We start from the raw sequence: 60948 nt of genomic DNA, 5'->3' as shown, positions 1-60948 counted from the left end.
TTAAAATATATAAGTTGGATTAATTTAGCAGCATTTATAATCAAATGTATTTTAGTAGCAGTAAGTCTTTCCTCGGCAATCAAACAATTTAAAGACAACAGTATGGCATATAGTATCCAGATTCTCTGTGTATTTTTCATCTCTAGGTGGCTTTTTTAGTATTCTACTTTTACTTCCTTTTGTTTCTTTTTTTCTGAGACAGGGTTTCTCTGGAAATCCGCCTGCCTCTGCTTCCTTCAGCAAATCATACCGGCGTTGGCCACCACAACCGGCTACTCTATTTCGTCCTGTTACTTTTTCTCTCACAAGCCTACATATATTTTTTAATGTAGTGTAAACCTTTAGGGGTTTTTCTTTATGTGGATCTGTCTTTATCATCTCAGAAGTGCCGAGTACAATGACCAAGAGCGCTGGGATGGCGCGATCATATGGAAGCCGCTCCAATGCCTCTCAGCGGCCCAACAGGGCAGGCTGTGGCAGCAGGTTTCCCCCTTTGTCTGGGAATCTTGGGGCATGGGGTCATCCCCCTCACTGACATCATTCTGTTATGATAAATCTTTCTGCCAAAAGCTGCTGAGCCCCACTGCCACATGTGCGCTTTACGCCAGCTGCCCTGAGTTAGGCCCAAATGAATACACAGAAACTTGTATTAGGTTCAAAGCTGCTTGGCCAATGACTGGGATTCCCATCTATTAGCTCAGTCTTAACTATCATAAACCTGCATATTTTATAAGACTTATTGGTGGATCACATGTCAATTACATAGCCCTGGACTTTCAGCCTGTCTCCCAGAGCCCTCGTTGAGAGCCATCCACCTCATCTGTCACATTGGATAAGAAAGGAGAATATGTCCAAGTGGATAAAGAAAAGACCCAGGCCCTACAAAAGACCATACAGGAATGGACAAAGATGTGATGGTTAAGACCCTCCAAAGACACACACACACACACACACACACACACACACACACACACACACATATGTGTCTTGTATGTATGGTGTGGCCACACATGTATGTATGAAGTGTGATCGTAAATGTGTGACTGTTACCAAAAGAATGATATTGTGTTGTCTTTAAATACTTAATTGGTAGGGAAGGAGCAACAGTTGATAAAGTACAGGTTACCTGGTGTGTGTGGGGGGGGGATGTCTGCTTTTGTTTCCATGGAGGGTGAAGGGCTGTGGATTCCTTCCAGACTGGTCCTTTCATGTGGCAGGACCCCCTGAAGCAGTGGCCCAGGTGATCCGAATATTTGTTTTCATTTAAATTTGGTTGGTTAGAAATGGTAGTGGTCACAGTCAATCACTTTTAAAAGGGAAAAGGAGGAATATGATATAGAAATGATACTTTGTATTGGAATGGATCATCATTTGTTGATACTTTGTATTGGAGTGGATCTTCATTTGTTGATATTAGTTAGGTTTTCTAGATATATAGATATTCTTCAAACCTTTCAAAGACCAACAGAAAATATGGCGTTTAAATGGTTTAGGGTTTTTTTTCTTGACAGTGAGACACGACTGCTCCTGGCACACCAATTACATATGAGAGGAAGATGGGCATCTAAGAAACTCGTTATAGAGTTTGCTTTTGACATTGCAAGACCAGCCATTTGGGCAAGAAGCTACTCTTGCCTGAACTATTTAACTGTTGCTTTATAAACTGGACATGCAGGACCCACAGGAAAATACCTAAAGAGTTCTTGCTTCACGGAGGAGTACAAACTGCCAATGCAGGACAGTTTAGAATTCCCTGCTTCATGAAAGTGTCTGCCAGACATTCTACAGGACACAGACAAAAAGACGTCAGACAAACTGCCAATGCAGGTGGACACTTTAGAATTTCCTGCTTTGCTGAGAAGTCTGCCAGACACATTGTGGCCTGTAGGCTAAAGGTGGATGCCCCAACGTTACCAAGAAACTTTGGGTGACTGTCTAGGAAGCAAGATGTCTCTGTCAGTTCTAGAGTTTACATATTATCCTTCTCTGGTTTTTGATGGAGTTGAAGATAGATAGTTATAGTAACACACTAAGATAAAATGGTTAAAATCTGATAGGTCTTACTTGATAACTGTTTTGTTATATATAGAGAATGGGGAGATGTTGGAACCCAGCCCCCATGGGGTCTCTTAAGAGTTGTTTTCCAGCATAACCACAGGTACCTCCTGTTTTCCTGACCTCACCCCATTGGGATCAATATCCTGTTGTGAACCCTTTGACCTGGGGTTTTTGTAAGTTTGTATATAAGGCTGCTCCACAATAAGGGTGAGGGACATTCTCTCAGAAAAGGACCAGGAGTCTCGTCGTTCAACCAAATCTCCAGGCTTTTGCCCAATACTCGGATTTAGTGGTGGCCAAGAGCAGCCACACAGACTGATTCAGACCAGTTCAAACTGGTTCAGACCGGTTCAATCTGGTTTTGACCTGTTAAAACTGGTTTTTAGAGGTTCAGACCAGTTCAAACTGGTTCAGACCAGTTCAAACCAGTTCAGACCGGTTCAATCTGGTTTTGACCAGCTCAAACTGTTTCAGATCGGTTCAATTCTGTTTTGGCCAGTTCCAACCGGTTCAGACTGGGTTAATCCGGTTTTGCTCGGTTCAAACCGGCTCAGACCAGTTCAATCACTTGGAGCTTTTGTATTCCTGCACTGTGAGTCTCAGGATCCCTTGGAAACAATCTGACAGTTTCTTAGTGCTGACTAAGTGCCCTTCAGTCCCCCAAAGGAGGCCAGCACTGTCTTCTGAATACCCATATGCCTAGGGACAATTTGTGACTGAAAACCCAGGTAACATCAGGCCCCTGGGAATCTATACAGAGAAGACAGGGACTATAAAATGTTAGGAGAGCTGCACAGATTTTGTACAGCCCATGTAGGGAGAGGGATGTTGGAAATATTTGCAAATAATGAGGTAGGAATCTAAGTGGACATTGTAGCCATGCCTGTGGGGGCGTGATCAGGGTGACGTAGGAAAGGTTTAATTGTGAGGGGCGCTCATGTGGCTGGTCCCTTCTTCCATTTCGTCTTCTGCTTACTGCCACACCGGCGGCTGGCTAGGTCTCTCTGTAGGTAAGGCTTTTCCCTAATAAATTCCCTTGATATATATATATATATATATATATATATATATATCAAATATAGCCAAATATAGCCAAATCTCAGGGTTGGCATGAGATCCTATACCATGTTTGGCAGGCCACATAGGTAACCTTTACATAGCAGCTCCTTAGAACCTCAGCTCAAGAAAAGAAACAAATTAACCCAGTTCTCCACCCACAGGCTCAGTCACCTAGGCAACCCCTTCCTGGACCTCTTACTCATGAACTCTTTACCTTGACAAACATCATCTTTGTGGCTTCCTAATATCCTGCCTATACTAACACCTGGTACACAAACCACCCATTCTGTCCCTCCCCATATCCTGACTATATAAGCTGGCCTGAGAAAAGCAAAGTTTGCCACTTGATCAGAATCTTGTCTTGTGCTCATTCTTTCTTTGTCTCTTGTCCCTATTCCCTATCCCTGACTCTCTTGCCCCAGGTTGATGTCCTGCAGGTTGGGACATATATATATATATATATATATATATATATATATATATATATACCAAAAGGTAATAGAATCTGGTAGTGATAGGTCAGAGGCTAGTCTAAAAGGGAAGGGCTAAGTAGGTGACATTTGAGAGTTTCATAATGAGAAAGGATGAGTCACAGAAAGGCCAGGGAGACATGGTCAAGTTAAGTCAACAACTGAGTTCTCCTAGGAGAGAGGAAGAATATGGATGGGTGGATGGGCAGAGTGAGAAAAAAGAGTGTATGGTGACATTAATGGGATATCCTTGCAGGCCAAAATAAAAAAGTTAACCCTTCTTCTTTTTTTTTCTTTTTTCCTCCATTTTTTATTTGAATTAGAAACAAGATTGTTTTACATGTCAATCCCAGTTTCCTCTGCCTCCCCTCCTCCCCTCCCCTCCCCCATAACTAACACCCTACTTATCCCATACCCTTTCTGCTCCTCAGGGAGGGTGAGGCTTGCTATAGGGGATCTTAAGAGTCTGTCATATCCTTTGGGAGAGGACCTAGGCCCACCCCTGTGTGTCTAGGCTCAGGGAGTATCCCTCTATGTGGAATGGGCTTCCAAAGTCCATTCCTATGCTAGGGATAAGTACTGATCTACTACAAGGCCCTTCTTTTAAGAGTTGGGAAACCACTATTGGTATATACTAAATATGACTTACTTTTTAACAAAAATTATTAAGGCTATCATGAAAAAAATATGTGGTGAATTAGTCCTTGTTGGGTTACTAGCAATATAATAACAAAGACAAAATTTAAAAATTGTACTCATTTTTTTTTGATTCATGGGTCTGAAGGTCTTATATTAAAGGCACTTATCTGGTAACAATCTCCTTCCTGGCAGAGTCCTGATGGAGTCATCCATTACACAGTAAGATTAAGAGACAGGGAATTTGTGTGTGTGCACATGTACACATGCATGTCTTTGCTTGTACATCTCATTATCAGTAATCAGTCATGATCTTTACCTTATGACCTTATCAACTCCTATCACTTACCAAAGGCTACAACTCTGGATACATCATCAAGGCATATTTCCCTCTTCTTTTTTCTTCACAATGGGGATAAAACTCCATCATGAATGTTTGATAGACAAGCCATATGGATGTGGCCATGAAGGCATGCGTTCTAATTAAAGGGACAAATCTAATGCAGAGACTGTGACTAGAAAGCACAGTGGTAGGAGCAACTGAGGCCAATGAACATTTACTGAATAAGTTTTGGAGCTAGAGGTGACAGATTAGGCAAGGGTAGGGGAAAGAGAGGAATTAGAATGAATCTGTTTTCTTTGTGCATCTACTAGACATCAAAGGAGATCATGGTGCACTGCTCTTGTTCTGCAGTGATGTGGTCAGTAGTAATGGAATCATGACTCTGTGCTTGTAGAGACTGTGGTCGCAGAAGGCTCTTGAGGAAGGTGACATTAAAGTAGATGTCTAAGAATCAGCTAATCCTGTAAAGACACAGGGGCCCAAGAACACTTCAAAGGGAAATCTCTTGACACCAAGAAGAGTGCCTGGCAAAAACAAGAGGCTATTAGCCTACAGGGCAGTGCTCTGAGATAGGTTGGATAAAAAAAAAACAAGAACCATAGAATCCCTACTTACTACTTTGTTCTCAAACCTGTGTGTACATCATCCAATATATTGATTAGATAAAAAGACCTACATGAGAGCTGGAAGAAGGACCAGCTCAGCTGGGGGGCTAAGTGAGGTTTTCAGTGTTTCTATATTTGGCAGAACTCATCTGTTTTTATTACTTCTTATTTCCTGAGGCCACTTAGAAATCTTTTAATTGTGCAGCTAGACTCCATATGACTGAGCAAATGAAAAATTCATTTGTAACTTGCAGTTTTAAATTTAGAACTAAGTTTTGGCAGGTTTGCTAATAGAAATAATATAGAACACATGTCCTGTTCAAAACATCCTTTCAATGTTGTTGTAAGGTAACTGTGGTGGTTTGAATTGGTATGCCCTCTTCCCCCATAAACTCATGTGTTTGAATGCTTGGCCTACAGAAAGTGGTACTATTAGGAAGTATGTATGGCCTTGTAGGAATGGGCTTGTTGGAGGAAGTACATCACTGGAGAGGTGGGTTTTGAGACATAAGAAACTCTTAAGTCATGCTCAGTGAAACAGTTTGCTTCCTGTGGCATGTAGATCAAGATGTAGTACTCTTAGCTCCTTCTCCAGAACCATGTATGCTTGCATACCACCCTCCTTGATGATAATGGAATAAACTTATGAACTATAAGCTAGCCCCAATTAAATGTTTTCCTTTATAAGTGTTGCTATGGTCCTGGTGTCTCTTCACAGCAATAGAAACCCTAACTAAGATAGTAATATAAACATAACTATACTCATCTTATTGATGAGTTCAAATGAGTCATGAAGTCAAGCCCATTCCTCAGACTGAAAAGAATTTTTGACTCTAAATATACATTTTGTGGTAAGATCATCTAGATGCATTAATGGACTTGACCATACAAATTCCTAAGTAGCAAAGGAATTCAGATTAGAACTCAGGCTCCTTATTTCTTAGTCTGGATCCCATTGATGTGCCATTTTTTTCTAGTTTGTCATCACAGAGATAATCCTTGAAAGGACAGTTTTGAACTCTTGCTTGTTGTGAATAAGACTACAGAGAGAAGCTACAACAGCTGGCAACAGAGAGAAGCTACAACAGCTGGTAACCTACACAGAGCTTCCTTTCCCTCCTCCTTCACTTCCTCCTCGTTATTACAAAAGCCCAAGACCAAACTGAAAAGGAGAAGCAAGCTGGAAAATTCACCAAAAGCTTAAGGAGAAAATTGCTGAACTTTGTCTACTTCACTTTCATTTTTCTCTTTCTCATTTTTGGAACAGTGAACTTATTTTCCTAAGATCAAGAAAAATAGAATGAACTACAGCTGTCTTATACTTTATTAATGGGGAAGTTGGCAGCTTCACCACCACTTTTTTTTTTACATAATTCTTTCTATTTTAGACAAAATTTGGATTTTTTTTTAACACTTAGATTTTAAGCCTCTGGAGGGCAAAATGGATATCAACCATGCGATTTACAGAAGGTGTAGATAAATACGCAAATTTTTACTTGGTGCCCATTTAATTGTTTTTAATTAAGAAAAAGATGTATTAAATGCCAGTAATTACTAGCTATCACATAACCATCAAAAGAATCTCAACATTTTCTAACAGATATATGTGGGATGAAGAACTTAGGTTGACCACAGAGTATGGTTGACTTGGTAAATAAAAGACTGAAGCACATGCCAGAAAAAAAAATTCTTCAATTTTTCTTGAAAGTATTCTTTAAAGTCATAATTGCTCTCTTATTAACACAAACCCCTATTCAATAATATGAGAATATTACATCTTTATATATTATCTAGCAATGATGGTTTCTGTGCTGATTAGGTTCCCAATACTGTAACAAACTACTAGAGCTGACCAAGAGGAGAGATTCATTTTGGCTCATGGCTTCAGGAGTGTCCAATGATTTGTGGCCTGTGATGAGGCAGTGTATGATAAGGAGTATGATAGAGGAAGCTTCTTCAAAGTAGCTGAAAAGCAAAGAAACAAGAGGGGGGGCCAGAGTCCCACTATACTCTTCAATGCCATGTTGCCAATGATTAGATGACTTCCCAGCAGGTCCCTCCTCCTAGGGAGTGTAAAATCTCCAACGAGTCCCATACTATCAATATGAAGTCTTCAACCATGGGCTTTGGGGGACTTTTTAGATCCAAATAACAATGTTTAATTCAATATACAGTAGTGGAAATAGAAAGAGGCTGGATTCTTTCCAACTTTCTGCTTCTCTCTGGACGGTGTACCCACTGTATAAGTTCCGGGGTCACTTTCGGGCAAAGGTGAGATTCTTGGAAGTTCTTCATTTCTCCTAAATGATACCAAAGATCATGGCCTTTTTCCACCTTGATGATCATTTAATTGCTGCCGTGAGATGGAAGATCCTAGAAGCAGTAACAAGGCATAGGAGATCACCCAGAAGATCCCATTGTAAGACTAACAGCCCTTTAATCGAATAGATAGGTGGATTTCAAACGTGTTTATTCTCCTAATTGTAAATACTGCTAATAATAACATAATCACTATTAAACAGTATTTGATAATTTATTTTAAATGTCTATTTGGTATGGTTGAAACAAACTCCAAGATGAAAGCCAGTCACCTTCTTTTCTCCTTCCAAACCTCCCTGATTGGTTACACCACTCACCTGACAGTCACCTGTTGTCCCCACTGGGAGTTCTGGAAAAACTTGTTTGAAAACATCTTTTCTTTGAAGTCTACAGAATTTCCTATGTTGTGTAGCTCCACACTTTCTCTCACTGACAAATGATGGAAATTATAACTTACATTCTGTTATCCCAGGCAAAAACATTCATCAACTAAACCAAACACAAACTATTACCAAAAGGAAAGGTTTGCAGGTCCTCCACATGCAGAATTGACAATATTTGAAAAATTAGAAATTCTAATTCTTATTATTTGATTTTTTATACACTAACTGTGTATATCAAACTGGAATATTCTACCTCATATTGAAGTATAGATGCTATATGTTAATTAAAAATTACTTTTTTCCTAGTATTCAGGAGGCAGAGGCAAGCAGATCTCTGTGAGTTCAAGGCCAGCCTGGTCTCCAGAACGAGTGCCAGGATAGGTTCCAAAGCTACGCAGAGAAGCCCTATCTCGAAAAACCAAAAAAAAAAAAAAAAATTATTTTTTTCAACCTTCATACCCTAACTATAAAGCTTAATCATATATGAAGAGCAATAACAAAACCATAAAAACTTAATCAAATATGAAGAGTAATAGCAAAACCACAAACATCTCTTTGCTCATATCTGTAACTTCTTATATACAGTGACACACACACATTTATACTTCTTGACCTTTCTCTGCTTTGACGACTGAGCTATTAATACAATTCATTATTATTCATTAACTGCATGAAAGCATGCATTATTAATTATCCCACAGCTGGCATTAAAAAAAAAATCACAAACTTCAACAGACTGCAGTGACATTTCAGGGGACACTGAGGGGCCTCATTCAGAATACTGTCAAAGGCAGAGAGGATCTGATTTAGGCATGACATCAAACACAAAACTTGAATTTCTTGCACAAACTGAAAACCAAACTATCATATAGCCTCTCTGTGCTTTGGACTCAACATGTCTGTGTCTATGTGGGTAAAACTATTGGATGCATACTTTTTGGTGGGCTGTCCACAGCAAAGCGTGGAAACAGATGTGCTCCTGCTATTTTCATTACATTGGAAGCAAGAGCAGCTGTGCTGGGATTGCGTGCAGAAGACGTTCTCAGTGCTGCCTCTGCATTTGGGACTTGGAAATGCTGGCAGACAGAACAGGTTTTTACCAGGAACATCTCTAGACAGGGGCATTGGGCACTGTTCTTGGTTCCAGTCCATGCTGGAACTGTTCGTCAGTTTCCAAAGGTGTCAGAGTTCTGTATGAGAATGCAAGCTAAAGCTGGGTGTGGCCTCTACTGTGGCCTTCATTTGCATAAGGACAGCTAGTTTAGAATCATACGTTGTCAAAATTATCATTTTGATTACCTTATCATTTCAAATAATGAATGTGAGGGAATGGGTAGAAACCAACAATACAGTCTTTATGTAGTCCTTCTAAGATTATTTGGGCAGGGAGTGCTAAATACTGTGTTTTCTAGACACGATACACACAGTGGGGAAGAAACCCAGCATTTTGGTGAAAGAAAAATAAATCAAAGCATAAAAACAGCCTTCTTTTATGCACTTGTAAGACCTGACAATAACCAGATGGTAAGGTTTTTTTTTTTTTTTTTTTTTTTTTTTTTTTTTTTTTTTTTTTTTTTGCATTGAAGTGGTGTTTTATGTGCAAAAGGGCTATTTTGGGCCCAGTTTGGGAAATTTGTCACAGAAGTTCACTTGTCTTGAGCTTTTACTTCCTGCTGCAGGAGTCTGGTTTCATGTTGGTGCATGTGTTTGTACCTGGAAAAGAGATTCTTTTGTGCATGTCTCTCTGTGTGTGGAGGGCTCAATGTGCATGTGATTGGTGTTTTTCTGACTTTTTCAGAAGTTATCCCTGGGCATAGTGGAAGTGAGAATGATGAAAACAGATTTGTTTGAGCTGGGAATATATAGACAATCGGGGGAAAAAACGAGAGCTGATAAAAACAGAAAAGTGTTACATTTTTCTCTGGGAATTTTCAAACCATGGCATCTATTAATGGCATCTGGGGAAAGTTTCTGAAGAGAAAACCGAGTGGGCTGTGGCAAGATATGCCCTCTGAACAAGACTGAACTTTCTGCTTTAAAATGAAGCTCCAATGTTTTCACTGGGTAGCCCTGTAACCAGCTTTTTGCTGTAACCCTGCTCAGATTATTCGGCTGCAGGTGTTTCTAATAAGAAATAACATTCTGTAGTCTTAGAGTTCATTTTCATAAACTGCATAGAAAACCAGAATCTCACACGCTCTTTCATCTGCTATTCTTCTCTCTACAGAATTCAAATGACTTTTTTGAGGTAATTTTAACAGGAGAATGGGGAAGAAGAACACATTTAGTTACGGTCTCCCTACGGCCTTGGCATGAACTCTGATGCTACCACCCACTTAAGTGATGATGAGCAGACCCTAGGAGAGCATTCCTTTTCCAGCTGAGTAGTTTGGTTCTGAAGGCTCTGCTCAAATGCTGCTTGTCTTGTGTGCCTACCCTTCCTTTGCTATTTCCCTCTCTTTCTCTTGCACTCCTGGCCTTAGAATGTGGTTACTAACAGCTGATGTTTGACCAAGCTCAGAGAAATTGCTCTCAGCATTCCCATCAGAGAATGGCTATTAAAATGCTGGAATAACCAACTCTCAAGGAAGTGTTAATTATATTCTAGTTTTGGTTAAGTCCTAGCAAGTTTTAATGGCAGACTCTACAGAGTATTCTGTACTGACTGACTGTGGACTGAAGAGAACCCAGGGAACTCCACAGAATAAGAACGATGGCAATGCCTGGTGCTACAGGAAAAACCCTGGCTCAGGGCTTTCCTTTCTCCAGGGACCCTCACAGAGCACAGTGGGGTCCTAAAATGTCCACATCAGGGTCTGCTGGAAGCATCTTCTGAATTTGCATTTGATCACTCTCTAACATTCCCACCTTCATGCAGGACACTTGTTCTCTTTTGCTCTGGAATTGCTGTTACCATGTTCGATGTAAACTTTGCCTAAATATGGAATGTGAAAGCAGAAATGTAGGCTCTATGTTGACTGCAGCTCCTTTACTCTCAGGCAAAACACCAAGGCCAGAATCATAAAAATGGCTCAACCCCAGTTTCCCTATCCTGACAGTCCTGACATGCCAGCACATCCTCCAGCTGCCAAGGGAAAGAGCTTCCTCAACAAGGAGGTCAATGTCTCCTCCATGGTTGTCCTTCCCTCCCTTTGAAGGATGGACTCCATCTGCCACCACAGCTTCTTTCCCGCGCCTTCAAACCCCCTTTCACCTCATTCTTTAGTCTATAATCTACAAATTTCTCCACTCTTTCTAATCTCCCATCCTGACCCTGAAGCTCCCAACTGTTACTTGTCTGGGTTTGTCCATCCCTTCCGCTGGCCAAACCACATAGCCATCCTTTCCTCATATATGTCTCTTTCCATGCTGGTATCTGGTCCCCTTCCCCATTCATTCTTTAGAGCCACCTCCCACATGCTCTATTCCCTAGTTCTGTGAATGCATGTGTCTTCTTACACGCGCCTTCTTCCCTTTTCCTGCCTTCTTCAAAATTTGGAAGATCTTCAGGTATTTTCTACAGTCCACACTTTATTTGGCTGACATTCTTTTTAAAAAATTTAATAATTGTTGATTTGCTAATGAGTTCTCAGTAGATTTCTCCATTGAAGACCTAAGAAACAACAAAAATCATTTCACTTCATTATCTTAAACCCAGAACTTAGATGATGGTCTCACTACCTTTGCCCCAGCCACCACCCACCCCACATCTTCTACTCCCTACTCCCACTCCTCATAGAACCCTGGGAATATCAGTTCCTCCACTGTCTTCCACTACCTACCTGGGTAGAGCTGCTGAGCTCTCCTTTTCTGTGGCTAAGCAAATAAGGTCTTGCTGTAGCTACCTTTTCACATGCCTCATTCTTTCTTCAAATTCATGGTGTGAACTTCTCTAGCCAATTTTTTGTCAAACAAGGAGCTATAAGTTATTTAATTGCTTGGAACAGTTTCACCTCTTCTCTGCTGATACATGCAAACACAATTATTACTCGATTTGGACTTGTAGGATGACAGACACTTGATGAATGAAATGTTTTGCAATATATTCCATTCTTCTAAGCATTGTACAGGACTTTTATGAGAATCAGACCTATACTTTAAGAAAGTAAATTACTGAGATTTAGAAATCATAATTCTGCTGTGTGTCAATAAAGTTAGTCAAATCTTTGCTTCTCTGAAGCCTATATCCTATTGGTTCATACATGTGAGGCATGCAAATATGCAAACATACTGACAGTCACATTCTAAACATAGAAACATAAACTGCAGAAATATATAATTCAGATCTGCCTTAAAATGGGTCGTGCATGGCTGGTGGCTACTATGTTATTGCAGATGTAACCTTTACAGAGAAGAAGCAAGGGCTTGTGGGAAACCTGGATTATCACTCTTCTATTAATGGAGAAAAACATCCAGAAGTTCAAGTGTGAAGGACTTAAAGATACTAGGTTTCACTATCTGTGGACCACTAGAGATATACCAGAGGCATAGAGGAATGGAAAACAAGGTGTGATTCAAAGATAGACAGACATTTTGTGCCAAAAGGTGGTCATAATAAGCATGTTGGGAAGTGTAAAACTGAAAGTTGTGTTACAGGGGGACAAGAAAATAAAATACACATAAATCTTGTCCCAAGTTAATATGTTTGTATATTTAGGATCTGCCAGCAGCAGGGGGTGTTGGCTGTTTTCTTCTGGTTTCCTTTTCATGGCCTTGGTAGAAAAGCACAGCATATCAGAGGTTCTTGTAATTTATTTATATATTTGTGAGCACTTTGTATTTGTTTTCACTGTAAAATAATAATAATAATAAAGCAACACTTTCCATTTTGTCACCTTGAACTGTGAATGAGTTAAGAGCTCCAAAATAGTACAGGGTGGCAGTGAGCATTGGGCAAGCAAGATGACAGTGTCCTGCTCTGCCCTCTAGAAAACATGCCATGAGCTCAGATATGGCACACGGAAATCCAACACCTTCATTAGATAAGAACACTAAGCTGAGGTAGAGCACTGATCATTTCCGCCCTCTGCTTCTTCTGAGGAAACAGAGGTGAGGGTGTATCAGAACTGATGAAAGATGCACAGAGCCTGGTTTTTGTTCACATGGAAAACACATCTGTGACTAAGGGTGTCCTTGGGAAAAGTCAGGACACGTTTCATGATTAGATTCTCTACTGGAAGTAACACAACCCAGGTTTATTTGTGTATGTTGTTTAGATGTTTCAACTCTGAAAAGTTGGCTTATGAACTTTGCAGTTAGAAAAGAAAATAAAACACACAAAAGATTACATTAAAATCAGAAAGTCCTTTTATATATTGAATAACAGCTTCGTTTCAGCTTTACCTGTATCTGCTGATAGGCTATAAAGCAAGTAATGATTATTTTCTAAGTAAACCTTTTTATGTCACTTCAGATCATATTACTTAATTGTCATAAAAGATAAAATATCTATATCATTCAGCCTTTTTTATTTTTATTTAATTTAATAAATTTATTTATTTATTAAGGTTTTTCGAGACAGGGTTTTCCTGTGGCTTTGGAAGCTGTCCTGGAACTCGCTCTGTAGACCAGGCTGGTCTCGAACTCACAGAGTTCTGCCTGCCTCTGTCTCCCGAGTGCTGGGATTAAAGGTGTGCGCCACTACCACCCGGCCTTTTTATTTATTTATTTTTAATATTAAGCAAACATTTAAAAAACTTGGTGCACTTTTAAAGAAAGAAGCTAAAATTTCTTTACCATTTTGAAAGTAAAAAAAAAAAAAAAGGAAAACACATTTGGACATCTGTTCAAATTTAGTACCGAAATAAGAATGTCTCACTTTTATTACAAAGAGCAAAAGACAGGTTCTTGTGGGCCTTAGAAGCTCAGCCACAAACCTTGCCTTTTGAGTCCAGTGTTGCAGTCTCTCCAATGATGGACAGTTCTTTGTAACCCTGTACACCCTAAGGTATCCCTTCCTCTACAAGTGGAGCAAGGAGGGGCAAAGAGTGTGGGAGTTAGCTGGGCTGTGACAGGCCAGAGTGTGTGGGCATGAAGAAGTCCACAGCTATGGTCCTTCTTTTTTTGTTTTGTATTAATGAGTTCAGCATTTTACTGAACCTGTTACAAAAGAGAGTTAGTTATTCAGAAAGACCAAAGCACTTGATGTTAGTAGGCGCCTCAGAATCTTATTTCTTTGTTTCCACTTTCTTTGTCCTAGCTGGAGCAGCAGTGGCAGAAAGGGCAAGCTCTCCTCCTGTTGCAGCATCAGCAACTGTGGCAAGCCTAGCAGCTCCTACCTGCCTGCCAGTTGAGGCAGTTCTCCACGATCGATTCTGAATGTCCCAATCCAAACTGGGCTTGTTTATTGGTGGGAAATAAATACATTGCATTTCGTTATCTACTTCAGACTAAACACATTGTTTTTAAAGATGTATACTTGTTCACAGAAAGCTTTAGTTTTAGTTTTATTTGAAAAAAAGTCAAGGTAATTCTCACTTGGCGTTCTTTTAGATAGAATTCTTTGACCCTCGTTTGGGGACTTTTCTCTGCAAGTCGTTAGATGGGTCTAAAGTTCACAGTGGCAGAACTTTGTTTAAAGAAGAAAAATGCCAAAAGCCAGAAGACAGGGAGATATAGTTAATTGATGAGACTCTATTTGGGTTACCCAACAGAGTGGAGACTCATGAAGCGATTTGAAACAGCTAACAAAATATACTCAAAAATAGAACTAAAGTGATAAACAATGAAAAGAAATGAAATGCCCACAGGGTCTTGTAAAAGCACATCGCCATCCTTAACACTGAAAATTTTCCTATAGCTGATTTTATACAGAAGCACTCATTGATTTTATTTAACAAACTGGTTCCTATGTTTCTTTCAAGTGATCTCCTAAAATATTTCCCACAGAGCCAAACCCAACCATAATATGGAAAGGCAGAAATGTCAAAACCATCCTGTGATGGAGGATGGGGCTTATATTTATCCAGGGTTTACGCTTATTTATAGGAAAAGAGAAACAAATGCTTTTAAAGATTTTGTTGTTCTATTTTCTCTTTGGCTGCTTTTTTTTTTTTTTTAGATAAAAAATACAGAGTTACTCTTTACGGGATTAAATAATATGTGAGTGTGATTATGACAGCTGGTTACTGCATTTACTTAGATACTCCAGAAACAGTAAAACACAAATCCAGTGTGTAACCAGGCCTTGAGAAGCTAGGAAGGGCTAGAGAGATGGCTCTACAGTTAAGAGCACTGGCTGTTCTTCCAAAGGACCGGGGTTTGATTCCCAGAGCTCACATAGTAGCTCCATAATCCATAATCACCCATAACTACAGCTCCTGGGGATACAATTCCCTCTTCTGACCTTCATTGGCACCTGCATTCATGAATGTGCACACACACACACACACACACACACACACACACACACACACACACACACACACACAGAGCGAACAATAAAAAGAAATAAAGATAATTAAGAGGAAATAATAACATTTAAATGAGTTATAGTTGTTTACGTTTCTTCTTTTTTTAAAAAGGAGGGAGAATTGTTATTACAGTCAAAAGAAAAAAAGAACTATAGTCAGATTGATGGTGAAAGTTAATGATACCTGTAAATTTTTTTTTAAAGATTCTATCTCCATTTGCAAAAGTCAGCACTATGGCCTGTAAAAGAGAGAGGTGGGGGTCCCTCCCTTTCTTATGCTACTGAATTATCCCAAGAAAGACTCAGACAAGATTGCTTGGGATTAGGCAAGAAAACTAATGGCTTTCCTGATTGTTCCAAGGGGTCCTGTGATTGGGCTTTAGGCCAACACACTTTGGCCAACAAAGCCTCTCATTAAGAACAGTCTGTATGCCAAATTCCTCAATAAGAGCACGTGAAAGGGCTTCTTTTGACTTTTGGTCAAATCCATTTAAAATCTTTGCCATGGGACCCTAAATATGTCTGGAATTCCTCATACCTGGGCAGTCCTTTGTTCTTAGCATGGAGTTTCTAGTCAGTAGGGTTACAATGCTCTCAAGTAAATGCTTTCACAATAAAATATTGCTGTGGATCTGGGTAAAAGCCAGGCATCTGTCTACATTTGTGTCAGCTCTTGGAGGCAGGAAACTTGCCTAACACTCCTGTGTGGGTACAAAGCTGGACACAAGATAAACACTTACTGAATTTGAAAACAAAAGATGAAACAAAAACAAAAAACCTAAACACTGAAAAGCACTAAACAGGGCATTTCTTGAGCATGCAGAATATGCACAAAACTACAGGTGGTGGACATTTTTGGAGACTCCTTTCCAGGCCATCTGCTCAGTTACCCATGGTGAGGACTTCAATGCTTGCACTCTACAGAAGTTTTTCACCCTGGGGAGCTCAGGCGGATGGCAGTGTGCCTGCCTCAAGGCTCTCCTCTAATCCCTCCCGCTTTGAAATGCTCATTACCAGGAAGGCAAGTCCCCTGCTTGGATCTGGTCACAGGGCTGTAAAAAGGGCTTTCACTTGAGTGCCTGTCATTCTCTCAAGTCTAAGACAAAGGACGGTTGGCTAACATCTAGTCCTGAAAACATTTTCTCAGGTGTTACCCATGTCTTTTCTATAAGATTTGAAATGAATAACACAACATTTAGATAATCCAGATGAAGGATTTAGATGAGTTCTCTTTACAAATGATACTCCCCTATTTCAAGTTGGGAGGAGTTAGATACAGTAAGTGATGTGGCTGAGCCCCAAAGCAAGAGTCAGGGCACTCTGGCAATTGCTATAGCACAGGCACACCACCTTAGGTTGCTCTAAAGTCTCCTATCTGGGGCAAGCCATATCTTCAGGGAAAGGAACTAAAGTTCCTGATACTCTGATGAGGAATTCAGCACTTCAATGTCAACCATGAAGATCTGGAGAACTGGAGAAGTGCATTTCTCTAACTTGAAACAATATTTGCAAATGCAAACTTCAGAAAGAGCAAAAACCTGAGATGTGGGACAGGTCTCAGCTGAAAGAAGTGAGAGTGGCCACAACAAGATGGGACATTTTTGGTTGTTGGAATTCTTGACATGCTTTCGTACCTTGAGCTAAGAATGTCAATGGCTATATGGAAAGCCCTTTGGTCCTTTAATGCATAATTTCCACTCTAGGGTTGTCTGTTCATTTCTTTGTTTTTCGTTTCATCTTAGGACAATTTTTCTAAGTAGTAGGAGTCAAGCTCAGCTATGTTTATGACGTCCATGTGACATTTTTTAAAAGCCATGTTTTTTTTAAAAAAAAAAAAAAAAACTGCAAATTCAGCTGTGCTGAAGCAATACCGTTTTCATGCCCTCAAAAAAAAAAAAAAAAAAAAAAAAAAAAAAAAAAAAAAAAAAAAAAAAAAACTCCCCAGTACTGTCACCACTCTGTCAAGTGTTTCTCTTGACCCTTTCTCAGCACTCCTCTCTTTGAGCTCCCCCTGGAGGTCAGCATCTTTTGTCAATCATTGTTTTCTGAGAGGGGAGAACAGGCCGCTGAGGTAGGAATCATCTTAGCACTGTTAGTGCTAAGAAAAAGGCAATGGAAAGAGAGTAAGAGTAATATTTATGTGAATCTCCCCAATGTTTTGTTAGATAAGTACCCAGAGTACTCTGTGTGTTGAACTTCACAGGCACTTCAGAAAATTCAGAGACTGGGGGAAAGTAAAGCCATATATAAGCAACTATTCTCCCTTCCTTGCTGACACCTAAATTCTTTCTTACCAACACTCCTGCTTTGATCTTTTAAAGTAATCGTGTCACCAGGATTCATTTCAAATTCTCCCCTTTCTTGTTTTACATTTCTTCCTTTCTGTACTCCCGTTTTCTCCTGCTTTCAATTATAGTCAATTTTCCAAGGATTTCTACCTCACAAGCTCTCTGTCTCCACACTGGAGTCTTCTGAGTGACGAGCTCATGCTTCCGATTTTCTTTTGGAATTTTCAGCGAGGATGTTTCAGAGTCATTTCAAATCCAATACAACCGAGCAGAAATCAAAAGCTCTATGTCTTGGGAAATGAGCATGGGCAGCTGCTAATCTAGGTGACCACTGGGCTAAGACCTCTGCGGGATGTTCAAAGCAGAGGTAGAGGTGAGGGCTCTGAACAAGGTTGTTGGAGAGTAACATGAACAAACTCAGTAGCACACCCGTTGCTGCTGCTTCTTTTGGCTCAGTTTCCTTCAGTCTCAATGCTCCCAAGTTCAGTTTACCCCCGATGCAGCATGTCTTAGAGAGCTGGGTATATGTGGGGCCAGGATTGATTGCCAAATGGTGCTTTCTTTTTCTCATATTGTCTGTCTTTCCCTCCTCTATCTAAGGAGATTGGAGGCTGCAACCAAATGAGCAAACAAGAATCCAGCCCCACTCAACCCACATTAAATTCTCTCCCCCCTACTCTCTCTCTCTCTCCAGACTTATATGTAGTTTGTAGATTTCACAGGGAGAGAACTACCATTGAAAATAAAAAGGGCAATCTTGAATCCCAGTTGAGATTCAGCTCTTGAAAACCAGGCATTTTCTTTATTCATTCTGCATCAACTTAAGGCACAGTGTGGCCTGCCTTTGCTCTGCCAAGCAGCTGAATGCAGCCTCTCAGCACTGCCCTGCCACCTTCTAAAAGGGCTGCTGTTGTCGCCACCCCTCCCTTTCAGCCTTGCAGCCATTCACAGCCCAATCGGACTGTCTCCTAATCCAAAAGGCAAGCTCTTTTGATGCTGACTTCTAAATACAATAGATGCTGCCTTCTTTTCATCTCACACAGTGTTGCTGTTTAGCCAGAACATGGAGACTTTCCTGCAGGAATCACAGTAGACTCTTTCCTTGTAGAGAATCACAGATAATTAAGAACACAGTTTTGGTTTGCAATATACAACTGGGTACACCATGAAAATCTTAGCTATGTGGAGGTTTTTTTTTTTGTTTTTTGTTTTTTTTTTTTATGAGAAAGAAGCACCCTCTTTACTGGGATGGCCTCAAGGGTGAAGTGAGTTACACTGTGACAGCTTACAAAAAAGGCCATACAGTGGTGAAAATTCAATAAAAAAGAAAAAAATCCAACCACACAATAGGCTCCATTGAAGAGTTCTAATGTCTTATGTTTCTTTATTTTTTTCTTCACTCTAAGTTACCAAATTTGCATCCCTTTTCATTTTTATGGACTTTAAATAGAAAATATGTCCCCTTACAAGGCAGGTAATTTAGATATTTAGATTTTGAATTTAGCATCATGAAAGAAATCTTTTATAATTGCATCTACTGGACTTCATTGAACAGTACTGTATATTGCTTGCATTATTTTTAATTGGAGTGTTATTTTGTTGAGTTAGTTTATTAAAGGGCCATATGTTTTATTTTATAATGCTAAAATTCTCTCTCTCTCTCAAACACACACACACACACACACACACACACACACACACACACACGCAGTCTAAATGAATGAAGGAAGTTAGCAAGGCTTGAAGACTGAAGTTAGTTTCCCAATTTTTGCTAGTTTACATGCAGTGTTTGCTGGGGAGTGCTGCAAAATGTCTTGTGTTCAGAGGTAGAGCAAGGCAGTGTTGCACTTGGCTCAGGCTTTGATGAGTCAATCATTAGGCTTTTGGAACTGCATTCTGAATCTAGTGCCCATCTGTAAAGAACATGTAGAGACCAGGGACTAGCACGACTCCCTTCCAGTCTAGTTACAATCAATTATAATATGGTCATGTACATCACTGTCACTGACTCCCTTGCATTAGGCAGCTTTTCATCACTGTGACAAAATACCTGAGATAATCAACTTAAAATACTGAAAAGTTCACGCTACTCATGATTTCAGAGCCTTTATTTCACAGTTGCTTGGTCTTGTGGCTTCAAGTCTCTGATGTCACTGTAGTACATCATGGTGGGAGTATGGGGTGGAGGAGAACTTTTTATCTCGTGGCAGCCAGGAGGCAAAAAGACAAAGGAAGTAAGACCACAGCCCCAATAACCCTTCCAAGAGTGCCTCTCTAAGGATCCAAATTCATTCCACAAGATTGCATCTCCAAGAAAGGATCTTTTGCTTCCTAATGGCAAGATAGGTAGGGGACCAAGCGTTTAACATATAGGTCTTTTGGGGACAATTGAGTTCCAACTATAGACTTCCACAATCAATCATGTATCCCCTTGCGGTTCTGTTTAGAGAAACAAAATAAAACAAAATGACTTTTGTCTTTAAGACATTACCCCACTGGGAATTTAAAAAAAAAAAATCTATGAGCCTTAGGAATTTAGTCTAAAGGAAACTACTAAGAGGATTTGTCCTGACTCCAATGCCAAGAACTAGATAGCCTAATTAGTCATGTCTGCCATGATTGCACCCTAGTCTACAGCATTGATTCTAAGGATCAAGTTTGCACAATTTGAAGGACAGTGCTTGTATACTGTTTATTGTTGCTCTTTTGTTTTTGAGCAGTATCACATTTTTTCATTACCTTCTTTCAGTCAGAATACAAAATAAAAGGATTATCATGACATTTAAAGACATATATATCCTTGTTCTTAGTTGATATCTTTCTCACCACCCTATTCCGCTCCCTTGATTTTTCCCTCCCAGGTTGCTGGGTTATTCTTGTACACACACATACACATAGTCATATCATCATATTTCAGTAGTTAGAAAAAGTACTGCAGGCAAATGAAACAGTATGTGTTATTCCAAGAGATAGGAGAGGTATGGCAACGTCTGTGTAAATAGAGAAAAACATTAGAAATCTAATTACTTTGTAACCTAAGATAACTGGGTTATATGATTCTGGGAAATTTTACTCTTTTTCTTTAAATTTAAAGAAGTAGCTTGTTAAGCTAGCACACAAAATGATTGGTTGCAGCGTGACATTTTCATATATACATGTTAATCTACTTTGATTTCATTCTTGCACTCTTCTCATTTTCTTATGCCATTTTCAACTTCCTTCATTTTTACAAGGAAACCATGCCGCTCTTATTATTTTTAATTGCTTAAGGACACAAGAAGGTGAAAAGAAAACCTATGCCATTGGCAAAAAATTAAACCTAGGAAAATTATTATTTTCAAAAGTGCCAGAGAGCACTGCTCAAAGTAGACACTAGAATGGAAGGCAGGGCAATGAATGCATGTAGCTCAGTGGGCAGTATAGGAGTCCAGGCACAGCAAAGGGTCATCTGGATATCTGCTGAGAGGGATCCCGAGGAAGGTGTCTGAGAAAGGTTCTCAGCAGGTTCCCAGATATCAGAGGATTTTTTTTTCGGTTTTTCGAGACAGGATTTCTCTATGTACCAGATCCCATAACGGATGGTTGTGAGCCACCATGTGGTTGCTGGGAATTGAACTCAGGACCTCTAGAAGAACAGTCAGTGCTCTTAACCTCTGAGCCATCTCTCCAGCCCCCGGCCGAGAATTTTTATTATTCTCTTTCTCCCTCTTGTTTCAAGAGTCTTCTTTTTATTTTGATTTCTGATTTTCTAAAATTGTGTCCTGCTTGGTATTTGCTAAGCCCCATAAATATTCGGTTTTTGTGTCTGTTGTTAGTTTTGGAAATTTCTCAATCATTATTAATTAATGTTTCTTTTACCTCCTTTAGTTTGCTAACTATGCATATATTGCATCTGTTGAAATTGCTACATTATTCTTTAGTGGTCTGGTTTCTATTTACTATTATTATTTTGTTCTCCCTAATTCAGGTTGAGAAATTTCTGCTAACTCATTTTGAAACTCATTGCTTCTTTCCTCAACTATTTTCTAGTATATCGATGCGTCTGTAATAGGCGTTATTCATTTATGTTCCTCCAAAACTTGGTGGGAACATCTATTGCTTGCTGAAGACACCAAGTTACAGAACATGAAGAAATCAAGCTGCTACTGATCTGGAAGTTTTATCTCTACTAGCCAACTTTCACAGCACTGGAAGCTGCTATGTACTCCACTAGAGAAGAAAAGTAATCACCAATCATACCCCGCTGTGAAATCTCCAAGCCACAATATTGACTGGCTCTGTAAGACATGTGGACTTGTGTTAATAATGACATGAACATCATAGAAGTAACCAAAAACTTTCTGATTGGATTTAAGTCTGTTCCACAAGATGAAACTCATACCTGGCACCATTACTGGGCTAAGAAACTATGGATAGACAGGTCATAGACCTTAAGGAAGAACATATGAGTATTATTCTGCCAAATGAACATAGTATTAAACTAACTCCTAAATAATGACTTGTTATGTGCACAGATCAATATATCTCTCATCCAAGAAGCTTGCAGGAGATGGTGATTAGCACAAAGGCCCACAACAGGCTACAGTACTGAGAATAAGAGCTGTCAGAATGTTCAGCTCTAAATGGATTATGTATACCATGTACCCTCTTTCCAAACTCAGGGATCATTTCAAAGGAATGACTAGGAAGAGTATAAGAGCCAAAGACAGTGGATGACTGCAAGGAAACTGTCTTTTGGATAAAACAGGGCAGCTGTAAATATGAATGCACAGTGGTTACAACAGTACACTCAAAATCTACAGAATCCTAAACCAGAGTAAATCCCAGAATGGGAGGTGGATACACAATCCCACTCCTAGCCATGGAGCTATTGACACTTGTTAGCTTCTGGGAGATACAGAGACAGTCTTCTCTAAGAGTGTGGTCCCTGTTGTGGGACCTCACTCCAGTGGAAGATCACACATCAAGAATGTTTCCATAGCCCAAACTGGTCTTGAAGGATTAAAAAAAAGGGGGACATAAATTTGGCTGGGTATAGAAGGGGGTTAGATCTGTGAAGAGTTGGAGGAGAGAGGGTGAATATAACCAAAACACATCATGTGAAACTTTCAAAGAACTGATGAAAATCTTCAAAATTTTATATTACACTATTTTAATTGTGTGTGTGTGTGTGTGTGTGTGTGTGTGTGTGTGTGTGTGTGTGTGTCTGTGTGTGTCTGTGTGTGTCTGTGTGTGTCTGTGTGGTGTGTCAGTGCTCATGGAGCTCAGAGTCTTCATGTCTCCCTGGAGTTGTCTGAGTAGTGCTTGATATGGGTGCTAGGAACTGAACTTGAGTCCAACACTGGCACATGCTCTTAACCACTGAGCCATCTCTCCAGCCCCAGGGTTCTATAATTTTAGGAATAAATCTTTCAACAGGCCTGTGCTGCAAGGCCAGTGTCCCAAGAACTTGCTCACTCTTTTCCTTTCTGTGTATGAAACACGATGTCTGAATAGTCAGAGGTTGAAAGAAATACCCCGTGTGGAGGTAGTAAAGGACTGTACAAGCCTTCTTTCCTAGAAGTAGGACTCCACCTGCTTTGGAGAGACCTGTTCTTCCCTCCACAAAGAGATTCTGTTTGCTTGTCATGGAAGAACTGAGTGGGCTTGTGGAGGTAGAACCCACCAAGGGGGGGGGGTGGTTCACAGAAGGCTATTTCCTTAGGAACATTCTTTCTCATGTTGGGTCACATTAAACCTTCAGCATCTGACTGAAATTACTACTAAGTGCCTAGACTAGCCAACAGTTCCATAAGCTTCCTCCTCTAGTAAATATGTAGAGCCTTGACTCTGAGTTTCAATGTCCTGCTAGAGCTGGCTTGCTGTGCCACCTCATTTGTTTCTGATGTGTCCCGAAAGAGTCATTGGTTTTCAATTTGTTATTTTTTTCCTGTAAAAATGACTGAGGCGTGTTCTAAACTTTAAATGTGTCAGAACCGACTGTAGCAGTTTTTTTTCCTTTATTCTTCAGTACCAATGTTACACTCATAGCTTCATCCCATGATTCTTAAATACATCCATTAAAAAAAACCCAAAAACAATAACATTGCTTTCTTTCAAGCTTCTTTGTCTCAATTTAGATAATTTTGAAGCTTCTCCAACTGCCCCCAGTGGCCCCCACATTTCCTCAAATTATGGTGATCTAGTTTTCCAGTGATGGTCCCAGTTTATGCCTGTTTTAGAAGTCGGATGATTACAGCATCGCCTTTCACTGTCTCAAAGTGTTCCAGTTTGGCAAAAATTATGTGGCTGCCCTAATTGTAGTAAGCCTTGCCTTGAAGCTGTGTCTGTCTTCAAATTATCTTCATAAAATATGATTATCTCTCTCTCCTGTAGTGGGCTTCTCAAGATTGTTTTCTCAGTCCATATGATAAAATTTCAATCTGTCATTTTATCAGGGTGTCTAAGATCTTCTATCCATAAACCTACAGTGTATTGATTTTAAACACTTATTTTTTTCTCTGTAATAGAGTAGGGAATGATGGTAGTTATCTAAAACATTCTAAATGGAAATCGAGCACAAGGACACAGAAACAAAGGGCTTTTCATACTCTGAGAGTCCATTCCTTTGGCATAGAGAACCTCTGCCACTTGGTACTGCTAAACTGTAAATCTGTGAACAGAAGAAAAAGACTTTTAATGTTCAGAAACTTTTGAAGCCCTTATCCTGATATATATATATATATATATATATATATATATATATATCCTTAATTTAAAAATAGAGGCAGAAGCTTTATTGGATTTAGGAAAGTTTGTTGTTTTATTGGCCTGCTCAGTTGATTTTCTTGGAAAGAATAAGCCAACAACGATATTTAAGGAGCACATTTCAGTGTAGCTAGCACTGACACTCAAGGATTGTAGTGATTTGAATGGGTACCTCCACCCCGACAGACTCATGTGCTTGAGTGCTTGGACCATAGGGGAGTGGCATTATTAGGAGGGGTGATCCCATTTGAGTAGGTGTGGCCTTTATTGGAGGAAGTATGCCACTGTGGAGGTAGGCTTTGAGGTCTAATATATGCTCAAGCTAGGACCAGTGTGGTACATGGTTGCTTCTGCTGCCTGTAGATCAAGATGTAGAACTCTAAGCTCCTTCTCCAGCACCATGTCTGTCTACATACCACCATGCAGATAATGGACTAAGCCTCTGAAACTTTAAGCCAGAACCAATTGAATGTTTTCCTTTATAAGAGTTGCTATAATCATGGTGTCTCTTCACAGCAATAGAAACCCTAGAACAGGGATGTACCTCAGGATAGCCATAATCTCTGACATTCAGGGACGGACCTCAGAGTAACCTCAATGATTGGAGTACAGACCGCTCAGTGTCGTGTCACTGAGAGTCAGAAGTACACATAGTGTAGTGTCCTGTTATTTTCTGCTGGGTAGGAAATTGTATTAATGTGATGTTAATTACCATGATAAGCACCAAAATTAATGAATTTCTGCATATATGGTGTCTCTCAGAAGTCACACACTACTGTGATTCTAATGTCTTGGGCCCAAGATTATGGAAGTCATCTTATTATGCAGTTCATTGGTAGAAGGACATTTTGGATCCAAACATCCTCATCCCAGAGAAGGAAGGCTACACAACTCCACTGAGAAAATATGAATCTTTCAGATAATGGTTGAAGAGTTTGGAAGAAGTCTGGGACATTGACAGCTTAACATTCACATTGGAAGGCATTGCTGGCTGGTCAAGGTTGCAGTCTCTTATGGGCTTTTTCCAAAAGCTCATTGACATGGAAACTCCCTCCCTCCCCAGAAAAACTCCCTGCCTCTACCTGCCCTTATGTGGAGAATGTCCCTGAGCTTGAAGGACTGACCTTATCTGAAAGCTGTCTCTAAACCAGATGCCTGATTTATCTTTAGCTCAAAACTTGGCACAGATTCCTGCTTGAAGACTTATGTTAGGAGCTCTGCTATAGGACCCCACTGCTATATATAAAGCCTTGTGGTAGAAACGCATCAATTAATGAAAATTAGGGTTTGTCCCCAGGCTCCCTACTCCTACACATTCCTTATACTCTGGAATAAAGTTGAACTAATTCACTGAAGTCTATCTTCCAGAGGGCTGTCTCCAGCCATCCTGAACCTTGTTCCCTGCTTCTGTCCCTCCTGTCTCACGGACGAAGGAAGAAACAGAGTGACACATTCAGGATGAGGCTAAATTCTCATGTGGTATTGATTACTCATTTATTCTTTGGAAACAGTCCTTTATGGGGGAAATTCTCTGCCAGGAAGCATTGAACATCCTTGACCCATATGAGGAGTTTTATAAGTGGAGAATTCATCTAGGGTCCCTTCTCAGGGTCAAATGATGCTGTACCATGAGATGACAGTCAGAGCCTTTTCTGTGTCCCCTCTCCAGCATCTGTTGTCTCAAAGGTGAGACTTGAAGATGTACTCCTGGCTCCACCTTTGATTGTTATTGCAATTCTCCTAAGCTGGTATTTGCTGAGCCTGCCAACAATTACCGCTTATTTATTTTTCCTTTTCATTTCCCTTTGTGTTTGCCCAGCTTATTGACTAGGCTTCAATCATTTGTCCCACCCAGACAGGAGTTACACCTGACTGGAATCTAAAAGGTACAATCATCTTCCCATTTCTAGGCGGAGCAGGGTAGACAAATGTGCTGACTCTCTGTTTTGGTAACTCTGTCAGCCAGTACCCACCTCATCCACTCTGCCTGCCCTTTGTGATTTGTTATTTGTTTGTTTGGCTTTCTTTCTTTCTTTCTTTCTTTCTTTCTTTCTTTCTTTCTTTCTTTCTTTCTTTCTCTCTCTTTCTTTCTTTTTTCCTTCTTTCTTTCTTTCTTTTTTCTTTCTTTCTTTCTTTCTTTCTTTCTTTCTTTCTTTCTTTCTTCCTTCCTTCCTCTCTTTTTTTCTTTCTTCTTTTGAGACCAGGTTTTGTTAAATAGCTTGGGTTAACCTTGACCTCACAATTCTTCTGTTTCAATCTACCATCTGGGATTACAGGCATGTGCTATTGCATGTGGCTTATCCTCTCTGTTTTAAAGACACTTTGTTGCTGTTTTTTATTGCAGTTATTTATGTATGGTAAGGACAAAGTTCAGAGGATGACTTCCATAGACAAGATGGTGTGTCACAATACAGATCTCAACAAAAGAATGCAGAGCACAACAGGGATGCATGGAGAAATCCTATCTGTGGTCACTGCCAGAGAGTAACAAACTCTGAGCAAGAATGTTTATCAGTTCTTGTAGGAAATGTATGAATAAGCCAAGCAAGAAATGGCTAGTTTGAAGACTCATAGCAGGCTGTAGTTGTCTGGCATAGCCCTCGAGTTATTGGCAAGACAAATCAGAGGAACCTAACCCTCCCTAAGGTCATGTGCCTTGAAATTAAACACCGTGAAGTGCTATCAATAATATTAATTCTTCATGGCAAATCTTTACTATCAGCAGTCTTTAAAGGTTTATTTTCTTTAGATACATTATAAGCAAGCCACGCGGTCACTTGAATGACAACTACTAGGGCCTTGCCTTGTGCTCAGCTATTTTGAGTGGGGAACTAGCAATTAAACAGTACCTCCATCTTTGATGATTTTCCAGTCTGATTGTGTGGGGCATCCATAGTCATTCTGAGAAGACTCCAGCTGCAAAGGTCACCAAAAGACACCTGAGACTGAACTCAAAACTCCTGCTTGAGCTCATGCTAAAGTTACAGCCACTACAGGAATCCTGAAAGGGCTTTGGAAGACTGTTCTCTCAGTATGACAAACTGGGAGAAACCTTGGTGACCCTGTTCACCCTGTAGCTATTCTCACTCACTCCATGAAGACTGCAGCTCCTTGGCTTTAAAAGACTGTTATTAGTGTCATACCAGGCTTGTGACTGACTCCTAAGCAAGGCTTGTGATTGGTCTATAAGTAAGTTTTGTGATTGGTGGAACTGAAAGCACATGCAAGCTGTGATTAGTGAAATAATAATCTGAGCACAACATACCATGGACCTATTTGCTAGCTATATCAGCACCTAGCAGTCCTGTTAGGTTCATTTGGAAGATTTCTGTCCTAGTATAACAACACTTGGCCTCAACAAAGGTGTCTCCCACAACATTATCTATGTGTGTATTTGCATGTGTGCCTGTCATGGACAGGATGGATGAACTGGTTTCACAAAGACCAGAAGTGTCCTTGTGGCTTTTAGCCCAAACCTGTAGAGCAGCTATAAGAATATAGTTGAAAAGTTCCAGAAAGGGATAGGAGGCAAATGCTGAGAGACTGTGGAAAGCAATGAAGCAGAGGCCAGGAAGTGGGATTTCTAAGCATCAGTCATTTCAAGAGTTCCTGAGACCCAGGCAGGGTTAAGACCCAAGGGTCCTTACTCTAAAAGCTCAGGAACTGTATCACGAGGTTTTGGATTCCAGGCTGTGGTCAGTTAACATCCGGAGCAACAAACATCCAACCTGAGTCCCTACAGTTGTAAGTCTCAGACTTTGATAGCTTGGAGCAACAGGCTTCTAATTCTTAGGCCCAATAGGTTTGACTTCCCATCACTTTCTCTAGCCTGAACACAGAAAGCTGGCATTTACAGTCTGACTTTTAAAGTCTAGAACCATTAGCCTTTAGTTGTCAATGTTTTGAGTTCTGGGTTTATAAGTACAGCCAGTAAGCCTCCAACACTCATGAGCTCAGAGCTAGCTGTCAACACAAAGGGGGCAGTATCCATGATTCTATCTGAACAGAGAGCAAAGATGCTCAGAAAACAGTGTATGACTTTAGGGTGGGTGTACGGGGATCCACAGTGTGCATCTTATACAGTAGACCATTAAGAATGCAGATTCTAAGTTGACTACTGTTTAAGAAGTGGGTCTGTGAGAAGAGAATCCTTCTATAGAGAGGGGGCACAGGAGGCCAAGATGATTAGGCATGTTACAAGGTTGTCCCGAATATAGATTAAGTAAGTCGGGTGCTGAAGTGTCAGGCTGCCTGAAGCCAGAAACATGGTTAATGTTCCAGTCCTTTCTCCTGTCTCTTTGCCATCCATGCTCCCATCAAGAGACTGTAACAGAGGCTCACCTCTGTTGTTGGATAGTGGCTGCAGAGAGATTCGGGATTGATGTTGGGATACTGCAGCAGGACAAATCTCTCCTCCCAAAGGCTTTATAGCATCCCCAGTCTCTGAAAGCCTCAACTGTATTAAAAGAGCCTTTCAGTTGCTGAGCATGCAGTATCATTTAACTATTGATGCTCCAATGCTTCAGGGAGTTGAAAGTTTCACTCATGGACTAAGAGAGGTGACACATGTCTATAATTCCACCTGAAGCAGGAGGATCCTGAGTTTGAGGCCAGCCTGAATATAGCAAGACTCCATCACAAACAAAACCACTAATGTGGCTGAATAATTAAAACTCATTAAAATAACCAGAGAAATAATGGTTCACAAATCTGACTGTTTTGCAAGATATGTAGGCTTCAGACATGCATTTAGAGCAGTGGCTCTCAACCTGTGGGTCAAACAACTCTTTCATAAGGATCGCATATCAGGTAGTTACATTAAGATTCATAACAGTAGCAAAATTACATTTACAAAGAAGCAATGAAATAATTTTATAGTCCAGGTCACCACATGAGGAACTGAAGGATCTCAGCATTAGGAAGGTTGAAAACCATTGATTCACAGAATAAAATGAATATATTTTATGTGCTTACTTAGGTGCAAACTCTGTATCATATGTACTACATAACACATATTATTAGACTGTATATTATTCATCTATTTCATATTAATTTAAGTGACTACTCATTAATTGTTGGAAAAATTAACAATTCTTGGTGCTCTCCAACAGTCTATATATAAATAGGCATTGAAAGCTGTGGAGAGTATCTGCTCATTTTTATAAACAGGTTGCCTATGATCATGAGTTTGAGTTCTATCTCTTCTGCAATTCATTGGCCATTGTCTTCTCAAGTTTCATGATAGTATGGTCCCTCTCCTCCTCTGGACCTAGAAAAATGACACTTTTCCCAGGTTAGAGCCGTAACAAAATTACAGGGAAGAATTCCATCTGAAAGGATATATTTCTATTTGAGCCCTTCATTCAACTTCACAGCCATAAATGTGACGTTGGATGAGAGTTAGCTTCTCATTGCTGTCATCAAATACTTGACAGGAAGCAATGTAAGAGAAGACATGTTTTTCTTGACTTACAGTCTAGTAAATAAATAAAGCCCAACAGGGTGGAGAAGGCATGGCTGTAGAGATGTGAGGCCAGTGAGTGTGTTATGTCTGTCTGCAGACAGAAGCAGACACTGAACAGGAAATTTGGCTGAACTAAGAAACCACAAGGCCTGGCTATAGTGACCAGTTTCCTCCAGCTAGCTGGGTTCACCCCGGCTGTGAACCAACAATGCAAATATATGGGTCTCTGGGGGAGACATTTCACACTCAAGCCACAAGACTAAGGAAATATTGGAAACGAAAGTGTCATTTCTCAAAGCATATAAACTTACTTGTGGACATATAAAGCAAGAGAAAAAGTTATTAGAGAATTTAAATCCTTACTTACTCTTCCAAACTAGGGACTTGGGAGTAAGTATCAATTCTTAACAGAATAACCTAGGTCATAGTGTCCCAGCATCTTCACACCCACGACCCTAACCTAGATCCCAGTCAGTTCTGGCCACTGAACTTACACAGTGTTCTCCAAATGAAAACTTTTCCGGAATAGTTCTGATAATGCCCCTAAACACAAGGTTTTATCTCAAGCTTCATCATTCAACTTATTTCTCCTTCACCATTTCCCAGCATTCCAGACACCAGAATTCTGTATGTTTTAAGCTTGCAATACATCCTGCTAATTAGACCCATCGGCAGACCTGTCAGTACAGGAGTCCTGGCTTGGCACATTGTGCATTCCTTAAATGGGTGATGGGAAGCCTTGTCTGTACTCCTCAGTCCTCCTCTTCTGTTGTTGGCTGAGGCTGTAGCTTCCCAATCAGCAAGTCAGCCATAACGAATGAGTATATTCCTAAGTCACTGGCCCTTATCTGAACTCCAGTCTCACCATGAGTAACTAGTCATGCCTAGATAATAAGTTACATGATAATATGTTCAACATCCTGGCCTGACTTGTTGTCTTCCCACACATTTGAGATCAAGCACTTTGGTTTGTTTTGCAGTTAATTGGGTTTATAGCTTTGCCCTTGCTGTTCCATTGGAGGAGCAGGACTTCCTGCTGTCTGAAGTTAATCATTTCACTTGATTGTTGAATTTTCCTCAGATTTCCCTATTTGATTATTTGATTAAAAATATACCTCCCATACTAGACTATAATTTCTAGGTTATCAGTGAACTTGTTCTAGTTTTTAAAAATATCCACTACATTCCTAATGCTTGTTAGAAAGCTTGGGACATAGTTCGACCTCAGTAAATGTTTGTTAAATAAACAATTTAAAATGTTAACACCCTTGAGAGTATTGGACCACATAATTTAACCTTCATCTTAGAATCTATTATGTTATTCAGATTTTCAAAAAAGCTTAAGTAATGAGCTGAGATTCTCTTGAGGAAATAATGTAACATGTTAGAATTCATGGTCTTCAGATTAACATTCAATGTCAGAGAAAATGAGTTCAAAGAACTTCTGATCTAAATATTCCTGAATAAAAGTGAAAACCAATTCCCGTTGCTTAGAACACTCCTAAACTCATCTTGATGCAAATACTGAGACTCCTCTTACGAAATCTGTTGAGATAATTTCCTCCGTTCCATGTTGGCAGCAAAACAAAACTGGGTTGATTAAAGAACTCAACACAGTTCCTAACTATTGCACAGTCAACAGAAGGTTCATTCTGGGGGCATTTTGGATTTGGCCCTTAACATCCACATTTATTACAGAAATTAATTGATATCTCTTGATTCCACAAATGCACTCAAACCCAAGTTGATACATCAAGAACTCAAAGGACTGAGGCTGCTTTCTCTCTCTTCACTCATAGAACAAAGAGTTTTCGTTTCTCTACAAGAAAGGTGCAAAACTAAGAATTGGAAAGCCCTGATGACAGTATCTTCATTTCTGTGAGCTGTCTGCAACAATGGAGGTGAAATGCTAGCCCAAATGCAAACTACATACATAATTTCCCATTTTCTAGGAGCCACGTTTAAAATGTAGCAAGAAATAATTTTTAGTAATTTAAATATTAAAAACACAATTTCTGCATACAATGAGAAAAATTTAGACATTTTGTATTTTTTACACTATAATGTTTTGTACATTATAATACACTATAAATGTTTTGTACACACTGTCTTTGAAACTCAGTGTGTACAAAACATTTATAGTGTATTCTAATACAGAGGAGCCACATTTTTTATAACAGAATTCTTTGCTGATTATTTGGGATTTCACATCATGGACTCCAATCATGCTCACCTCCCAGTCCCTCCATATTTTCCCCTCACCCTTGCAGTCTCCCCCTCCAAAAAACAAACAAACAAAAAACACAAATCAATTAAAATAAAAACAAACCAAAGCAAACAAAGAAAGAAGCAAACAAAATGCATCTCTCTCTGCCTCTCTAACACCTCTTCATTCCTCCTAGTGGCATTGGGAGCTGCAGTTTGCCGGGCAGTATACCCATTTGTCCAATCAGCCCCACCCACCAAATGTTCATTGCAGTGAGTCACTGGTTTGGTACAAGGCCTCTGACATACCATCACCAATGGAGCGCAGCCATGTTTTAAGAACTGAATAGCCACCCATGGGATGAAAATTTATACTCTAGGCAATATACCTCTGAAATATGCTTTTGTGCTATAGCTTCCTATTCAGTCTAAAGAGATACTCAAATTTTCTACTATTGAAGCTATTAGCATCCTAGTGAAGAAAGGCCAGTTATGAAATTTCTGCCAGATTTAGTAGATTTGACAAGGGAGACCCATTGAGAAGCTTCAGTGGTCACGCACGTCCTGCTCCCAGCTTTGGTACAGTCACTGGGCTCATGCTGCTGTTGTTGCTAATATTGTATATCTCATTTTTATCCAAGCCCAGTGTTACCTAGGGTGAGGAGGAGTCCCCTCCAAATCTATTCAGCACAACTAGAACTGACCTTCTCAATGCACAGTCCTTTTGTACAGATTTATTTTTGTATTTCCTACTCCGGGTGCTTCTAAATATCCAGAAGCATCCTTCTAGGCCAGTGGTTTTCAACCTTCCTAATGCTCTGTCCCTACAACATGCTTCTCAGGTTGTAATGGCTCCCAACCATAAAATTATCTCTGTTGCTACTTCATCATTGTAGTTTGTAGTTTTACTATTGTTATGAATTGTAATATAAATACCTGATTCATAGGATGTATTTTTTTAAAGATTTTATTTATTTATTATGTATGCAACATTCTGCTTCCATGTATGTCTGCACACCAGAAGGGGGCACCAGATCTCATAATGGATGGCTGTGAGCCACCACGTGGTTGCTGGGAATTGAACTCAGGACCTTTGGAAGAGCAGTCAGTGTTCTTAACCTCTGAGCCATCTCTCCAGCCCCATAGGATGTATTTTTATTGTTACAAAATGACCTAAAGGTGTGCCAACTCACACATTGAGAACCACTCACTGTTCTAGGCCAAGAACCTCAGACGTTAATAAAGAGCTATTTTAGATTTAGAATTTTAATAGAGGTGGATAGTGAGTTTGTGAAGAATGAATGAATTGACCCTATTTTTATGAAGACTGCATACAATTTCTTAGCTTACATTTTTTGATTTATGAGATTATGCATGTGTGCATGTATGCTCGCACACATATACACATACCTGTAAGTATATGCACAAATGTGTATATGGGTGCCTGAAGAGCCCAGTGGAGGATGTTGAATTCCTTGGAGTTGTGTAGTTACAGATGCTTGTGGACTACCCTACCAGGTTGCTGGGATCTGAACTGCAGTTCTCATGATTGAGTAGCAAGTGTTTTTAACCACTGAGATCTTCCCATCCCCTTTTGTATTTTAAGTGTAACAAATCATGAAGGTTATCTTGTGAATTCTGACCTTAGTCTTGCAAAATGTGTTGCCTAGACCTACTGAGGCTCCTGAGCCTACTAACAGATGCCTTAGGCAAGTCTGGATAAAGAGGTACTGGTAGTGGACTCCAGCATCTTTTCCCATTCTCTCTGCCTGGGCTCCAGTATCATCTTGTCCCATTCTCTCTTCATGGGCTCCAGTATCATCTTGCCCCAATCTCTCTGCAGAAACTGCATTTTTGCCTTTGGTCATTTTCTTTTAGTATTTCTGGGAAAGATCCTGTATGAATAAATGGGTTTTGCGCCAAATAGAAAACCACACACCTGAGGGAATTGTCTCTGTTTTGATTTGTTTGAATCTTTCTCCAGCACTTCCCACATAACATTCTTGTCCTCCCAAGCTATAATGCCTTAGTGGCTGAGATGGCCACTTTTCTCACAGAAGCTTTGTTACTAAGGATTTAGTCTTTTCTTGTGCAATTGCCCAAAGAAAAGTCTTTTAATACCACATCATTTCAGTTTGAATCTATTGTTTCTGTTGATTAAAATAATACATGCTTATGGTAGGAAGATGAAAAAAATAGAATAAGAAAAAAATAAATGTTGACCACAATGGCAGTAAACAGAAACTGTGTTAATATTTTGATTTATTTTCTTGTAAGTTTTAGTGTGTATGTATTTTAAACTTAATTGGAATCACATTTTACATGGTTTGCATTATCGTGACCTCATTTCTATCTTATGAAAGCATAATTGTTATTAGCTTTTAAATTCTTAAGTCATGTATGTTTCATGATTTATTTAGCAGTTCTTCTATTGTTGGAAATGGCAAGCATTTGTGATTTTTCTTCATTAAAAGTTGTATTTTAGTTAGTATTCTTGTACTAAAATGGCACTTCAATGAACATCGTTGGTCATAAATTTTTAACAACTTCACTGAATTTATTTTCTAGGAATGGAATTACTAAATAAAGTTTTTAAATGTTTGCTATGTATCTCCTTATTGTTGCCTTATTGAATCAAATGTAACTCCAACTGGATATGTCAATGTTAACTTAAAGTCACCCTTTCTGTCTTTGAGTTCTATGCTTCAAATCAATCTTTTTCAACTGCAATTAGTTTTTCTTTTTTCAAAAGAAAATTCACTTTTATTTTGCAAGGCAGTATAGCTTACCATTGAAATCACACACACACACACACACACACACACACACACACACACTATTCTCCCATTTTTGAGAACATAGAGTACTATAACAAACTACAATAGAATGGGTGGCTTATAAATAATGGACATGTGTTTTTCATAGTTCTAGAGGCTGGCAGCCTAGGATCAGAGTGGCAGCTATGATCAGGTTCTATGTGATGACCTATTCTCTGTCTGAAGACCTTTGACTTATAGGAAGGAAAGTATGAGAAAGCTTTCTGGGATTCCTCTTACAAGGTCACTATTCGTGAGGGCTCCTCCTATAACCTAGTCTCTTCTGGAATGGTTCACCTCTAAATACCATCATACTGAAGGGTTAGGTGCCAAAGTGAGTTCTGGAGGGACACTGACCCTCAGTCTGCAACAATTCCTGTCAAATGTTCTTCTGAGATCTGAGATGTTAAGAATTAAAAAAAATATATTCACATGAGTACTTGATGTATTCAGGCTAACAAGTCTTAGTCTATCAGATTCATTATGAATGCAATGAGCTGCTTCTCTTTACCTTTCAATTCTTTGTTGATTGCTTCCTTTGTAAGTTGAATTGGATCATGAGTTCGTGTGTGTGTGTGTGTGTGTGTGTGTGTGTGTGTGTGTGTGTGTGGTGTGTGTGTGTGTACAGGTACACAGAGATTTGCTCATAAGTATTCTTCGTATCTCTTTCCATTCTATTCCAAAGGCCTTTTATCCTACCACATGGCGTCTATACATGGGACACTCACAGATGTACCTTTCCAGCTCATGGGGCCAGGGTAGAGATCTTGGGCATGTGAAAGATGAATTTTATCTATCAGAAGGGGAAAGTCATTGTGAAAGACTAAATTCCACCACATTTCAAAAGGAACTGTATCAAACTGAACTTAAAAAAATAATAATACAAAATTAGGTGAGCCCCTCTGAGTTCTTACGAGTAGGGGAAGGTAGAAATGTTTACTCAACTGCAAACGCAGGCCACATTTATGGGAGGGGAAATATGATATAGACAGCAGGGACAAGAGCCCAGAAGATAACCAAGAGCCATGGAGAAAACTTATTTTGCTCCCATGGGTCCCAATGAAGGGAATAGAAAGATGCTCTTTGATGAATTGCTGAAGCACTAGAGATCATGCCTGTGTGAAATTCCATCAAATGTGAATGTGTATTGTAGGCACATAGTGCTATGCTATGCTGGGTATTTTGCAGTATGATGTGTGTATCAGACTGGGCAACAGGGTGCCTAGATATTTCCTCAAACACCATTCTGAGTATTTCTGGGAGGGCATTTGGGATGTGTTAAACATTTAAATTACGGACTCAGATTTCCATCCTTAATTTATGTGAGACCCATCCAATAACAGAATGTCTGAGTGTAGCAACAGGTGCTTTCCCAGGAACAAAAGACACCTGACCAGACTGGCTTAGAGTTCGAACACTTTTGCCCTTGCTTTCAGAGCTAAAAGAGATGGTGGCTTTTCCTAGGCTTCAAGGTTGGTGACTGTCAGGTTGACTATGTTTTCTTGCTTCTCAGGTTTTCAGGGTCAGACTGGAACCACACCATTAGTTCTTTTGTGTTTCCATCTTGCTAACTGCAGATCTTGGAACATTTTAATCTCCCTAATCACATGAGTCAATTCCTTATAGACTCACTCTCTACTACTACAACAACAACAACAACAACAACAACAACAACAACAACACACACACACACACACACACACACACACACACACACACACACAGACATACATACAATCTACAGATTCTGTTTCTCTGGGGAGCCCACCCAATACAGGGGCATATAACTTTACTTTTTAGGATTGAGAAGCTGAATTTAAGGAGCTTTATCCAAGGAACTACATTTGAGGAGTCTCATCTGTATGTAGGCCTGACCCAGAGTATATAGAAATTGAGCCAAAGCCTGATATCATAGATGGTTTGCCAGGGTCCTGAAATTGACAAGTTACTCAGTTTTTTGCCATTGAAACAAAATCATGAAAAACAATTTAAAAAACAGGAATGTGTATTTGAACTCACAGTTTCAGAAGTTTCAATTCATGGACAACAGTTTAATTTTTTTTCTAGATCTCTAGTAAGCCAAGTACATCTTGCTAGAAGATGTGGTGGAGCCCTGCCTCCAAAAAATTTCTATCACATCATGATAATGTCATCATGTTAAGAGCCTTCTGCTAGATGAATCCTCTAATTAGGTCATAGTTCTCCTGATCAATCACATATCAAAGACTGGATCTGCCATCTGGGAACCAAACCTTCAATGACTTAGCCTCTACACCTTAACAAACTATGAAAGAGTGAATGAGTTTTGTGTATGAAAATAATGTAAATAATATATGGTAGCACTTACCTTACACCAGTTGAGGTATATCCATGTTCCTTCCCCTTGAAGTTGGGTTGAGTTGTGATCTATGTGCAACCGATAGAAGGCAGCAGGAATGAATCTATAGTTTTCAAACCTAAATCAGAGAAGTCATGAAGCTCCCATTCCGTTTTCCAAAGTATTCTAACTTAGAATTCTATGTGTCAAAGCAAGAATATGACTTTCCTGAGGCTTCCATGCTGTATGGAAAATGACTACCTCTTACCCTTTAGTTTGAGAGTCTCCATTGAGTTTAGATATTTGGTATGCCTTCATTGGTAACATCTCTTACTGTGAGGTTTCTTAAGCATTTATTAGCTCTTACCCTACCCATGACTTTATCTCTCCTTGTCTATGTTATTAAGTTCTGACAAGCAACCCTTCAACTCCATGTTGTCTTCACAATTTTGTATCCCTTTATTTGAAGCCATTTCTGTTCTTGTGGACTTCAGATCTCTGGTGGCTTTCCAGGATTTTGGTATTCTTTGATTCAGGGCCACAAGCAAGAAGAAGACCCATTCACTGTCCTATCAGATACTTGATCCTTGACCTTCAGACTTAGCATAAACCAGAATAGAAGGCTGAGTAACAAGTAGGAAACCTACTATACCATCTTCTGGTCATATTTACAGATTACCAAGTGATACCATAGCTCTCTTTTGTACAAATGCAAGAAGCATGTTATATATAAAAAGTTCATTATTGAGATATTTCTATCACCTCCATAAGACTATCAATAATTCTCATTTCATACTCATCCCTCTTAAATTTCTTTGTTTTCTCTCTCATTTTTACCTTAGACTTATTTCCAAATTTTCTTAAACATTCATTTTTGAGTTTATTAATTCCATGATATTCCAATTTGTCAAATGCTAGATTCTATTAAACTATGTATTGCTGTGAGGATGTAGTTTACCCATAATGCTCCGGCATGTTACTCCTTTGGCAGCTTCATGGCATCTCCCCTGGTCTCACTTCACTCCTCTTCCTAGACTTCTCCTAGTCTGGTAGCCCTGCCTATCATTCCTGCCTGGCTAATGGCCAATCAGCATTTATTCAGCAACCAATAAGAGAAACATATACTCACAGCATTCAGAAGGACATACCTATCACTAGATTTTTATTCTTATAAAGCTTATAGTTTCTAGATTGTCATATCATTGTTGTTTGTTTCCTCAGATTTTGCGTGGACTGCATGGTTGGTACAGTTATTACTTTTGGTTTTTAATATTAAATATATTATATGTTGTTATTCATTTTTAATTGATAAAGTTTTAGGAGAAAAATGTGATACTCTAAATGATGTACATATCATTGAGTCACTAAAACATGGTAGTTGACATAGACATTATCTCTCCTACTTGATTTAGTTCTTGTGAGAACACCATATACTGTCTTTGCAATTTTCAAGAATACAATAAACTATTCTGATCATGGTGACTCCATTTACAATAAATGTCTTTAAGTTGTTCCCAATTGGGAACCAGGGATTGGACACAGTTCATAAGATTTGGCTAGAAAAACTTACCAGGCTCCTCAACACATGAAAAATTCTTGATGGATAAATGCTTTCTTCTCAAAATAACCTTTAAATTTTTGAGATACTTTGAGATAAATACAAAATCTCCCAGTATTTTTTATATTTTATGTTACCAAAATGAATTTGTCATAATATAAAACCAACTCTGGCACTTTACTAGTGATTATGATGAAATTTCAGACTTTATTTAGATGTCACAAATTGGTTTTGTTGTTGTTATTGTTGTTTTCTAAGGTCCTTTTTCTGTCCTGAAGTTCCACCCAGAACTCCACATTATGTTTAGTTGGTCTGTCCCCTTACACTACTCTGTTTTGTGACAGTCCCTTAGCTAGCAAGCTCTTGTCATATTTAGGAAGGCTGACCAGTGTTTTTTAAAGTGCACCTGGACAGCCATTGTCTAATGTTTCCTCACTATTACATTGGAGATGACTCATGGCTGCGGATGCTGCTCCATCATCCAGGCATACTAGTGTTGCTGTTTCCTCCACCACAAATTTCCTCCTCTTCACACCCTCCTCTTTGTAGTCCGCTCTTTGGAAGCAAGTAATTAAGTAATCCCTTCTTTGGGCTTGGACAGAAGTTAAGTGACACCTACTTGAAAATCGATGTTTTTCCACAGTAAATTGTATTTGGAGGCTTCCTTAATTCTCATTTGATGTGTGAGGTTTATCCATTCAGCTTTTTTAAATTTTTGGTTAACTCATATTCTGCTTTTATGGTTTTATATGTGCTCTTGTTTGTCTTTTACCCAAAGGACTTCTAATTAATTTTATTGACTATCACCTGAGCATTGCTGCTTGCTTCTGACACGTTCATCATTGGAAATGCAGACACCAGTACAGCTCACCGGCACTGAGTACAGCAGGGAGTTGCTCTTTGCAGTGGTGGAGTGTTCAGCTGTCCACTGCCTAAGAGATGAATTACTGATGGGATCAGCCTAGCACTCATGTCACTGAACTGAAAGAGGACACTTTAAACCTCGTTTGGCAGTGAGTCATCCCTAAGCTGAAAATGTGACCTAAAAAGAAATCTCTCATTTGGTAACAGCGTAATCTTTTTGGTTCAAATTTTAATAGCTACCATTTGTGTAATTGGCATTATCCCATACTCCTTTTGTGGAACATCTTATTTTACCTTCCCAACATTCCTTGAGGGTAAGCCTTGTTCCCATTTTACAGAGTAGAAATCATGATGTGAAGTTAAAAGGAGAGAGGAGATCCTACCTTACATAAACTCAGCAGTCCCAAGATTGGCTTTGGCATCGGAGATTCCTATGGAGACATTAAGCCCAAGCAGAACACACATTTTTCATGTAAGGAAGTAGCTCTAACATTCTGATAAATATGATTTACATTTCATAAGAATGAAAGCATGAAAAACATGCTATTATATCATGAAAATAAGGCTGCCTCTATTGGCATTTAAACACCATGCTTTTGGCCATGAATTACTCAGACTGGAGGAATGGACTCAAGTGGAGTATTATTTTTCAGCCAGGAAATTACAAGTTTTGAAATACTTAACAAGACTCATAGATATTCAACTTGTTCCTGATACATGAATAAGGTTTTTTTTTTTATTTTTAAAAGAGCCTATTTGCATAAATTTTAATAGATAACTAAGACAAGTCAGAAAATTACCAAATACAAACTTGGCATCTTAAGTGATATTGTCTTGAGATGGATGATAAAGGACCACATGAAGTGATGAGAGAAAAAAATCCCACCCACACCTAGTTACAATATATATTTTCATTTTTGGAAAAAAAGTTTAAATTTTGAAGACTAAATAAATGTGTTTTTAAGGGAACAGGATATATTCTTAGTAGTTCCGTTAGTGTTTTCAGAGCACAAAGTTTGGTTGGAGAAATGAAAGCTTACCATACTGTTTTCCAGAACTTGATATTCGGCATTCAGATTGTGCTCACATGTTAGCCTATAAAATGCGCTTGAAGCAAAATTGTTGCAGGCTTTTAAAAGCCAAACTTTATCTGCAATCTTATCTCTAACATGGGTCTTTGTACTTCAGACTTATGTGAGATTATCTTGAAATCTGATAGTTGTTAAACAGTATTTACTGAAAGATTGGACATCCTGCTACATTGTATAACGTGGTAACATTTCAAACGTTATGCCAAGTTCCCTGCACAGGAGGGCAATCTCAGCAGACACTGGCCTCAGGGCGGGGCAATCTCAGCAGACACTGGCCTCAGCAAGCTGTTTTAAATCCCAGTGCACTGAATTTTAAGAATTTGTAGTTCTATTTGTGAGGGTGGGTAAGAAAGTAGTTTATTTAGATTGCTGGACATGATGTTAAGTTTGGTTTTATGGTTTTATTGTATCCCAAATTGGAACAAATCAGAAAAGATAAACCTTTATGAGACTACAGTTATTTTTTTTGTAAGACATTTGCTAGTAAAATTGTTCTCTGCTTTCATTTATTTTTATTTTTAGTTTAAAAGCTACAGCCAAGCCAGGAAGAGGAAGACAGGACAAGAAACCTCAAATCAAGGTAAACATTACTGCAGTAGAGGTCAGCAGTGTGAAATAAACCATACAGCAGGGCACGGTGCCTGAGATCCAGGATCCTGTACGCTGTTCCTCCCTGTCCTTGCCCCATCTGTCTTGTGGATATTCCTGCTGTGAAACAGATTCTATCAAAGGAAATATTTTTATGCTTGTCTTCCAAATATGTCCTTCCTATGGAATATCTTTCTTTTTCTCATTTCCAGCTGATAAAATATGAAAGATATTTGTGCCTTGCCCAGCCATTCACTGGTTCCATTAACTAATAAAAAGTCAAAGGCTTAAATTTGACAGTCTCTTCTATTTGACCTTATTCCATGTTATCAGAGCCTCTCAGGTTTTAAACACACAGCAAAGTGCTGGTTCTGATGCGCACTCCTGTAATCTCAGCACTCAGGAGACTGAGGCAGAAGTAGTGTTGTGAGTTCACAGCCAGCCTAGGCGAGAGAATGAAACTCTTTTTCAAGAAAAAGAATTATATATATATATATATATATATATATATATATATATATATATATATAAATATATATATATATAAATAATTATAATATATATAATGTTTCATATATATAATTATAATATATATAATGTCTTATATATATTATAATTATATATATAGTAATATTTCACTGTGATGCTTTAAAGAGATTGTTTAATTTTATTCTAATTTTCAGCTGAGTGAAAGGTATTTCAGAAGCTTTAAAAAGATGTACATTTGACATTTTTGTTTCTAGAAGCAGACGGCAAAAGTGGTTATTAAGCAGTTTTGCATTTTTTGAAACTGGCTACAAAAATGTAGAGGATATTTAAGAGGAGTAAAACAACATTTAAAATATTTTTATTCTAGTCTATTCTGAAAAAATGTTAATAGCCTGAAAGGCTGAGAAAACTCCATATGCTTATAGTCATAAAGCACCATACCTATCTTCAGTTAAAAGGTATTTCAGTGAATAAATCAAGTGAATAATTACCTAATACAGACAATTGTTCTGTAATCTGATACAGGGACAAGAAAGTGGGAGCTGAATGAAAATAGTCATAGATAGAGCAATTTCAAATAAAAGTAGAATACACAAACCATTGGAAATCCAAGGTATTCCATCATAAAATAATTACTATAACTTTTTTCTGAGACAGATTTCTCTGTGTAGCCCTAGGTGTCCTGGAACTCACTTGGTGAATTAGTGTAGCCATGAACTCATAGGGATTCCCCTGCCTCTGCCTCCTGAGTGCTGGGGTTAAAGGCATGGGTCAGCACTGTCCAGCTTAATATTATAATTTAGTCATGTTGCTCCTAGTAAAAAATAAAAGGGTACTTTCTAAAATGGTCACTTTCTTCTCTTTCAAGGTCTGCACTGGAATTAAGACATCTCACACTACGTAAATCAGTACTCAATATAGGCAAATTCCTTCTACAGTAATCCTGGCACAGCTGGAGCAGGAAAAATGCACAAATTAACATCTAACCTCATAGTATATCTATCTGCTTTAATTCAACTAGTCAACTAGATTGCTAAATTTCAAGAAACTTTAGTTGCTCATCAATTTATAGCAAATTATATAACCTAATTACTATCTATATTCCAGCTCAATGTGTTATCTTCACACCTAACCACTTGGCAATACTTGTGGGCACAACATATTAGTTTAAAAAATAAAGAAGAAAAGGAAGAGAACAAAGACTTTTTACCCAGATGTAAGTATAGCTTAACAAAGTGTAATACACCAATCCTTTCAGAGCCAGAGTGGTGACGTTGTCCTTTCATTTGCTAGTGACCACAAGCAGACCTGTCAAGAGACAAACGATACAGGTTATGTAGTGCATTAGAAAGCTCAGCCTACCACTGAGGGGAGGCAAGCCATGTTTTGGGTGTCAAAGGTCAGACCTGTTGGGTGAGGTTTGTGAGTCTTATGTTTCCTTCTGTCTTAATTTTTCTGAATGTTGCTTTTTGAAGCAGAGCCATCAATAGCTAGTCTGTTTAAAAACATCTCCCAGTGATCAGTCTGGGGGCCAAGAGCTCCCCCTTGTTCAGGTCAGCTGTTTCTGTGGGTTTCTCCAGCCTGGTCTTGACCCCTTTGCTCATCACTCCTCCCTCTCTGCAACTGGATTCCAGTTTAGATCAGTATTTAGCTGTGGGTGTCTGCTTCTACTTCCATCAGCTGCTGGATGAAGGCTATAGGATGGCATATAAGGTAGTCATCAATCTCATTATCAGGGGAAGGCAATTAAGGTAGCCTCTCCTCTGTTGCTTAGGTTGTTAGTTGGTGTCATCCTTGTAGATCTCTGGACATTTTCCTAGTGCTGATTTCTCTTTAAACCTGTAATGGCTCCCTCTCTGACGATACCTCTTATTTTGCTCTCCTCTGTTCTTCCCCCTACACAACCTTCCTGCTCCCTATGTCCCCCTCACCTCTCCTCTTCTCCCCTTCTCATTCTTATAGTTCCCTCTCCGCCCCCCATGCTTCCAGATCCCATGAATGTGGGTGTCAGTGAGGAGGCCTCAGAAATCTATGGGGCCTCTTGTAGTAGATAAGTACTTACCTTAGCATAGGAAAGTGACTTTGGGAACCCGTTTCACATAGAGGGATACTCCCTCTGCCTAGAAACACGGGGGAGGGCCTAGGCCCTATCCCAAAGTATATGACAGACTCTGAAGACCCCCCCATGGGAGGCATCACTCTCCTTGCGATAACCGTTCAGTTATCACAAATGGCTATTTGACTCAATACCATAAAAGGTGCGCTTGAAAGGATAGGTAGCTGGGTAAACTAAACATTTGCAGAGATTTTGTGAAGTGTATTGAAATATTGAATAATCAAGTGGAATTTGATACATATCTCTTTTCCTGTGGTGTTTTTGTCTATGACTATATGCTTTGTGGCATGTTTTATAATACAAGGTAATATTTGATTTTGATAATAATGAGAAAATATGATGAAAAAGGGTTCTTTTTGAAATTGTGAAACCAAGAAAATGAAGGATGCTGGACTATTCCCAGGGCACATCCCATGCTCTTATAAAGCATGTTTCATGGGATTGATTGCTACACAAGGGATAAGGACCAATTTTTATTTTTTTCCTTTATTATATCTGAAAAAATTCCATGTTTGAACTCATTACTTAAAAGGCCATCTTTGTCAGCTAATGATTTGCTAGAGTAGACTGAGCTATTTAAGTGACTAACAGAAAGAAAACACTGGCGACTCTGAGTTGTCTTTCCTTGAAAATGTGTTCTGGAAAGATGATTGTCTGAGTCTTCTTCCATCCTTCATGTCTTTGAAGAGGCTGGGAATGGAAAATACCCCTTTTGATGATGGATTTACAAACAAATATTAACCAGATAGTTCTTACTTCCCTAGCTTTGTTATTTTCAGACATCATAGTCTTTTTATTCTGGTCTGTTCTGTGTCTAAGATCTTGGAAAATGGAGTGAGAAATTATGTTTTTAATAGTCTCTGCTCTCATCTTGTTTCTAAACCTTCATTTCTCTCTGAAAACATTAAAGCTAAGAAGACAAGAAGAGTTGGGAAGACACAGGGACTTGACCTTAGTTTCAATAAAAGTAAACTTGTGATTTCATAATTGCAATTTATTAGCCACTTCCAGGGTGCTTTAGTGACACCCACTTTAGCTAATGTCATCTTCTAACACTGAAATTATCCAAAAATTCCAACTGCTCTCTATGTCAACAGGGTAAACAAACTCAAACAAACAGACTCCCTACAAATACATAACTATGGAAACAAACAAAGTCATTGGAAAGCAAAATGGTAGTGTTTTAGGATCCTGGGGCTCGGCTGATAGATTGGCCTGGCCCCACTGTTGCGCATCTGGGATGACTGAGTTCTTCCAGAACCTGATGAAGTCCCAGGCTCATGGATACATGGAATGGTTGTGTTACATGTGAAATGCATTTGGCACAACATGAAACCATAATCTAAAAGGAAGTCATGAGTCTCAGGACTGTGAACGAATTGGCATAGTATAAATGAATTAGATTTTTAAAAAGAAAACAATGTTTATTTATGCGCACAAATATAACTTTACATTCCATTAGAAAAAGGGTTCTCCCCCTTCCTCTCCCCCCTCAGCCTAGTGGCATGACAAAAGACCTACTTTCCCTTTTTTAGACTATCTTAAAATATATCATAATTTAAAAGAATGCAAGAATCTTGTTTTTATAAACAATTGTATTTTCTTCATTTGCTAATAATATAGTACATGTGATTATCCAGAAACAGAGTTTCGTAATCTCTAAGTGTCTGTTTCTTTAGCTAAAAATACTTTTTTAATGGAACAAATTGTTTGGGGGCACGAGATTAAGTCAGTGAAGTGCTTGCCCCTCAAGAATGATGATTGAATTTAATCCCTACACTCCACACAGAGTGAGTTTTATGGTGTGTGCTTATCACACCAGGATTGGGAGTCTAGATTAATTAGGAATCCCCAGGCCCCAGTGAGAAGCCCTTATTTAAAAACAATGCAGACCACGCCTGAGGAACAAGTCCTGAAGTTAAATTCTGGCTTTCACACCCATGTGCACAATGCAATGTGCACACACTTGAGCACACGAATGCATACATGGGCACATGTGTGGTGTCAGTGAGCGGGATCACCCCATGCCCCAAGGTTCCCAGAGAAAGAGGTAAACCTGCTGCACAGCCTGCCCTGTCGAGCCACTGAGAGGCATTGGAGAGGCTTCCATATGCGCGCCATCCCGGCGCTTCTGGAGTTTAGACTCCCAAGATGATAAAGACAGATCCAGATAAAGAAAAACCTCTAAAGGTTTACACTGCGTTTAAAAATATAGTAGAGGCCGGCAGATTTCCACAGAGAAACCCTGTCTCGGGGGAAAAAAGAAAAAAAATAAAGTAATAAAAAGCCACATAAAGATCGAAAATACACAGAGAATCTGGATACTATATGCCTTATTGTTGTCTTTAAATTGTTTGATTGCTGAGGAAAGACTTATTGCTACTAAAATACATTTGAATATAAATGCTTCTAAATTAATCCAACTTATATATTTTAAAAATGCTCTAACTTCAAATTTTAAGTTTAAGGACAGGCTACTTAGAAATAAAGGTTTTGCTTGTATTTCCACAGAAAATCAAAAGCTGTTGATTCCTTCCAGATTAATATGGTTTGATCAAGCAAGACCCCCTGAAGCTGAGACGATACAGCCTTAGAGACTACAAAAACAAGGACTTGGTCAGGTTTCTATGTTCTTTATGATCCCAATGGTATGAACATCGCCCCCCCCCCAATCAGCAGGAAGCAGTTTAGAAAGAACAACGCCCATATTCCCAAATATTGTTTATAAATGTTTGTTTTCATTTAAATGGGGTTAGTTATAAATGATAATGAGCATAGTCAATCTCTTTTTAAAGAAAAAAAAGGGAAATAGGATATAGGAATGAATACTTTGCATTGGTATAGATTTTCATTTATTGATACAACTTTAAGGTCAATTTTATGATATGTATATGTCTCCTCTTGTTTAGGTATTGTGTTTATACAGATCTTTTACCTATAATAGTCAGAACTTATAATTAGGTTAGTTAGGTTTTCTCGATACAGAGATGTATTTGAGATGGATAGGTATTCTTCAAATCTTTCAAAGACCTACAGAAATATGGCATTTAAATGGTTTAGGGTTTATCTTGGCAGTGAGACACAACTGCTCCTGGCTCACCAATTATGTCAGAAAGGAGGATGGGCATTGAAGAAACTCATTATGGAGTTTGCTTTCAACATGGCAAGATTAGCTATTTGGGCAAGAAACTGCTCTTGCCTGGACTATTTGTTGCTGTATAAACCCACAAGGAAATGACTGCTGAAGTTACAAAACAAGACAGTACTGAAGGATTCCTGTTGAAATGGAGAAGTGTGCTAGACACACTATGGCCTATAGGCTGAAGATGGATGCCCCAACATTACAGAGGAACTTTGGGTGACTGTCCAGGTAACGAGATGTCCTGTCAATTCTAGAGTTTATAGATTATCCTTCTGTGGTCTTTGATAAAGTTGAAGACAGATAGTTAAGGTAAGTTATTTTTCTTTTTATTTAGACAGAAAAGAGGAGATGATGGGGAATGTACTGCGTATGTTTATCTTATTGATTGTTAAATAAAATACTGTTTGGCCAATGAGACAGCAAGTAGATGGGACTAGGACTCAAAGAGGATTCTGGGAAATGTAGTAGAGAAGTGCTGATCCAGGCAGGAAATGACATAGCAAGGAGACTCATATTTAAGCGAAGGAGAAACAGGAAGGGCTCTCTTTTCCCTTCGGCTCCTGCTCCAGCAGCACAATGTGATCCACCGGCAAGGAGGGACACCAATAAGGTGTCCGATAAGATAAGTCTTATAAAATATATAGGTTTATGATAGTTAAGACTGAGCTAACAGATGAGAATCCTAGTCATTGGCCAAGCAGCATCAAACCTAATACAAGTTTCTATGTATTCATTTGGGCCTAACTCGGGCAGGCGGAGAAAGATTTATCGTAACACACACACACACACACACACACACACACACACACACGAAAAAGACATAAAATATTTATAATGAAAATAAGATAGCAGTTAAGAGCACTTGCTGCTGTTCTTAGAGAGGACTTAAGTTCTATTTGTAGTACCCATGACAGGTGGCTCCCAACCACCTGTAACTCCAGCTCCAGGGGATCTGTCACCCTCTTCTGTCCTCCATGGGCACACACCCACACTCTATCTCGATCTCTCTCTCTAAATCATTTTTTTCTAAAAGTCTCAGTGATCTTTCTTCTCAAAATAAGCTTTTTATCTTATACTCAAAACTAAATAAAAACATGCTTCTTAGAAAATTAATCAACAAGAAATAGTCTTCAAAGTGGAATAATTACAAAAAAAGTGGTAATTTAAAAATTAAAATACCTGGACATGGAGACTAGCCTCAGTGGTAAGAACACTTGCTGTTCTTTCAGATGAAGCCAATTTGGTTGCCAGCACTCACATAGCAGTTCACAAACACCTATAACTCTAGTTCTAGAGGGGTCCAGTGCTCTCTTCTCATACATACACGCAGGTGAAAACTCATACACATAAAATAAAAATAAATAAAATATTTTTTAAAATTAAATTGTCTACTGGAAACAACATGAATAGAGACATGAGACAGATAAAACAGTAAATCAAGCATTCATTATTGAAAAAATCAGAGAAGAATAAACAGAAAAGAATAAAACAAAATATCCTATGACTTACAGCCTAGAGATAAATCAGCTTTGGTACTGTTCATGAAGTTTTTCATGTATGTATAAGTAATGTCCAGTTGTATTGACTCCTAGAATAAAACAATGCTATACTTATTAGTGCAATAAACTAAAAGGCTCAAATTTGGTTTAGTATTTCTAAGATCTTTTGGTCAAAGAGTTGTTTTTTTTTAATATCTAGTTAAGGGTAGTGACTAGTTCAATGGACAAGGCCACTTGCTGCCAAACCAGGTGAACTGAGTTCAACCAACAGGTGGTGGAAGAAAAGAATTAACTCCCTTACACTGACCTCTTACTGCCTGTGGTATGTACAAAATAAGTACTGGTAATTTAAAAATTGCAGTACTTTTAAGATTCTCTGGCCAATTTGAATGAAAGGATTTCATCATGGCTGTCTTCTAGGTTTATCTCAGACTTGACCCTTGTACACAGTCCTCAGGACAGCTGCCAGCCCATTCTCCCCGGTCTCTCTCTCTCTACATGATGTTCAATTATCCATGAGAATTCAAATGTCTCATTCTGGTGAAGGGTCAGAAACTTTTTCATAAAGAGACATATAATTAACAAGTGAAGCTGCATGAATCAAGAAATAAAACCACAGCAACATGTTGGCGTGTATAATTAAGACAGAATAAAAGGTTCCTGCATAATTTTTTAGCTGATGAAATTTAAATTTAGTAAAAATTGCAGTTGAGTATTACCGTACTAAAATTATTTTTGAGCAACTACATAATAATGTTTTTAATATGTCTCCTAATGACAAAAACATGGTTCTTTTTTTGTTCAGAAAAAGAGGATAACACTTTTCTTAATTGGGATTCAAAATTAGTATTCTCATCATCAAAGTCAATTACAACTGTTCATCTGTTCATGTTGTCTGTGGTGAGACTTTATCTGTTTCATCTTGCAAAATGTCTTTTCACACATTGCTGAATGCTATACCAATTCACCAGCAGGTGATTCTAATCATATTTAAAACTTAAACTGCATCAACAAAATTTGATGAGATTCTTTTTTGATATCTGGCTTTAATGTGTGTTTTGTGTCACATTGATCACTTTCAATTGAATATTAGTTTAAAGATTCTCAATTGTACAGTTCAATGGATTTTCCAACATATAGATGTCCTTTCTTCTTACATGGAAATCTGAAAATTGTTGCTTGAACTCATATATATCTATGTGTGTGTGTGTGTGTGTGTGTGTGTGTGTGTGTGTGTGTGTGTTTATGTTGGGATGAAAATTTTAACTCTTGTTTTATTATTATTAAAATTTAGCTAAAATTTTGTATATGAGTACATATGTGTGTATACACACATGTGCCTCAGGAAGTCAGAAGAGGGTGTTGGATGCATGGAACTGAGAATCGAACCTGGGTCCTCTACAAGAACAGGCAGTTCTCTTAACCACCAACCCATCTCTCCATCCCTGATCTTGTCCTAATTTTTTCATGCTCATGATTCACAAAAGGAAGTTATGATGTGCTGCAGCGTGTTTCACATGGAAACTCTGTATTGTTTTGTAATCTTAAATTGAATTTATCAGAAATTAATGCCTTTGCAGAAAGGACATATTTTCAAATCTGCTAAGTTTCCATTGATACTGGCTGACGGCTGTTCTTGCTCAAGCAAAATCTGAAAGCTCAGTAAGCTCATGGAACAAAGTCATTTCTGCTTTGCACCTATTTTCCCACCTGTAGTTCTCAGGATATAGGACACTGTTTCAGGGAGTAGAAAATAAGTACTCTCCATTTTGTTTGAAAATACCCTCTTTCTATTTGTCTTACAAGCCGTTTATAGGTCATGACTTTTCAGTAATAGCAAACAGAGAATCAATCCCATAAATGAATAACAAACAAATAATGTCACCAACATCTTCTGCTTCATTAAAAACAAAGAAAACCATTTAAAACAATCCTACAGAATTGGAGAGACAGCTTAGTAGTTAAGAGCACTGACTGCTCTTACAGAAGATGAGGTTCACACCCTAACACTCTGTTAGGCAGTTTACAGTTGCCTGTAATTCCGACTCCCAGGAATCTAATGCTCTCTTCCAGTATCTAAGGGCATCAGCCACACACATGGTGCACAGACATGCATGCGGGCAAAACATCCATACTCATAAAACAAAAATTAAAAATAATTTCCTACATTTGAAATGAATTTTTTTCTGCTTCAAATCTAGTATCATACAGATAATTAGCCACCCATAAGCAGATTTCCTTGCTGTGTAATAAATGAGAAACTCAGTTACTTATCCTGCTTGAATTTCTTATAATTTTCTTGTGTAATGAAATTTATTTTTACTTGATTTACTTAGACTGAAAACAGTATTGCTGACATTTTGTTTTCTACTCAAATAAATAAATGAATGAATAAACAGAGATAGAGGAAGAAAGAGAATGGAAAAAGATACTTATGTGATAGTTCTGTTTTGAAAACGATCTTCCTTGTGGTCAGAGTTAATTTACCATTATCATCTTCTAACCTGGAGGGAAGAACATGAAAGAAAAACTCATGTTGATTGTCTTTATTTGGGGTTTAGGGTTAAGATGGTTTCAGAGCATTCCCAGAATATTTATCAACTTTCTCTTTCTACCTCAATTGAAAAAACACTATATAACAAGTCAGTACAATGTTGAGAATTTTTTAGATGTTTGACCCACTTGATATTTTCAATGTCCAAATGGCTAGTGCAAAATTTTCCTAAGTGCATTATATGATATTACACATAAATTAACTCTTTCTTCACCTTTGCCCACCCCCTGCTTAAAATGCACACTTTCAGTGAGGAAAAGCCTAAGGAACTAGGTGGACATACTAGTCATGAGGCAGAGAGCAAAGGATTTAGTCATGTGACTGTATAAGGTCCCTTTGAGAGGACACCTTACTCACTGGTTGTGAAAGGCTCACAGTCTCCTAAGAGACTGACAGTGCTATTTGCTTTCCTGAAACGCAGGCTAAGGATGACTGATAAAACAGACGTTTTGTTCACACTACACAAGTGCAGGCATGTTTGCAAGTGTTGGAACTTGTGATTTGGTTTGGTGATATCAGCGCCCGTTTTTTTTTGTTTTGTTTTGTTTTCATTTTTGTTGTTTAACAGAATGGCCCTATTAGATGGTCTGTTGTGTAAAGAGGGAAGTTTAAATCTGGTTAACAAACTACAGTTAAGGCAGTATTAGGATCATGTGACTGGAATGTGTCCAGCTTTCTCATCTATACTTGACCTAAGGACTGCCTTTGCAGTGTAGGACAGAACAAAAAGAGAAACGTTCACCTGCTCAGTGCCATCAACCAAAGCAGGGAAGGACAGAAAGGAAGCACAGAAGGAGTTCTTTGGGGACACTTGATTTAAGGCAACGGTGAGGGTTTACTCTGTAGGGACTGGAGTAAACCATTATAAATGATCTACGATGCAGCTGCTCTGGAAGGAGTTCCAGTTTCCCTTCCGTTTATTTGGTTACCACCCAGAATTTTGCCCACCTCATTTAGCCTCTGCATGTGAGCATGTTTAATACTGTGGCATCTGGGAATGCAAAGTGGCAGACAGGGTTAGATAGAAAAAGGACAAGAGAGATTACAGGAAGCCCTTGCCTCAGAAAGCAAAGGATTTCAGATTGTTGTAGGGGGAGTTATTCAATTATTTGAGTATCTACATGTTTACTCTAGTGTTGTCTTAGTGATTCTGCAACTCTATATGAGCAGGGAATTACAGGAAATGCACAGGAATCTGCTCCAGAAATTTAAAGATTTACGTTTTATTTCACAGTCTTACATCAGTAGTTCTCAAAGTGAGATTCAGTCTCCACATGTTCTGGAGGCATGGATAGTCCAAACTATGTTCATCATCTAAGACAAATTTGCCCCCCCCCCCACTTCTATCCTGTCAAGTGTGTATATCACTTCCCAACTGCATGGTCTATGATATCACTACAGATGTCTGCTGTATTGAACAAAAGACCCCCAGATGTTTTCTATTAATCCTGATGTTAATGTGATCTGTTAAAACATAAAACAATGCCACTCCCTAGGTTTATGTTTGCTTTGGGAAATATGGCCATTTTTCATAAATAGATCACTTATACTATGAATTAAATTGTTGTTTGCCACATCAAATTTATGTGGTCTTCATATTTCTTATAATATTTTAATTTTATATTTAACTTTTTAAAAATCTTTTGAAGTTTTTTGGGATTGTGATATAATTACATCATTTGTTCCTTCCTTCTTTTCCCTCCAAACCTTCCCTTGTATTCCCACCTTGCTGTTTTTCAAGTTCATGGGCTCTTTTTCCTTATTTGTTTTTACATATGTGTGTGTTTGTAAATACATAAATAAAACTACTCAGTCTGCAAAACGTTACTTGTGTGTATGGTTTCAGGGCTGACCATTTGGTGTTGGATACCCAGTTGGTGTGTTCTTCGCTGGGGAAGACTATGTCTCCTGCTCTCGGTGTTCCTTAGGTGTCTGTAGTTCTTTATCTATGGTTGAGGCCTCTGGAGCTTTCGTCCTTCAGTTTACTGTATCATCCTTGTTCAGGTCATGTTTAGACAGACATGTTGGTAAGACTTCATGGCTCTATCTTCTGGCATTCCTAGGAGACACAACCTTACAGCAAAACTCTCTAATACTCTGGCTCTTCCAACCTTTCCTTCTCCAATTCCACAATGAAAGGAATGGAAGTTTCAATGCCATGCAAGCTTGTTAAGAAGTATAGCATTTTATATACTATTTTCAGGGGAGAAATGGGACAATGCCAGTAGAAATAATCACACCAGAGGACCAAGTCAGCAGGAAGCTAATCAAATAATATTGTATAAGAGGATTACTAGGTATCTCAAAAATACTATAGACAAAGATCATATCAGCTAGTAACCATAGCCCCTAACAGTAGAAAGAGTTGGCTACTCAGGTTTTTGTTTTTATAAAATCATTACATTGAAAGGAACAAGGGTTGTCCACATTTTCCTTTCATAACATTGCTTTCTGATGTGTTAATGAAAACAGTCACCACTGTTCAAGACCAACGTGCCACAATTTTCTGTCACCATTGGGAGGCTGTTGTGACTTTGTGGAAAGTTGTTTGGAAGTTTCCTTTCCTGCTGTTTTGTGCCTGCAGATGGGAATGGTATAAAAGAAACAATAAAAATGGGCAGTGCCATTTGTATGACCTTATTCTTCCAAATTATAGGGTAAGTTTTTGGCATATAAGATGAAACATACTAACAAATATCTATAAGCCCTTAGTATAATTAAATTAAAAGCCACAACAGCTGTCACATTCAGAAATGCACTTGAGTGGTGATTCTATAGTTCCCTGTCATTGTAGTTATTCATTTGTGCTAAAGACCTACTATAAGTCTCTTTCTGAGAAGTTCAAATGGGTTTCCCTCTTCCCTGTATAAATCTGTGAATCATGAAGTTGAAGCATAGTGTCTATATGGTCCTTTACATGGATGTTTGTTTTCCTGACTCAGGTCTTCAGTCTTTCTATAGAAAATGTCTCAGCATAGCTAATTTGTTCCACATTTACTGCTTTGAAATTCCACGAGGTTTCCTGTGTTATGTTGGCCTTTCCTTACTTTCTTCTGTTTTTCTCCCTCCAGTTCTTCTGTTCAGTAATAACAAGTGGTAGTGAGGACATCCGATATTTCCAGAGAAAGAATTTTCTTGTTGAGAAAAAAAAACCTTCTTGGAAACAGGAAATCAATTTTAGTTGACCACATTTGGAGTCCCAAATTAAAAGGTTTGTAAAGTTTTGTTTCGTTACTTTTTGATGTTCGCACAATGCAGGCTCCCATACTCAGTCTGGAAGTCTTCTTTGGAGTCACTCATTTTAAAATTGATGCATAATAATGTTTTTCAGAATGTAGCCTGGTGTGTGTGTGTGTGTGTGTGTGAGAGAGAGAGAGAGAGAGAGAGAGAGAGAGAGAGAGAGAGAGAGAGAGAGAGAGAGAATAAAGTGCTCTATCCATGTCTATGCACATCATTCTGTAAAATGAGCAACGGATGCAAAAGACTAGAACTATAAACTATATATAAATAAAATTAGAGTAATAATTCACAGTGCTATATAGAATAAAGTTACGCTGACACTTCTCAAAAATCTATTTTTATTAAAGTTTTTAATTAACATACTGGGGTGGTTCATTGCTTTTTGTTGTTGTTTTGTCAACTTGACATAAGGCAGAGTCATCTGAGAAGAAGGACCCTCTATTGACGAGTCACTTTCATCTGACTAGCCAGTAGGCAAGTCTGTGGGGCAGACCCTCCCTGGGGACTGATATGTGAACGCCAAGACCACAGTGGGCAATGCTACCCCTGGTCATTCAATCCTGGATTGTATAAGAAAGCTGGCTAATCCTATAGCCTTCATCCAGCAGCTGGTGGAAGTAGAAGCAGACACCCACAACTAATCACTGAACTGAACTGGAATCCAGTTGCAGAGAAGGACGAGTGATGAGCAAAGGGGTCCAGACCAGGCTGATGAAACCCACAGAAACAGCTGAGCTGAACAAGGGGGAGCTCTTGGCCCCCAGACTGATAGCTGGGATACCAGCATGGGACTGATCCAGACCCCAGGAATGTGGGTTTCAGTGAGGAGACCAAGGAAATCTACACAACCTCCTATAGTAGTTCAGTACTTATCCCTAGCATAGGTGTGGACTTTGGGAGCCCATTTCACATAGAGGGGTACTCCCTGAGCTAAGACACACAGGGGTGGGCCTAGGCCCTTTCCCAAAGGATATAATAGACTCTGGTGACCCCCTATGGAAGGCCTCACCCTCCCTAGGGAGCAGAAAGGATATGTGATAGGTAGGGTTTTAGTTGGGAGCCAGGTGGTAGGGGAGGAGGGGAGAGAGAGGGAACTGGGATTGACATGTAAAACAATCTTGTTTCTAATGCAAATTAAAAAAAAAAGGAAAAAAAAGAAAGCCGGCTAGCCAGGTGGTGGTAGTTCACACCTATTCCCAGCACTGTCGAGGCAGAGAAAGGTGGATCTCTGTAAGCTCAAGACCAGCTTGGTCTACAAATTGAGTTCCAGGACAGCCAGGGCTGTTATACCGAGAAAGCCTGTCTCAAAAAACCAAAGAAGAAAAAGAAAGAAAACTTTTCTCTTTTTTTTTTTCAGGTTCATTCTCAATTTTTTTTTTTCACAACCAGCTTGAAGTTCTAAGGGAAAACCAAGTATGTATCTGCATTTCTTTTCTGTGTGGTTCACATGAAGAATAGTTCCCACCTACAATGGCCAGTTGAATTTGGACCTTAGTAAGAGAGAATCGTAACTCTACACCAGACACTCGGAGCTTAAGCACCCCAGCATCAGTGGTGCCTAGGAGAGCTTGTCCTAGGGACCATGAAGCTAAAGAGTACAAACGGCTTCTGGGCTGTGAAATGCCCTGAAGAGAAGGAAGTGTTCTCTGCCATTACACAAATCAAACTCTCAGTCCTACAGGACACTCTGACATGAGGGCTGGTTGGAAGACATGCTTCTTCTCCATTGAAATTCCCTATCATGGAGGTCTGAAATGTTAATCTAATTAATCTTTATCAATAAAAACTTGGGTGTCAGATATGGTGAGAAGATCCTGAAATATCAGAGAAGCAGGGGCCAGCCGCCAGTCATTTCCTACCTCTACCTTACCTCCATCCAAAACGGCCAAGATCCTCTCTCCAGACCGCCTTAATACTTCCTGTCTCCTCTCAGTCTACAGTCCTCTAAACCTCTGTGGTTAATTTAGGTCAGCTAGGGGCTAGCTCTGCCTTCTGACTCCAAGCAAGCTTTATTTGTCAGAACACAATAAAACTTTCCCACAACAGAGGTCCTCTCTCTAGTATTCTCTATGGTGTCCACAATGAGTAAGACGTGTTAAAGCCAGGGTGATTGCACCAACCATTTCAGTTTCATGGGAACAGAGGGTCAATCAGCACTTTAAAGATTATTAGAAACTTCTCTACTGGGAGATGAGTGTGGTTGGAGCTTCATAGTCCGTTTTGAGAATGGAGGGACATATGAAAAGCAAAGGAAGGGAAACTTTAGTGTCCTTTGCCAAGTGCAATTGCCAGTGAAAGTGGAAACCCCAGTTCACAGCTCCCAGCCCTCTGCTGTGTTGTTTACAAGGAATAGATGTAGAACTGAAGATACAAGGTTGTGGACATAAGGGAAGATGAGTCATGGTTTATTATTCATTTTTGTGAATGCAACTTAGAGGCTTTTTTGGCATCACCTTAAGCTCAGCATAGCTACTATATTGTATTGTTTGTGGTTCAGTTTCAAAGACCCGGAATTTCAGTTCTCAGCCTGTAGGGTTGGAGGTATGAGCTGACCCCCATGAGCTCAATCCACATAAGAGTGGGTTATCTCAGCCTCAGGGATTTAACCACAGGAGAATTTTTAAGCACTTACTACTGAATGCTTAATAAATTGCACTGGGCTAATTACAAAGGGGGAATGTCTAAACCAAATCTAGAGTTTCCATTTCATAATGTTTTCATGAAGGGTTCCCTTGGCAGGAAACTACACTAGTGTTCACTTTTTCCGAGTCATGAGAGGCACCTCCATTCAGAAAAGACCCGTCTATGTAGAAGTTGTTTTAATCGGAGTAAAATAAAATTCAAGTCAGGTTTAGCTGCTGCTCACCTGGTGCTCTAGCAGGTGTGACTTTCTCTTAAAGGCCACAGTTCTCCTCAAATAAAGTTAGAAGGAAAGCTAGTGCTGTCAGATAAACTGGCAATTGCTCCAAACACTGTAGCCAGGTGAAACGGGATCTTCATCTTGGATCACTGCTTACCAAAGGGCTTAGGCTGTCTGCTTAAAATTACAGCCTCAGAGTTTCCTTGGTTTGTGCTAGAGACGTCTCTTCCAAATCTGGTGTTCTCAGTGCCAACTTAACTGCCTAACCTCTTTATTATGAACAAATACCCAGTGCCTTTACATTTGAAAAAAGTGAGCTTAAGATAGTGGGGGCTGCCTGGTTACTAGAAGTGTAGCATAGAAAAATAAGATCAGATAAAATAAAGTTGCTAACTCTGAAAACTCAAGAGATGGTGTCTAATTTCCCTCACGCTAGTCAAGGAAGGCTCTGATCTCAGCCTCCACATGCTGAAGTACCTTTGCTAACGCTATTAGGATGCTGTCGTTCTTTAAAAACTGACTGTTGCAAAATCTTCTTTTTTTAATTAATGAAAATTTAGAAGACATAGACTGAAAACAGGAAATTAAAGCCTTCACAGTCTTGTATTCTTCAACAGTTTTGGAGATACAACTATATTTGTGTCTCTGGCAAGAATCTATATTCTTCCCATGAGTCTGTGTTTTCCCTACAGTTATCTGCTAAGCCAATCCCGAGAGAGCACGCCTTTGATTTTCCAATTACTACATTGTTTTATCCTCACCCGTGGTGTGTGAATCAAGAACTATATTTTACAAATGAGGAAACTGAAGTGAAGATAAGCTCAGCAAAAACTGAAAGCCGTGTACCTAAGAATGGAGGACTGATATAGCCACAGTCAGGTCTGTGTGACTTTCAGGACCACTTTAACTTCTACCGTCAATCCAGTAATGGAGGTCTCTCATGAAATGCTTGAGGAACCATTCTCTACAAGGATATCAACTGTCTATGCATTTGTTTATTTAGAGACATGGTTCACATGGTCTCAGATTCATTATGAAGCAAAGGATGAACTGGATCCTCTACTTCCCGACTGCTCAAATTACAAAGGTGCTCTACCATGTTATGCAGCTGCAGATCAAACCCAGAGTCGTGCTTACACAAGCTAGGCAATCATGGTACCAACCGAGCTACATCCCCAGACTCCAGTTTTTGGTGACTGAGTCTTGCTATATATATATATCATCCAGGCTAACCTAATTCTCTATGTAGTCCAGCATGGCCTCAAATTTGCTATCCTCTTTCTTCAGTCTTCCCATTGCTGGAATTATAGGCATGCCCTGTATAATAACCACATTTTAAAACGGAAAAAAAAACCCAAAATCCCAATAGCTATATATCACAAGTCAGTTAATCTGCAAACCTATGGCTAAAACCAGACCACTGAAACTTAGATACTATCCCAATCAAATGTAACCTTTCACCATTAGTGACATCTGGCAGCCCTGGTGGGGCACATGCATTCATTTCTTGTGTGTGCAGAAGTAAACAGATGTGCAGACACTGCCAAACTCAGAGAAGCTTGTCCTAAATTTGACATTCAAATTCTCGGGGGGAATCTTGTCATTGGAGTTGTATGCAGCTCTCAGAAGAGATCAGAGAGTTTCAATAATTTTGTTAAACATATGGGCAAGAAATAAGAAACAGGCTGTAATTCAAATGTATTTATGATAATTTAAAATGGACTGGAATCCTTGTCTGCAAGTTTTCCTGGCTACAGGATTATAATGGACAAGTTTGCTTGGGTAGAAGGCTTCACCTGTTTCAGTAACTCATTTTGCTTGCTGTCTTTTTTGCCTTTGTTCCCCTGAAAAGCTGAGGTGAACACAGAGCTGTTGACTGCTGTGAGGGGCAATGGCCCATGGCAAGAATCTAGGACTGCACCTGCCTCATAGCTTGCATGTAGCAGATGCTAGTTATTTACAAATATACTGGATTAATTTCTTAGTGTTAGGTTTTACATGTATTTTTCACCTTGCTGTACATAAGCTAAAATTTTAAAACCCTCAAAATATAATTAATCTAAAAACATTGTTCTTAGATTTGTTTGTTTGTTTGTTTGTTTGAGACAGGGTTTCTCTGTGGCTTTGGAGGCTGTCCTGGAACTAGCTCTTGTAGACCAGGCTGGTCTCAAACTCACAGAGATCCACCTGACTCTGCCTCCTGCGTGCTGGGATCAAAGGCGTGTGCCACCACCACCCAGCTGTTCTTAGATTTTCATGCCATTCTTCCTTATCCCAGAGGGTCTTGTCCCTCCTGGATATGAAGTGTTCTCATGTTCGCCTTTTTCATAAGTTGTGGTATTTTCAATTATGAGTCATAACTGTACTGCTTACTAGCCTTGTGGCTTTGATATCAAAGTATCAAAACATGTTCTTTTTTTACTCTGTCATTTCAGGGCCTTATCCAGACAGCTGTAAATCACAGTGTTTAAAAATGCAGAACAAAACAAGCCATGAAAATCATTGGGGACAGAAGGGGGAAAAAAAAGATGAAGTCATATGAGTACTAGAGAATCAGCAGATGGCTCCAAATCCTGCTGTCCCTTAGCTGGCTTGTGACCTTGGCCAAGTCACTTTTGAACTCAGCTCAGCTTCTTTGGGCACAAAGTTTGCAACATCTGTCAGGCCTTTCTCTCTAGGTCTTGTGACTTAAGGCATTGTATATGAAAGCCCCCTGTAAAGTCTCTAGTTTCATTGAGGGTGTCTGTTCCATCCTTCACGCTGTGGGATCAGGTAAAACAAACGGAAGCCCTGTGATGTGCACAGCATCCAAGTGCACAGGCTTTCTCAAAGCTATTTCCTGACTTCCTTCCTAACCAGGCACATCAGAGTCTGCTCTGGTGTTCAGAGAAGGAATCAGAATGAGAACCATGCCCTCTACCTCAATGAACCATGGATGGAACACATGGGAACAGCAGCCTGGCCATGCTCCTGTGTTGGTGTCAGAAGACCAGAGGTGGGGTGGGGGAATGCACAGAGCCTTCCTGTGGAGAAGCACAGGGAGCCAGAGCTGGCAGGACAGACAGTGCAAAGGGAATGCCTGCCAAATGACGTGCTGTGTTAGCACATCGTACTGGAAAGGAAGGCCACGGAAGGATTGGGAGCACGAGGAAGATGTGGTAAAAAACTCTGAAGTCTGTCTTCAGACCAACCCAGTTCTAATCCAAATTGGCCTTTTTAGCCAATGTTTTCTTAGGCAACACTTACTGGACAAGCATGGCGCAGTGGAAAAAGTGTGAGCCTGGAGTCAACGGAGGAACTGTGGAATGCGGGGCCTGTTTCTGGACCTGCCATTGGGCCAGCGTGGCAGGCAAAGCCTTCTATCCAACCTGGCTCTTTCCCAGTGCTTCTGGAGCCCTTTCGGCCGCATTTTTGCTTCGTGAATTCTTGTCGATGCTCCCTTAGGTTAAGAGCACGAAAATAGATTAAAAGGTGTTTTCATCCAAAAATCTTCAAAGGGGTCTGAAATTGTCTTGTCTGCTATTAATTCTTTCCCCTGCTCTTTTATTGCTCAATCTCCCTTGGCTGGTCATGTGGTCCAGCTTTGAGTGCTCTGGACCAGAAGCCCATGGTTACATCCTGAGTAACCTCTTCCTGTCCGCATTCCTCAACTGAAAGCCTTTTCTGGCTAGCAAATTCCAATTTCTGTTTCATATTTTTCACCCTAGGTAGGCTCTTATGCATTAAAAATGCTTTCAGTCAAGCTTTTATGTGGAGAGTTTGAAAATACGTTTTCTGTCTCTTGAAGTTTGTGTTAAAGATATTTTAGGGCATGAAAAAAATTTTT

At 39.2% G+C, this 60948-nt stretch overlaps 1 long non-coding RNA gene across 1 annotated transcript; it reads right to left on the bottom strand.

The window, feature by feature from the left end:
* Nucleotides 1-6535: 6535 nt before the first annotated feature.
* LOC113833729 lies at nucleotides 6536-43241 on the bottom strand. The gene is made up of 4 exons (XR_003481864.2): nucleotides 42922-43241; nucleotides 39927-39974; nucleotides 37152-37260; nucleotides 6536-7544 (listed from the first exon to the last, which is right to left on the bottom strand). It is a non-coding gene; the product is annotated as an uncharacterized LOC113833729 (long non-coding RNA).
* Between the last annotated feature and the right edge of the window lie 17707 nt (nucleotides 43242-60948).

This window comes from Cricetulus griseus, chromosome 2 (assembly GCF_003668045.3).
Source record: "Cricetulus griseus strain 17A/GY chromosome 2, alternate assembly CriGri-PICRH-1.0, whole genome shotgun sequence".
NCBI classification, from domain to species: Eukaryota; Metazoa; Chordata; class Mammalia; order Rodentia; family Cricetidae; genus Cricetulus; species Cricetulus griseus.
Note: the sequence above shows the minus strand (reverse complement) of the source record. Positions and strands in the feature narration are given on the sequence as shown.